Raw genomic sequence first — 71892 nt, forward strand, 5'->3', positions numbered from 1 at the left:
TTAATTTATTTTGTGCATCTGTGTGATCTCATGTATTTTTCATAAAATAACTAGGCAATTCATAGTGAAGACATCCCTCCCTCAGTAGTAGGCTACTTAACTGTACTTGGGTTGGGTAGGCTGCTACACAACCTGTTGTAACAAGACAACCTTGGTTCTTATTACACTGGCGCCCTCATCTGACCATTATCTGAAACATAATAATTCGTTATGGATTACTGACATCGGCTCACAGTATAGAAATTCATATCTGATATATGAGGGATGAATTGTGTTTCTGGAATGCGTTATCGTGAAACAATTGCTGCTGTTGAGAGAATAGGCTAGCTTTTCCTGTTTTGGGTTGTTGCCTATACTTAACTATACTTAACCAGCCTTTTTTCGGCTACTATTGTTTGGCTATTTTCAGTTAGAGGAACCACACAAGTGAATAATGCAATACATTGAATCAACAATAACCTATTTAACCAGGAAAAGGTTTAAGAAAAAAAAATGGCAAGTCTCTCGATATGATTTTTGTGTAACCGACATTTCTCAATAGGCTTTATGCATATTGCACTAAAACGTTTTTCTCACTTTCAAAGGCATACATATTTTCGTAGCCTGTTTTATGAATGAGAGAGTGCTTCCTGTGAATTTCAGCACCTCAACGAAGCAACACGTTTTCCACAGAAGCACGGCCGCTGTTCATCGTGCTGAATCTTGATCTAGGCTACCGCGAGTCATTAGCAAACAAACGTGAACTTCTCTGACAAAGACACATAGACTTCTTTACCATTCAAACAACATCAAATTACCCTGTTTTTCAATACCTTAGTTGCAATTATGTTTTTTATTTTGGCAGTTTACTTCATACTACTTACCTGAGATTTTCTTCACATAAGATGACTGGTATATCCAAATATATAGCCATGTGGACAGCCATCGGTATCAACATAGAACGCACCCAGATCCTTATAAGTGTGCACCTTCTTTTCCACTTCAGAGGTCTCAGCGGAATTATATAAAGCCATGGAAAGTCGTCCCTCAAGTCGCTACCACCCTGTCAAACCGACATAAGCCAAGTATCATGTAATATTTTCAACCTTGTATTCTCACTGATATATCCGGCATGACAAAATGATTCCCGAGAGCAGCTTTCTCTTGTCCAATTCCTGAAGTTCCACAGGGCAATAGAACTACAAAAATCCATCAGTATATCCCAAGTCAGTAGCACATCATCTATTTCACTATAGCGCTTGAATCTGATAGTCGGTTGCGCTCATTCTATCCGTTCCAAATGAAAGCATGTGATCGCACTGTAAGTGGACCACCTCAAATCATCCGCCCACTGCCCGTCACTCATTCACTCACCACGTGCACTCAGTCATAGCTTATTTGACCATTCTTTGGCCATCATTATGTGACTGTTTGTTGGGTAACCTTTACCTACCCTTGAGGGAAATTGCCTATTTTAAATGAATACACCGCTTGTAGGGGTTACCCTATAGCATTCTCATTGTGAGAGGTTTTTAGCAACATTTTTTTCTGGGCCATGTTGATTGATGCACTACAAAGCCACCTGCCCCACAGATAAAACGGATAATGACTTCAAATCTATCAGGGCAGTTTGTGTTTCCAGAAATGGAGGAACATCCACGAGTCACTTGATCACAATGCTGAGTAGATAACGTATATTATTCTTTGGGGCTTTAGAGGCGAATTGTTAGACATTACTGCCAGACTAGTAAAAATCTTATCCCCCAAACACAGAAAGCTTGTTTCAGATAACCAGGCGGCCATTACGAGGGAAAATGAAGTAAATTCTGCCAAACGTGCTCTATTGATTCGTCTCCCACAAGTTAGGGGTTGGTTTGTCTGATTGTTCCGTTAAGCTGTGGCCAGTGGCTCTCCTTATGAGACCTTGACAAAAGTTTTTTGATACTGTGAAACCATCAACTGGAAAAAGAGTGTGAAGGACTAAAGGAGTAAACGGTATTGCTGAATGATGCCTGTAACTCCGAAATGATGCCTGCAACTGGTAGACCTATTTGTAAGCGTTATGCTTGTTTCCATAATAACCTCCCATTTTCCACATTCGAATCACCATAGCAACCTAATTATCCTCATACGAACCACCAGGATGATTCGTACGAGGCTAACGGCCTACCCCTTATGAGATATAATTAAGATGCACCTAGAGGGCTCCCAATCACACTTTTATGCATCCGTTGATTTAAAAAGCAGATAAGAGGAGAGCGAGAGAGACGATTGAATTCCATAATGGTGGTGACGTCTCACGCATCCCTTGGGAAATGTTGGTCCCAGAGAGCAGTCCACGAGGGCTAATAAACTGACAGCCATGCATACGTATTAACATTAATTGATATTACCTGCTCGCCCTCTATACCAACCACATTCAATGAGATAATCCAGAGATATAGGCAAATCGTCCCTTTCCTCGCATTCTTTCATTTGGATTAGGCCTATGTCAGTATTTGGCATTGGCCGCAGCCTTGATACCGGCAAGTGCCGGTGGATGGCACCTCTCTCCCTCAGACCATTGGATAAACACCATTTCGGCCAAAAATACACCTGTCAAGAGGAGTTATAATTTAAATTTTAATGCATTATCGGGTTCAGAGGCAATCATTATAAGCCATTGTAAAAATGATTTAATTAACATGCCCCGAAAGCTAATGAAAATCCCAAAGAGCGCATCCAACGGGACCTCTCAGCTGTTAACTCTTTAATTAATGCAAATACTAGCTCTGGATAGAAATGTTTTTTTTCTTCTAACTTCTTAACCTTTAGCTTGTCCCCGTTAAATAACCCCCTCGCACACAAGGAAACAGTAGGCTATATAAAGCCATAGGCCAAGTTTGATTCTGTAGATTTTGGTTGTTTCCCTTATTTTAGACAACAATAACGCGCAATCGAAATATATTACAGTGCTGTAGGCCTAAGATTAAAGGTAGACTTTTTGTTGCACTAGTTATGGGAAAATTGAAAGCTTGTTGTGTGCCCAAACCTAATCTCTATGTATTTGCGTAGGCTATGTGGACACTAAGCTACCCTTGTTTGATAACCTGTTTCGAAAGTGTCCGCAGATTTTGCATTTCATATTTTATTCAGAATGTAATCATAGTTTTAAGGCATTGGTAGCCTATTTAAGCTACATGGTCACATTTTCTCTGAAGTGTAATAGGAAAGATGAAGGGAGGTGAAAATGAAAATAAATACCAAACCAGTTGAATAATCACACTTGGTGCGTTGAAATGACAACAAAATGATTTCTTCATTTTCTCTGGAAGCCATCTATGATATGGACCATTATTCACACCAGTCAGCCGATCACAGAAAAGCAATTTGGAACTCAGGAAAATAATTGTTGAGTACCACGAGACAGTTGATTGACGTGTACAAAAGAAAACACAATTGGGTGCAATAATTTGCATCGTGGCCCGTGTAAAGGGTGCAGAACTTGGAGTTTTAGGTTTTCCAATTCCCATATGCAAGGCACGAGGGAAATAAATGGGAAGGCTGGGCTACTTTGCGTTCTAATGTATTGGTTTTAACCCTTAGTGTTTCGGTTGTTGAAGGCCGTGCTTGACTAAATCTATTTAAACATAAAAAACATCGGTCTATCTACAATGAGTGCTTGACGTCAGACAGTAAAGACGAAAGTAATATGGTTGAGGAATGGGGTCTCTGTATCAACAGTAGGCTAATAGACTTAGGCAATAATAGGGTACAACAATCTTGAATGTTATATTCTTTCCCAGCAGTAAGCCTGTTAGGCTAGTAAGATTGCCCAATGTTGTTAAACGTAAAAAAGTGAATCTTTAGGTTACCTGTGTGTGTGCGTGCTTGCCTGCAGTATCACGAAAGGCTCGTGGTCAAAAAGCTTTTCATTGTTCAGCACCATGGACAGCGCCGTATACCGGCTTTAACCCACCTGATAATCGGCACTCAAATGTTCGATATTTACTGATCCACAAAGGCATTTTAACCAACTGACATGATGGGGGAAGCGGACCTTATTCTAATTGACCATCGGCGATTCACTTGTCTATAAGAAATTAGGCTTCTGTTGTGTCAGAAAGGCTCATATGTGGACATGTTAAAAGGCCCCAAGGCTTTGGACAACATTAGATGCATGTGCAGAGATAAAATCGGTAGCCTATGAGGGAAAAGGTGAAAGACAAAGATTTCATTGGGCTTCAACCATGCAATAGCTAACTAAATGAACGTAATTTAGGCTGACTGACAAATTTGAATATATTTATTAAGAAAATGCACAGATTCACTTCACAATGGTTACAATAACGTTGTAAATAAAAAATATATAAACATTCAAACATATATGTTCCTATACGACTAGGCCTATTTTAACGTGGGGGGAAAGACTGTGTAGCTTATATGCCTACTGGTATATCGATAGGCCCATACCCACCTAACGTATTCTGATCGTGCATTTTCAAATAGATGTAGCACGTCTTAAACAGTGACTATTGCAATCATAAACCAACAAACATGTAAATGTGGTCAGGGTCAAAGGATACAATTCACAGATAGGCCTACAGCAGTCTACCTCTGTTTTCCCACTTGTCTTTGGAAGCCTCCTTTGTGGAGTGATGGAAGTCCAACGGCTGGGGTAGAAAGTTCCCTTGCGCTGATCAAGTGGTCCTAAACATTTCACAATTTCGGTATAGACTGTTGAACTATTTAGAACCACTGGACCAAAGAGGTACAATCCTTCCTATTAATCATCCCCCCAAAAAAGGCACGAAAAAGAGAGGGAAAATATATTTAATGCAAATCCAGATTTTCCGAAGTTGGCATCCTGTAGCCTAGTAAAATATAAATGGCATCTTCATCTGGAGACAGTGAGTTCCAAGCATTCAAATCCCGACTGTGCCTCTTTCACCAACAAGGTGCTGTATATATACAGAACTTTGTAATTGGCAGCTCAAACAGGTCTTACGATCCCGTAAGGAAGGAAGCTCTTACCGGTCCGACCAGTCAAGCCAAGGTCGATTCACGTGAAGCGGGGGTGTTCGGAGATCGGCTTCTGTTACCTGTCCAACCGGTCTGAAGAGAGAGACGACACACCTGTAGGCTTCAGCTAATCTCACGTGGGTCTAGCTGTAGTCCTAGAAGGTTTGTAAGGGAGGACCTATACTCAAAAAAATAATTGATTGGATGAACGTAATTTAATCATGCCACCTATATTCCATCTAAACAAATCAAGTAAAATCAGTCTATCGTGATTGTGTTGTTCGAACACCACATAGATTTAAGGGTGAAATGTCATGTTAATATTTACATTCAATTAATTTGCCTTTTGTTGAATTAAAATGTTTTTACTTAGTTAGTCTAGTCAAATTAATTAAGTTTAGTTTACATTGGTCAAACACTTTAGTACAACAAAATTCAGACTTGTGTATGAACTAGTATAGGTTGTCTGTTATACTAATGTCAGTCTTGTTGAATTAACTATTATAGGTTTTGCCTGTTATATTAATGTCAATCTTTTTGTTTCAATTAGTGTTGTTTTCATTGCTAGTACCAGTAAGAAATCATTTTAATTACATTACCAAAGGTCCACTAACACACACTGCCATTCAAAAGTATGGGTCACTTAGACATTTCCTTGTTTTTTAAAGAAAAGCACATTTTTGTCCATTAAAATAACATCAAATTGATCAGAAATACAATGTAGACATTGGAAATGGCTGATTTTTGTGGAATATCTACATAGGCGTACAGAGGTCCATTATCAGCAACCATAACTCCTGTATTCCAATGGCACATTGTGTTAGATAATCCACGTTTATCATTTTAAAAGTCTGGTTGATCATTAGAAAACCCTTTTGCAATTATGTTAGCACAGCTGAAAACTGTGCTGATTAAAGAAGCAATATAACTGGCCTTCTTTAGACTAGTTGAGTATCTGGAGCATCAGCATTTGTTGGTTTGATTACAGGCTCAAAATGGCCAGAAACAAAGAACTTTCTACTGAAACTCGGCAGTCTATTCTTGTTCTGAGAAATGAAGGCTTTTCCAAGCGAGAAATTGCAAAGAAACTGAAGATCTTGTGCAATGCTGTGTGCAACTCCTCTCACAGAACAGCGCAAACTAGCTCTAACCAGAATAGAAAGAGGAGTGGGAGGCCCCGGTGCACAACTGAGCAAGCGAACAAGTACATTAGGGGGTCTAGTTTGAGAAACAGATGCTTCACAAGTCCTCATCTGGCAGCTTCATTAAATAGTACCCGCAAAACACCAGTCTCAACATCAACAGTGAAGAGGCGACTCCGGGATGCTGGCCTTCTAGCAAATGGGCTTCATGAAGTTCCTGCGTTCTACGCTCAAAAACACCAGCAGTCAATGACTGAATTTCTGATTTCTTTGCTGTGCAGAATCTACAGATGAATTCACCAGAAAAACCTTCGACAAAACCTGCCAGCCCATGGGCTCCTAGGTTGTCAGCTATTATGCAGTTCACAGTGCCTTTGATACACTCGTTCAACTGACTGATGAAGACACCATGTGGCTCCAAAATTACCAGATCTTTCACAAGTGGATCCAACACTTTTTCAAACCCAAATGTCCTCAAATCTTCACTTTTACAAAGAACAGCCAAATAAATGGATGAGAGAGCAGATTGAGAGCCAGGAGGCAAATTGTCCAAGACCCAATATACACCACAAAGCTTATGCTTTTTTGCGTGAGGTCCCAAGAGGATTTCAAACCTCAAAATCATCAATATAAAGTTTTATGGAAATGTTCAACTCCTCAACAGCTAGAAAGGTATTTGTTTTATAATGCTCACCATCCAGAAAATACCTGTAAACCCGCTGATCACAATGCAAATCCTCTCTATTTTCTTGAGCTATTTGTTCTTCATAACTTTATCCAGCAATTTATTGTGACTCAGTATTTCCTGCAATAACTATAATAAAGGGATGTGCTGAAATGACCTCCTTTGATCTACAGATAAAAAATACTCAATAGGCTATACAACTCTAAAATGTAGCTTGTAGTATTGTTTTCTTTTATAAGAAGTGGCAAGTGGGCCACACTTTCCCAACATTTTTGCCACAGGGTTAGAAACACACACAGAATTGGCAAGTTCTTCAATAACAGCCTGACCAATATGGAGGTTATGGCTTTTGAACATTTCTGTAACTGTATATTTTCTGACAGGCGCACAAGCTGAACTTAACAAAAAATGCAACTCTTCCAATAACTCATCTACTCCTTTTGCTGGAATATGAAATATATGTTCCAATTTCAAGAATATAACTGCTATTTTCCCCTCAATTAGTTCTGGCAGATTTTCAACAGCACCGTCATCACTTTCTGTCACTGACTCAGTTTCAACTTCACCATATGATACATCAGCATAACAGCCAGCCCTCACATTATCAGAGGTATCTGACACTTGCACCGGGTCCACAAATGCAACTACACTGTCTGTTAAATCTTTCTGTGTGTGTGGATGATGCTTCCTCTTTTTGTGTGTATAAAATGTACTGTAAATATTTGTCTTGAAAGGGCAACCAACTAACTGTCTCGTTAGTTCGCAGATGTGTTCCAATATGAACAAAAAATCTCTCTCTGTGGAGAGGTCACTACATTCACATAACTCACATTTAAAAGTTACTGAACTGGAAGCTGTCTGTGTAAACTGAGATAAATGAGCTTTATAGACATGGGTGTTGAGTCCACTCCACGTCCTGAATGTGCATGGACAATTTACATATATGCACAGATAATGTTGGTCTCTTTCATGAGGATGAAGTAATTTATAATGTGTAAGTAATTTGTACCTACTACCCTCTCTGGCGACACAATGTTTGCACTGCCACATACAACACTGAAGTGAAAAAAAGTGCATTAGCAAATGATAAAAATAAATATACAGTATTTCCTGAAATACAAAATACGGTAGTTAAAAACACACCAAATATTTAAAGCTGCATTTCAGCTAAATCATTAAACCTCAAAAGTGTAAATATGTGTACATATGATAACAGATTAACAATAATTTGGCAAAAATAATAACTTACCATGCACAGTTGAAGTCGGAAGTTTACATACACTTAGGTTGGAGTCATTAAAACTCGTTTTTTCAACCACTCCACAAATTTCTTGTTAACAAACTAGTTTTGGCAAGTCAGTTAGGACATCTGCTTTGTGCATGACACAAGTCCTTTGTCCAACAATTGTTTACAGACAGATTATTTTACTTATAATTCACTGTATCACAAATCCAGGTGACCTTTAACCAGCATGGAAAATTCCAGAAAATGATGTCATGGCTTTAGAAGCTTCTGATAAGCTAATTGACACCATTTGAGCCAATTGGAGGTGTACCTGTGGATGTATTTCAAGGCCTACCTTCAAACTCAGTGCCTCTTTGCTTGACATCATGGGAAAATCAAAAGAAATCAGCCAAGATCTCAGAAAAAAAATTGTAGACCTCCACAAGTCTGGTTCATCCTTGGGAGCAATTTCCAAATGCCTGAAGGTACCACGTTCATCTGTACAAACAACAGTATGCAAGGATAAACACCATGGGACCACGCATCCGTCATACGGCTCAGGAAGGAGACCAGTTCTGCCTCCTAGAGATGAACGTACTTTGGTGAGAAAAGTGCAAATCAATCTCAGAACAACAGCAAAGGACCTTGTGAAGATGCTGGAGGAAACAAAAGGTACAAAAGTATCTATATCCACAGTAAAACAAGTCCTATATCGACATAACCTGAAAGGCCGCTCAGCAAGGAAGAAGCCACTGCTCCAAAACCGCCATAAAAAAGCCAGACTATGGTTTGCAACTGCACATGAGGACAAAGATCGTACTTTTTGGAGAAATGTCCTCTGCTCTGATGAAACAAAAATAGAACTGGTTGGCCATAATGATCATCGTTATGTTTGGAGGACAAAGGGGGAGGCTTGCAAGCCAAAGAACACCAGCCCAACCATGAAGCACAGGGGTGGCAGCATCATTTTGTGGGGGTGCTTTGTTGCAGGAGGGACTGGTCCACTTAAAAAAATAGATGGCATCATCAGGCAGGAAAATTATGTGGATATATTGAAGCAACATCTCAAGACATCAGTCAGGAAGTTAAAGCTTGGTCGCAAATGGGTCTTCCAAATGGACAATGACCCCAAGCATACTTCCAAAGTTGTGGCAAAATGGCTTAACGACAACACATTTAAGGTATTGGAGTGGCCATCACAAAGCCCTGACCTCAATGCTATAGAAAATGTGTGGGCAGAACTGAAAAAGTGTGTGCGAGCGAGGAGGCCTACAAACCTCGCTCGGTTACACCAGCTCTGTCAGGAGGAATGGGCCAAAATTCACCCAACTTATTGTGGGAAGCTTGTGGAAGGCTCCCTGAAACATTTCATCCAATTTAAACAATTTAAAGGCAATGCTACCAAATACTAATTGAGTTTATGTAAACTTCTGACACACTGGGAATGTGATGAAGGAAATTAAAGCTGAAATAAATCCTTCTCTCAACTATTATTCTGACATTTCACATTCTTAAAATAAAGGTGTGATCCTAACTGACCTAAGACAGGGGATTTTTACTCTGATTAAATGTCAGGAATTGTGAAAAACTGGGTTTAAATGTATTTGGTTAAGGTGTATGTAAACTTCCGACTTCAACTGTATGTGTGAACTCCTTCAAGACTTTTGGAAAAGCCTTTCAGGTGAAGCTGGTTGAGAGAATACCAAGAGTGTGCAAAGCTGTCATCAAAGCAAAGGGTGGGTACTTTGAAGAATCTCAAATCTCAAATATATTTTGATCTGTTTCACACTTTTTTGGTTACTACATGATTCCATATGTGTTATTTCATAGTTTTGATATCTTCACTATTATTCTACAATGTAGGAAATAGTAAAAAATAAAGAAAAACCCTTGAATGAATAGGTGTGTCCAAACTTTTGACTGGTACTCTATTATCCCAAAAGTTATGTTTTATGGATTATTTAATGAGGTGAGCATGTCAGGGAGCAGATTAGTGTAGGCCATAGCCACAGAAAGTAAGGGTGCTGAGGGTGCTGCAGCACCCCCAGATAAATCAAATTTAACACAACACATCCTCCCCCTGTCATGGTGTAGGCCTTTCCCTTCTGCATGATTATGAAATATTAGGGGTTCACAGCAAAACCTATTGTTATTCATATATATTTTTTTCCCTTGATATGGTAAAATAAGTCAAGCATTGATTGGTTACTTTCACACAAAGTAAAAAGCCTTGCACTGATTGGCCTATAAGTTTTCACTCTTATGAGCAGTCTCACTTCAACCCTCATATCCGCCGCCCGGTTTGACACAGAGACTTGAAACTTTGTATGTAAGTATCTTTCCTTATGCTGAACAAATGTGTCTTATGGACCCATAATGTCCATCAGGATACATTTTCCTTCATCATGGACATTTTTGAAAATATTTGAAAAACGTATTCTCATGAACCATTAGTCCAAACAACACCAATTTCGGTATGTAAGCCCATGCTTCATCTCTTAACTTAGTTTCAAGTTTTATTAGTTGTCACGACTTTAACCAAAGTCGTTTCCTCTCCTTGTTCGGGGGGTGTTCGGTGGTCAGCGTCACCGGTCTTCTAGCCATCGTCGATCCACTTTTCATTTTCCATTTGTTTTGTCTTGTTTTCTTACACACCTGGTTTCCATTTCCCTCATTAATTGTTGTGTATTTAACCCTCTGCTCCCCCCATGTCCTTTTGTGGAATTGTTTGTTTGTAAGTGCTTGTACTCCATGTTACTGGTGCGCGTTGGGTTTTGTACCCATGTAGGTTATTTTGTAATGCCGTGGGTTTTGTATTAAACTGCTCCGGCTATTACCTATTTTTGCTCTCCTGCGTCTGACTTCACTGCCACCAGTTCCGCAACCCTTACATTAGTAGTATGTATGGGATGCATGTGATATACACCGTCCAACGAAATGATTACATGCAGGTTCCTTCGTGACAATGCAACAATAATAAGAAATAAGAAAAGATAAGAATACAAACATATAGAAAATGGTTCAGTAGAATAGAATAAACATTTTAGCGTAAGTATAATACACAAAAGCACAATTTATAGTCCAATATATACATGTGTTTTGGGGGAGGATTGGGGGTCATGCAGTATTTAGCTATCATAATACGAGTCTGGTAGCAGCAGTTGTGTGTTGTGATGTATGTGTTGCATGAAAGTATGTGTGTGTGTGTGTATGTGTGTGTGTGTGGATGAGTGTATATCAGTGTGGGTGTGTGCATGAGAGCATGTGTGCTAAGGTGCGTAGAGTTAGTGCAGGTGGTTAGTCTAGTTCAAATGTTCAGCAGTCTGATGGCTTGTAGATAGAAACTGTCTTTGAGCCTATTGGTATCAGAGACAGTTTGTATATAGACTTCGCTGTATATGCTGTATATAGAATTTTCTATTGTGTTATTGACTGTATGTTTGTTTATTCCATGTGTAGCTCTGTGTAGTTGTTTGTGTCGCACTGCTTTGCTTTATCTTGGCCAGGTCGCAGTTGTAAATGAGAACATGTTCTCAACTAGCCTACCTGGCTAAAAAAATAAGAAATTAAAATAAAAAAATGCTGCGTTGGAACTTCTCAAAGTCATGGGGCGTGGTCAACAGTGTGCACCTCATCTCTGCTGTTACATCCCACCTGGATCTATATTTGGTTTTAATAGAGAGAAGAGCACTTAATCCAGCTTCACACAGATATGAGCTGACGAAAGGTACCATGAGTTTTAAGGTTCTTTCAAGACAACTGGGGTCTCTGAAAATGTGAGGTCAAATCATGAAGTCAGTGATCTTCAGTTCGGAAGGTCTGAGCTCTAGAAAGGCCAGAGTTCCCAAGTGCAAAACAGAGTTCCCAGTTGTCTTTGAATGGACTGAAATCGGAAGTCAGAGATTTCCGAGTTCCCAGTTGTTTTGAATGCGGCAATATTTCTCAGAGGCAGACAGCAGAGTATTCCCTTTGCATCATGAATCAAAATTCCTCCATACATTCTGTCACATGATTTAATTTACCGGCATGTCAACTGAGCCAGGATTGGAGTCAAACGGTTTGGGGAGTAAGTCCTAAAGTGTTCTTCCAAGAGTTGGAGATGAGAAGTCATTACTCATGTGGGACACTTACTGATGCTGTTTTCTGTTACAAACATGCACAGCTTTTGAAAGACTCTTTTGAAAGACTCTCTCCAATAAGAATTATTTCCTCTGAATCCACTGATTCCGTCAGTCATCTGTGGACTGTTTTTGTATTTCCCCTGCATGCTTCAAATCAAATTACATTATATTTGTCACATATGCGCCGAATAAAACAGGTTTGGACCTTACCATGAAATGCTTACCTTACCTTACATGAAATGCTAACCAACAATGCAGAAGAATAAGAACAGTTAGGAAAATATTTACTAATTTAACTGAAGTAAAAAAAATTGAAAGTAACAATAACAAGGCTATATACAGGGGGTACCGGTACCAAGTCAATGTGCGGGGGTACAGGTTAGTTGAGGTAATTGAGGTAATATGCATGAGTAGGTGAGGGTAAAGTGACTATGCATAGATAATAAACAGTGAGTAGCAGCAGTGTTAAAAAGAGGCGATTAATGCAAACAGTCCGGGTTGCCATTGATTAGCTGTTCAGCAAACATATGGCTTGGGGGTAGAAGCTGTTAAGAAGCCTTGGACCTAGACCTGGTGCTCTGGTACCTCTTGCTGTGTGGTAGCAGAGAGAATAGTCTATGACTAGGGAGCCTGGAGTCGTTTAGGGCCTTCCTCTGACACCGCCTGGTATAAAGGTCCAGGATGGCAGGAAGCTTGGCCCCATTGATGTACTGGGCTGTACGCACTACCCTCTGTAGCGCCTTGAGGTCGGAGGCCGAGCAGTTGCAATACCAGGTGTTCATGCAACCAGTCAGGAGGCCCTCGATGGTGCAGCTATTGAACGTTTTTAGGATCTGAGGACCCATGCCGAGTCTTTTCAGTCTCCTGAGGGGGAATAGGCATTGTCGTGACCTCTTCACGACTGTCTTGGTGTGTTTGGACCATGATAGTGTGTTAGTGATGTGGACACCAAGGAACTTGAAGCTCTCAACCTGCTCCACTACAGCCCTGTCGATGAGAATAGGGGCGTGCTCGGCACTCCTTTGCCTGTAGTCCACGATCATCTCCTTTGTCTTGATCACGTTAAGGGAGAGGTTGTTGTCCTGGCACCACACTGCCAGGTCTCTGACCTCCTCCCTATAGGCTGTCTCATCGTTGTTGGTTGTCAGGCCTACGACCATTGTCTCATCAGCAAACTAAATGATGGCGTTGGAGTCGTGCTTGGCCACGCAGTGAACAGGGAGTGCAGGAGTTACCCCTGAGTGGCCCCCATGTTGAGGATCAGCGTGGCAGATGTGTTGTTGCCTACCCTTACCACCTGGGGCCCATCAGGAAGTGCAGAATACAGTTGCAGAGGGAGGTGTTTAGTCCCAGGTTCCTTAGCTTAGTGATGAGCTTTGAGAGCACTATGGTGTTGAGCGCTGAGCTGTAGTCAATGAACATCATTCTCAAATAGGTGTTCCTTTTGTCCAGGTAGGAAACGGCAGTGTGGAGTGCAATTGAGATTGTGTCATCTGTGGATCTGTAGAGCCGGTATGCAAATTTGAGTGGGTCTAGGGTTTCTAGGAGGATGGTGTTGATGTGAGCCATGATCAGCCTTTCAAATCACTTCATGGCTACAGACTGAGTGCTACGGGTTGGTAGTGATTTAGGCTGGTTACCTTGGTGTTCTTGGGCTCAGGGACTATGGTGGTCTATTAGAAACATGTAGGTATTACAGACAGGTTGAAAATGTCAGTGAAGACACTTGCCAGTTGGTCAGCGAGTGCACGTCCTGGTAATCTGAATGTTGACCTGTTTAAAGGTCTTACTCACATCGGCTACGGAGAGCATGATCACACAGTCATCCAGAACAGTTGGTGCTCTCATGCGTGCTTTAGAGTTGCTTGCCTCGAAGTGTGCATATAAGTAATTTAGCTCGTCTGGTAGGCTCGTGTCACTGGGCAGCTCGTGGCTGGGCTTCCCTTTGTAGTCTGTAATAGGTTGCAAGCCCTGCCACATCCGATGATCATCGGAGCCGGTGTAATATAATTCAGTACTAGTCCTGAAATTGACACTGTCTGTGATGGTTCATCGGAGGGAATAGCGGGATTTCTTATAAACATCCGGGTCCCGCTCCTTGAAAGCGACAGCTCTACCCTTTAGCTCAGTGCAGATGTTGCCGATAATCCATGGCTTCTGGTTGGGGTATGTACATACGGTTACTGTGGGAACGACGTCATAGATGCACTTATTGATGAAGCCGGTGACTGAAGTGGTATACTCCTTAATGCCATCGGATGAATACCAGTATATATTCCCAGTCTGTGCTAGCAAAACACTCCTGTAGCTTAGCATCTGCGTCATCTGACCACTTCCGTATTGAGCGAGTCACTGGTTCTTCCTGCTTTAGTTTTTTCTTGTAAGCAGGAATCAGGAGGATATAATTATGGTCAGATTTTTCAAATGGAGGTTGACGGAGAGCTTTGTACACGTCTGTGTGGAGTAAAGGGGGTCTAGAGTTTTTTTTCTTATGGCCTTATACAGCTCGTTGAGTGCGGTGTTAGTGCCAGCATCGATTTGTGGTGGTAAATAGACAGCTACGAAGAATATAGATGAAAACACTCTTGGTAAATAGTGTGGTCTACAGCTTATATTGAGATACTTTACCTCAGGTGAGCAAAACCTCAAGACTTCCTTAATGTCAGATTTTGCGCACCAGCTGTTATTGACAAACAGACACAGACCACCCACCTTGTCTTACCAGATGCAGCTGTTCTGTCTTGTCGATGCACGGAAAACCCAGCCAACTGTATATTATCCATGTTGTCGTTCAGCCACGACTCAGTGAAACAATAAATATTACAATTTTTAATGTCCCGTTCGTAGGATAGTCTCGAATGGAGCTCATCCAGTTTATTCTCCAATGATTGCATGTTTGCCAATAGAAAGGATGGTAGAGGCGGGTTACCCACTCTCCGACGAATTCTCACAAGGCACACGGACATGTGTCCCTTGTATCGGCATCTCTTCTTATGCGAATGACGGGGATTTGGACCTGGTCTGGTATCAGCAGTATATCCTTTGCATCCGACTCGTTAAAGAAAAATATTTGTCCAGTTTGAGGTGAGTAATCGCTGGCAAAATAAGTTCCAAACAACGCAAACAAAACACAAAAAAATAGCACAATTGGTTAGGAGCGCGTAATACTAATTTCCATTGTTTCCATAGCTTTAGTTCAGTTCATTCAGTTTCCCAAATATGTCTGTTACTTAAGCAAGGAGACACATTTTTTTTTCAATACAAAGAAAGTCAAATCAAATCAAATAAAGCTTTATTTATATAGCACATTCCAGACATGGAATGCAACGCAATGTGCTTCACAGGAAAAACGAATAAAAAACAATGAAAATAAAAGTGGAAATATTTATTACACATCAAACAGAATGACAAAAAGTTAACAACTAAAAAGCATCCTAAGGAAAATCAAAGCTAAAAATATGTGTTTTAAGATATTTTTTCAATATGTCCACAGATTTGTCCCCCCTCAAGTTCTGGCAGGCTTCTCCAGAGGCTGAGGGCATAATAATAAAGGCTGCCACACCATGCCTCTTGGACAGTTTTGTCCCCACTCAGGTCCTCTAGTAGGCATCTCCAGAGGCTGAGGGCATAATAATAAAGACTGCCACACCATGCCTTTTGGTCAGTTTTGGCCCCCCTCAGGTTCTCTGGCAGGCTTCTCCAGAAGCTGAGGGCATAATAATAAAGGCTGCCACACCATGCCTCTTGGTCAGTTTTGGCCCCCATCAGGTTCTCTGGCAGGCTTCTCCAGAGGCGGAGGGCATAATAATAAAGGCTGCCCCTCCATGCCTCATGTTCCTAGGCTTTGGGATAGTTCAAATGCCAGTGTCAGAGCATCTGAGGGGCTGACTGGGTACATAACTTAAAAGCATGTCTGACATGTATTGGGGTGCACAATAGTGGATTGATTTAATAATCAATAGAATCATCTTAAAATGTATTCTAAAACTCACAGGCAGCCAGTGCAGAGACCTTAAAACCGGTGTAATGTGTGCTCTCTGTCTGATCTTGGTCAGTAACCGTGCTGCAGAAATCGGTATGTTTTGCAGTTGACCAATGGCTTCCTTGGGTAGACTAGACATGACGTTACAGTAGTCAAGCCTGCTTGTAATAAAAACATGGATGAGTCTCTCTGTATCAGCCTGAGAGCGAATTGGCTACACAAAACAAACCTTGTGGAACGCCAGATGTGATATGAATTTTCTCTGAGTTATGTTCACCATGGGTGACAAACTCTTGACCGGTTAAATAGGTCCAAAACCAATTTAGAACTGGACTGGAGAGGCCAACCCACTCTCCATTATGTCCTGAAGGAAATCTTGGTCAACAATGTTGCAGCACTTAAATCCAAGTGTACAAGGACAGAGATCTGTATGGCATCTGTGTTGGCTGTAAGATCATTTACCACTTTAACTAAAGCTGGCTCTGTGCTGTGGTGGGCACGAAAACCAGATTGGAAAAAAACTAAAAATACAGTTGGCACATAAAAAAATTATGTAGCTGTTTGAAAACAATTTCTCCAGAATTTTTCTTAAGAATGGAGGGTTGGAGAGAGCTGAAGAATCTAGATTACGCCCACCCATCTATCACACCCTGACCTAACTAAACAGAGAAAACACAGCTCTCCTAGGTCAGAGCATGACACACCAAGCCTCTGTATGAAATAGAACATTGTCATGCTCTGATCCCATGCCAACCCCGTCGCGGACATCGACGTCTTACTCCCAGATAATTTAAACGACTTCTTTGCTCGCTTTGAGGACAATACAGCGCCACTGACACGGCCCGCTACCCAACCCTGTGGGCTCTCCTTCTCCGTGGCCAACGTGAGTAAAACATTTAAACGTGTTAACCCTCGCAAGGCTGCCGGCCCAGACGGCATCCCTAGCCGCGTCCTCAGAGCATGCACATGTGTGTTTACAGACATATTCAATCAATCCCTATCCCAGTCTGTTGTCCCCACATGCTTCAAGATGGCCACAATTGTTCCTGTTCCAAAGAAAGCTAAGGTAACTGAACAAAATGACTATTTCCCCATTGCACTCACTTCTGTCATCATGAAGTGCTTTGAAAGACTAGTCAAGGATCATATCACCTCCACCCTACCTGATACACTAGACCCACTCCAATTTGCTTACCGCCCAATAGGTCCACTGACGATGCAATCGCCATCACACTGCACACTGCCCTATCCCATCTGGACAATAGGAATACCTATGTAAGAAACTGTTCATTGACTATAGCTCAGCATTTAACACCATAGTACCCTCCAAACTCATCATTAAGCTCGAGACCCTGGGTCTCAACCTCGCCCTGTGCAACTGGATCCTGGACTTTCAGACGGGCCGTCCCCAGGTGGTGAAGGTAGGAAACAACATCTCCACCCCGCTGATCCTCAACACTGGGGCCCCACAAGGGTGCGTTCTCAGCCCTCTCCTGTACTCCCTGTTCACCCATAACTGCGTGGCCGTGCACGCTTCCAACTCAATCATCAAGATTGCAGACAACACTACAGTGGTAGGCTTGATTACCAACAACGATGAGACAGCCTACAGGGAGGAGGTGAGGCACACTGAACATCCCCTGTGCCCTTTCATGCTCTGGAATTGTGAATAGCATCACTCCATTTCGAGAGCATGAGCTGGGGAGTTTTGAGTCGTTCAGTCAGTTTCCTCTTGAATGCTAGCAATAGCATAAATCTTTGTTTAACAGTGTTATCTGACAAAGGTATTAATGTGAGTTTCTGTGCCGCTGCCTCCCCACACATCGTTTTCACCATATCAATTGCGGCTGGTAATATCAAAGTCTCTGCAATAGTGTGTGGTTTCATAGCGTAGCGCGCCTAGCCATTCAAGTGCAATGGTCAAGTGCGGCCTTTTCCCATGATCTAAGAATTGTATCTTTTAGATTTGAATCATTTTATTTTTAAGGTTAACCACATAACAATGATTTTCAGATAAAAAGATGATATTCTAATATATATTTTTGTTTAAACAGTATATATATATTTTGGGGGGATTTTAGAAATTCTCCCGTGACCCCATTTTCATATCAGGTGACCCCACATGGGGTTGCGACCCCTAGTTTTTGAACCGCTGGTCTAGGCCTACCTGCACTCACCTGCACTGTCTAGACTGCTTCATTAATTACTGTTGTTGTTATGTTCTGTTTTATAATTCAACAAGTGTGTCAATAGCAGAATACCCTCAGATAAAAAAAATCAACACACTTGGCTCTAGATTACACCTATCTATACATACTTTATTTTGTTTGCGACATCAGACATAATATCACTACGTTCTGAGTGTTAATTTCCAGACGTTGCTTTCGTTTTGGTGCATCTAATTTGTAAACATTTAAACTGTACCACATTATTTATTTTCCACCAAAAATGAACACACATTAAAATTAAGATATCTTTCTTCTCTTTCTTGTGATGTACACTACACTACCGTTGAAAAGCTTGGGGTCAATTAGAAATGTCAATGTTTTTTAAAGAAAAGCACATTTTTTCTCCAATAAAATAAAATTGATCAGAAATACAGTGTAGACATTGTTAACGTTGTAAATGACTATTGTAGCTGGAAACGGCAGATATTTTATGGAATATCTACATAGGCATACAGACGCCCATTATCAGCAACCATCACTCCTGTGTTCCAATGGCACGTTGTGTTAGCTAATGTTAAGGCTGTGTAAGGGAGGCGAAGTCAGGTGCAGGAGAGCAGAGTAGAGTAAACAGGCACAATTGTATTACGTTCAACAATAGGCACAAAAAATGACATAAGTGCCCAAAAACACGGAACATAAACTATAAAAGTATCGCCCATGAACATACACCATTAACAATGAACAATTACACACAAAGACATGATGGGGAACAGAGGACTAAATACATGTAGATTGATTGGGGAATGAAAACCAGGTGTGTATGGAACAAGACGTAACAAATGGACATATGAAAAATGGAGCGACGATGGCTAGAAAGCCAGTGACGTCGATCGCCGAACACTGCCCGAACAAGGAGAGGAGCCGACTTCGGCGGAAGTCGTGACAGCTAATCCAAGTTTATCATTTTAAAAGGCTAATTGATCATTAGAAAACCCTTTTGCAATTATGTTAGCACAGCTGAAAACTGTTGTTCTGATTAAAGAAACAATAAACCTGGCCTTCTTTAGACTAATTGAGTGTCTGGAGCATCAGCATTTGTGGGTTCGATTACAGGCTCAAAATGGCCAGAAACAATTTACGGCTATATTCCGTGCGAGAAATTGCAAAGAAATTGAAGATCTGGTACAACGCCTTGTACTACTCCCTTCACAGAACAGCGCAAACTGGCTCTAACCAGAATAGAGAGAGTAGTGGGAAGCCCCGGTGCACAACTGAGCAAGAGGACAAGTACATTAGAGTGTCTAGTTTGAGAAATAGACGCCTCACAAGTCCTCAACTGGAAGCTTCATTAAATAATACCCACAAAACACCAGTCTCAACATCAACAGTGAAGAGGCGACTCCGGGACGCTGGCCTTCTAGGCAGAGTTGCAAAGAAAAAGCCATATCTCAGACTAGCCAATAAAAAGAAAAGATTAAGATGGGCAAAAGATCACAGACACTGGACAGAGGAACTCTGCCAAGAAGGCCAGCATGGCATTTCTAAGTGACCCCAAACTTTTGAATGGTAGTGTATGTGTCAAGATGATGTGTTGAATCTCCAAAGAAGCTTTCGCGTTCTTATAGATGCAATGGAAAAACATTGTTTTCCATTTTTCCCATTTCAGCCATGACTGGGGTGTGTTTGACAGGTCATTTCAAACATTTTCGCAGTCGTAACAATAACGAGAAAAACACAACAGGCACAAGCAAGAGTTTGAAAGAATCGCAGGAAGAAAATGAAAGCAATCAATCCAGCAAGATTTAAGTGAATTTTGCACCCCTCAAACACAGGAAATAGATGGCTGAAAAAGACAGATCCTCAAGTGGGTGGGGCATGTGTGTTGCTACGACAATGAACTCCTTTGTTTTCCTGACATTGAGGGAGAGGTTGTTTTAATGGCACCATAGTGCCTGTGTTCGTCAATCAGTGTGGAGAAGGTGTTGTTGCCAATCCTCACAGCCTGTGGTCAGCCAGTCAGGAAGTCCAGGATCCAGTTGCAGAGGGTTGTGTCCAGACCCAGGGCTCTGAGCTTGGTGTTGAGCTTGAAGGGAACCGTAGCGTTGAATGCTGAACTGTAGTCAATGAACAGCATTCTTACATAGGTGTTCCTCTTGTCCATATGTGTTACAGCTGTGTGTATAGCTAGGGTAAGAGATTGATAAATCAGAAAATCAGATTTTACATGTACATTTAAATCCTTGCTAAATTCACTTTACAATGGCCTATCAACTTGAAACTTTTCGGGTCATCAAAGACATTATCATGATGAACCATGTTAAGTTTGGCATTGATATTTAAAAAAATAAGGAAACTATTAACAATTGACTTTTTTACAGTGTAATGCTAATGCTTAAAATAATCATTATCCAAATTTGGTCTTTGGACTCATCACAAAAGTCCCTAAACATTGATGCATTCTAAGATGGCCACACTATACAAGTAAATGCATATTAGCACATACGCTAATAATTATGCTAAACACGGGATGTTTTAGATGTGTCTTTGACACCTTGGATTTATTATTGCTGCAGGATAAGCAATAGCGTCATTATGAGCACACACCCATGTAATGTATTTTCCAGTAGTACCTGTTTGTACAGTAGTCCTACAGAGGGGTATACTACATGTCTAAATGTCTTGAAATGGTCACGGTGCAATTGACTCAACAACCATAAACACACAAGCTTAGCTTTCTTAATGAGCCAGAAAATCAACTGTTATTGTCACGTACACCGGTTTATTGTCACGTACACCGTAAAGGTGCAGTGAGATGTACTATTTTACAGGGGTCAGCCATAGTAGCACGGCACCCCTGGAGCAAATGGGAGTTAGGTACCTTGCTCAAGGGCACATCGAGAGATTTTTCACCTGGCTCTCATTTTCAAGAAGGCATTAAGATATAGAAACAGGTATGTGAGGTATGGGGTTTGCTATCATTTGCAAATACAAGGTAATGCTGTCCAATTGCCCCAAACCTCCTTACAAGATTGTGAGCACTTTTATGTACTATTTTGTATTGCAAGAAATACAAGATACATCACAAAAAAAGGTATCTATACATTATCAGCATTTAATAAGATAAAAAATGAATAGAAAAATGTACTATAGAGCTCTGCTTATGATTTAAGCTCTGAAGTGGTTTAAACGGCAGGAGAAGATTGCAAAGTACAAAGACATAGATAGAATGACTTGAGTTGGGATGTCAGTTCTATGGCAACGTATTTACCTCATTATCTTGGAGTCTGATAACATGCAGTGATTTGATGATTGTACTGTCGTCAAAGGTCAAAATGTAAGATGAGCTTTCACAAGGATCTAATCTAGCCACATTCAATGGAATGTTTAATCTCACCACAATTCTCATTGGACTGCAGCTTTTCATTTTAATTGGAAATGTTTTAGATAACCCCTGCCATGGCATCTCATACCAAACAATCCATCATTAATCTGATATAACGTGGTGCCTGATGCACTTACGATACTTGTGATTAAGCCAATCACAGGTACCTTCCTGTCTGCCTCCATCCAATCAGAATCTAAGTATTTGGCTCTTAGATGATCGTTTCACATGGAACTGTACCGACAGCATTCCCTTTGTGATAGTTGTCAGTTATCGAGAAAGAATGATCTCGGGAAATTACAGTCACGTAGTCAGGTGTTATTGTAAGAGTGGATTTATAATGCATTCGGAAAGTATTCAGACCACTTCCCTTTTCCATTTTTCCACATTTTGCTCCACATTTTGTTACGTTACAGTCTTATTCTAAAATGGGCTAAGTTATATTTTTTCCTCATCAATCTTCACACAATAGCCCATAATGACAAAGCGAAAAAGGGTAAGAAAAATGTAAGCAAATGTATTAAAAATTAATAAACAGAAAATATCTAATTTACATAAGTATTCAGACCCTTTGCTACGAATTTGAGCTCAGGTGCATCCTGTTTCCATTGATCATCCATTGAGATGTTTCTACAACCTGTGGTAAATTCAATTGATTGGAAATGATTTAGAAAGGCACACACCTGTCTATTTAAGGTCCCACAGTTGACAGTGCATGTCATGTGTGCCAACTCCTACACCCAACCCAAGACTCCCAGATAGACGTCAGACATTGTAACGATCGTCAAAATGAGTAGACCAAGGTGCAGCGTGGTACGTGTTCATATTTCTATTTTTATTCAACTCAGAACACGAAATCAAAACAACAAACAAAGAAAAACCGAACGTCACGTTCTGCAGGCTTACTGAGCTGTACAAAAACAAGATCCCACACACAAGGAGGGGAAAAAGGGCTGCCTAAGTATGATTCCTAATCAGAGACAACGATAGACAGCTGCCTCTGATTAGGAACCATACTCGGCTCAACACAAAGAAATAGGAAACATAGAATGGAACATAGAAATATAACAAATAGAATGCCCACCCCATGTCACAACCTGACCTAACCAAACAGAGAAAAACGTCTCTCTCAGGTCAGGGTGTGAGAAACATGCTTACATGTATTCATCCCCCTTGGCGTTTTTCCTATTTTGTTGCATTACAACCTGTAATTTAAATTGATTTTTATTTGGATTTCATGTAATGGACATACACAAAATAGTCCAAATTGGTGAAGTGAAATTAAAAAAAGAACTTGTTTCAAAAAATTCAAAAACAAAACAACTGAAAAGTGGTGCGTGCATATGGATTCACTCCCTTTGCTATGAAGCCCTTAAATACGATCTGGTGCAACCAATTACCTCCAGAAGTCACATAATTAGTTAAATAAAGTCCACCTGTGTGCAATCTAAGTGTCACATAATCTGAGTGTATATATACACCTGTTCTGAAGGCCCCAGAGTCTGCAACACCACTTAGCAAGGGGCACCACCAAGCAAGCGGCACCATGAAGACCAAGGAGCTCTCCAAACAGGTCAGGGACAAAGTTGCGGAGAAGTACAGATCAGGGTTGGGTTATAAAAAATATCCAAAACTTTGAACGATGGCCTGCACCCTATCTCATTGCGGAGCGAGAGGAGTTAGAGCCCTGTCTATTTGATAGATAAGATGAGAGTCCCCCTCCAGCTAGGGTGGAGTCCATCACTCCTCAGCAGACCAGGCTTGGTCCTGTTTGTGGATCTATTGGGAGGGGCATAAAACAGTTTTCAAATAGCGATTGAGGTGTGAGAGTGCTGTAGAGTTCGTCACTCCCCATAACTGGGAAGGAGTCAGAGACAATTACTTCATGCCGACACTTCTTTCTAGCTAATTTACACGCTGACGCTATGTTGTGCTTGGTGACCTCTGACTGTTTCAGCACCCTCTTCAGATTAGCCTTTATGTCGGTAGCCCTGCCCCCTGGTAAACAGTGTATGATCGCTGGATGATTATTTATAAGTCTAATACTGCTGGTAATAGAGTTGCCAATGACTAGGGCTTTCAATTTGTCAAAGCTAATGGTGGGAGGCTTCGGCGGCTCAGATCCCGTAAAGGGTGGAGGAGAGACCAGAGAAGGCTCGGCCTCTGACCCCGACTCGCTGCTTAATGGGGGCTGACTGAGCGACACCGGTTGAGCATTCCGACAGCATTTCCTTCCAGAAGCCATGAGAAAACTGTCTGGCTGTGGGTACTGTGCGAGGTGATTTATACTACAATCTGTACTTACTGGTGGCACAGATGCTGTTTCATTCTTTCCTACACTGAAATTACTCTTGCCTAACGATTGCGTCTGAAGCTGGGCTTGCAGCACGGCTATCCTCACCATAAGGCGATAGTTGTCCTGTATATTATGAGTACAGCGACTGCAATTAGAAGGCATAATGTTAATGTTTATACTTACCTTTGGCTGGTGGAGGTCCTGTAGAACCATGTCCAGATACAGCGTCCACGGTGAAAAATATGAATGAAAAAAGAAGAGCGAGGAAAAAATAAAAAACTTAAGACGTTGGCAAATGCGTAAAGTAAAGATTTTGATTAAACTTTTTTTTTTAAGTAAAAAAAAGTTGGCAGGTAGCAACAAAGCAGCATGGAGACAAGGTTTTAAAATTATGAAAGTATAGGTGGCCATGAGAAAGACTTTCATGGGTTTGTGTTGTCCCATGTTTTATTTAAGAAGGATTTCCCCCCTATGAAAGACACCAGTGGTCCAATAAGTGCTTAATAGCTAGGTTATGATCATTTCCTTTTGAGTCGTTGCCCACCCCATATCTAGGAGCAGCAGGCCTACATAAATCTATCCTCTCATTAGTGATAACCAGTTTTACAATCAAGATTTGTGAGACAGAGGTGTCTCACAGAACCTCTGTGGTAAGTGCAACATCTTGAACTTTTCAGTTTGCCCAAATCTTGATAACTGTTAAGATTTAGGGCCTAGTCCCTCTTGCTTCTTTACAATGAAGTCGCATATTATGTCCAAGTCAAGCACATAATTTGCAACTAACCACTAGTCTATTCGTATATTACCAGGTACTTGTATTATATCATGCCTTGTAATTACTGTGATAAAGTGTAAGCTTTTTCTCCACATTGTTTTCCTTTTCTCTTCTCTCGTTCTCTCTTCTAGATCAGCTTATAATCGATCTCTTAGAGCAAATATTTACTGTATGGCATCCTCAATGATTCCTTTGTTTTCACCCATACCCCTAATAGGTAGAATAGGTGTCTACTCAGATGTGTTGCTGAGCAATCTGTAGGAAGATTCATATCATATTTAACTCTTTGTAGCTTTGTAGCTCTTACATTATGAAGGAGTAGGTACTTGTTTTCACAATGTATACTCTACATTATATTGTTGAGTACATGAACCCAAACTTGCATTCTAAGAGTGGTGTTTTTGACTGATCCCGGAAACCTGGTAACCAGCTTTCAATGTCCCTGTGAGTTCACCCATTCTTTGCAATGTGAAGACAGTTGGGAGCTGTAAAGATTGCATCTTACGAACCACACCAATAGGGTTTGGTAACAAACCAGTTTGGAGATCTGATTGAAGTAATGCTGTGTGGGTGTGTGTGGGTGTGTGTCTGTGTGTCTGTGTGTGTGTGTGTGTGTGTGTGTGTGTGTGTGTGTGTGTGTGTGTGTGTGTGTGTGTGTGTGTGTGTGTGTGTGTGTGTGTGTGTGTGTGTGTGTGTGTGTGTGTGTGTGTGATGCAGAGCCAACAAGGCGCCCACACTCCAGTCACAGCTATGTGGTGTAGAAACCTCTGATCCCAATCAACACACAACCTACATGAAACATTACATCACAAACCAACCCATTAGATACAGATGTAGTCTTTTTTTGCACACATCACAGGACAGCATGTTGCACTTGCCTGGAAAAAAGAATTAAATGGATTTAATTGAAATAACAAATGCCACACGTCTCCATCATCACCAGGAAATTGAAATCATTTTGTGTCTGCCTTTCTCTCCGGAATTGTGACCCAGGTGAGTGAGGCATGCTGTGCTGCGAAAGGTGAAAAAACAGACTGCATCTGTATGCATGTGATTCTTCATCTTCTTCATCCTCAAGAAGATAAAATGCCAAACATCAATCAATAAATTATGGGGAAAAGCAGGCCAAGAGTGGTGTTTCCTATTTAATCCTTCCAGGCCCATTACCGCTCTGTGGTGAAGACCTGGGCAACCGTAACAAGAGTGATGCTGGCTAGCTGCCAGGTGGGGCGAGTGCTCAGGTTTTAGCTACAGCTCCCCTTTGTCTGTGATTAGGCGTGCTTTGTAACCTTGCTAATTTTGTCTCAGCTACGGACTGCCAACACTAACCAATGCCAGGCCTGCTTCACTGGCATTTGCAGGGAAGAGAGAGCATGTGTGAGGGGAGAGGTTTCCGAATAATATTTGCTAATTTTGTATGGGCAATATTCTGACTTGGGATAACTAACTCAAATGTTTAAGTCTCCAATTGACATCAATGAAGTCAGAGTATGTATTTATCTCAACTCTGAATCGGGCCAATATGCTTGACAAGTGATGCACAACACAGGTTATCGGTTTGTTTGAGGATTGAACATAATTCACGCAAAGAATATCCCTGCTTCAAACATGCACACTGGTTACTCACAAAGTTGTACTATTCTGTAGTGCTTTGGCACAGGTTGTCAAAACCCCAAAAGTTTGCATGTTCTTATTTTGAATTTCAAATGTGCAGAAAGTGAGTAAAATGTTTACTATAATAAGGAAACATGTCTATCTGACTATTTGACAGATCATTTTGGGGATAGCCTGGACACCACTTATAAACCCATTACAACATAAAAATAAATACTTAGAATTGTGTAAATATTTGTGTGAAAATAATCTTCTTTATGCTCAAAGCTTTGTTCCAAATGCTAAAGTATCATCCAGTACTATCTTCATTCCTTTTTGAAGGTACATAGAGGTGGTTAAACAGGATATGAAAACCGGCCCTTTGGCGTGACTACCTCCTCACAAAAAAAATGAACGCCTTACTTGTTGTCTTTGTCTTTCTCGCACGAACACTCATACTTCTTTTTATTCTTACTAGCACTGATTTGGCTGAGGAAAATGTATACTTGCGCTGACTGTGATTTGGGTTTGTCTTACCTACTATAGTTGAATGCACTTACAGTAAGTCGCCCTGGATAAGAAGCTACAGCGGAGTAGTGGGGATGAAATTCACAGATCAATTCAATTTACATTCAAATGTGGCACTGGGTGTGGACAAAGAACAATTGCAATGAAGAAAAAGTGATTGTGTGCTGAAGATTAATCTTTATCGCAATCTTTATAACAATGACAAGTCCATAATTGTTGTCGTCACTTGATGAAATTCACCAATGCATAAAATGCTTCTTTAACTGGAGAAATTTCTAAACACCTGTACTGTAAAAATATATCTAGACAAACCTTTTTCTATTTGATATTAACACAGTTGTCCTTATACTCCCTCTCCGGTGCTCAAGGTCATTATGCTACTCATTATTACACACATCTGTCACCATCGTTACGCGCACCAGCGCCTCATTAGACTCAACTGGACTCCATCACCTCCCTGATTACCTTCCCTATATATGTCACTCCCTTTGATTCTTTCCCTAGGTGTTATTGTTTCAGTGTTTCAAGTCTGTACGCTACTCGTGTTTCTTGTTTGTTCCTTGTGTTATTTATTATTAAAGTCACTCTCTGTACTTGCTTCCCGACTCCCAGCGTACACATTACAGAATAACGCCTCAACAAAGGGAAGCATCAGGGAGTGTTTTTTGTTTTTGTGTAGGTGACGTCGGGTCCGGGTGTCGCTACCAGAGCAACCGGGGATGCGTCAGCTGGCATGTCAGGCTTCCATGCCTCAGCTGGCACGTCAGGTTTACAAGACCCGGTTGGCCTGTCAAGCATCCGTTGACGAGTCTACAGAGGATGCCTCATTTAGCTTGACAGGCATCCATGCCTCAGCTAGCTCGACAGGTTCACAAGGCTCGGCAGGCTCCCATGCCTCAACCGGTTTGGGATGGGACCGGCCTGCTTCTGGTCCCCAGGACCGTCCCTCTGGTTGGCGTCCTGCGGCCGAAGCCGCGAGTTGGGAGGTGGTACTGTCACGTATACTCCCTCTCCGGCGCTCGAGGTCATCAGGCTGCTCATTATTACGCACACCTGTTACCATCGTTATGTGCACCAGCGCCTCATCAGACTCACCTGGACTCCATTACCTGCCTGATTACCTCCCCGAAATATGTCACTCCCTTTGATTCTTTCCCTAGGCGTTATTGTTTCTGTTTCAGTATTTCATGTCTGTACACTATTCATGTTTCTTGTCTTGTTCCTTGTGTTATTTAATATTAAAGTCACTCCCTGTACTTGCTTCCCAACTCCCAGCATACATGTTACAACAGTACTGGCATTTATTAACAAACTACATACGAGTATATACACTACCGTTCAAAAGTTTCAGGTCACTTAGAAATGTCCTTGTTTTTGAAAGAAATGCAAAAAATGTTGTACATTAAAATAACATGAAATTGATGGGAAATACAGTGTAGACATTGTTAACGTTGTAAATGACTATTGTAGCTGGAAACGGCTGATTTGTAATGGAATATCCACATAGGCGTACAGAGGCCCATTATCAGCAACCATCACTCCTGTGTTCCAATGGCACGTTGTGTTAACTAATCCAAGTTTTTCATTTTAAAAGGCTAATTGATCAATAGAAAACCCTTTTGCAATTATGTTAGCACAGCTGAAAATTGTTGTTCTGATTAAAGAAGCGATAAAACTGGCCTTCTTTAGACTAGTTGAGTATCTGGAGCTTCAGCATTTGTGGGTTCGATTACAGGCTCAAAATGGCTGAAACTCATCACTCTATTCTTGTTTTGAGAAATGAAGGCTATTCCATGTGAGAAATTGCCAAGAAACTGAAGATCTCGTACAATGCTGTGTACTACTCCCTTCACAGAACAGCGCAAACTGGCTCTAACCAGAATAGAAAGAGGAGTGGGACAACTAAGCAAGAGGACAAGTACATTAGAGTGTCTAGTTTGAGAAATAGACGCCTTACAAGTCCTCAACTGGCAGCTTCATTAACTAGAACCCGCAAAACACCAGTCTCAACATCAACAGTGAAGAGGATACTCCGAGATCCTAACATTCTAGGCAGAGTTGCAAAGAACATGCCATATCTCAGACTGGCCAATAAAAATAAAAGATTAAGATGGGCAAAAGATCACAGACACTGGACAGAGGAACTCTGCCTAGAATACCAGCAACCCGGAGTCACCTGGACAGAGGAAGATTGGAAAAAAGTGTTATGGACAGACGAATCTAAGTTTGAGGTGTTCAGATCACAAAGAAGAACATTCGTGAGACTCAGAAAAAAAAAAAAAGATGCTGGAGGAGTGCTTGACGCCATCTGTCAAGCATGGTGGAGGCAATGTGATTGTCTGGGGGTGCTTTGGTGGTGGTAAAGTGGGAGATTTGTACAGGGTAAAGGGGATCTTGAAGAAGGAAGGCTATCACTCCATTTTGCAACGCCATGCCATACCCTGTGGACAGCGCTTAATTGGAGCCAATTTCCTCCTACAACAGGACAATGACCCAAAGCACAGCTTCAAAACTATGCAAGAACTATTTAGTTAAGAAGCAGTCAGCTAGTATTCTGTCTATAATGGAGTGGCCAGCATAGTCACCGGATCCCAACCCTATTGATTTGTTGTGGGAGCAGCTTGACTGTATTGTACATAAGAAGTGCCCATCAAGCCAATCCAACTTGTGGGAGGTGCTTCAGGAAGCATGGTGTGAAATCTCTTCAGATGACTTTAACAAATTGACAACTAGAATGCCAAAGGTCTGCAAGGCTGTAATTGCTGCAAATGGAGGATTCTTTGACGAAAGCAAAGTTTGAAGGACACAATTATTATTTCAATTGAAAATCATTATTTAAAACCTTGTCAACCTTTTGACTATATTTCCTATTCATTATGCAAGTCATTTCATGTATGTTTTCATGGAAAACAAGGAGATTTCTAAGTGACCCCAAACTTTTGAACGGTAGTGTACATGTCTCTATCTTTCTGACAGCAGAAGTGCCAGATGTCAGACAGGTTGAACAGATTCTGAGTGACACCGATGGTATCTACCATAATCGCTGACATTTGAAAAAAATTGCATTCTCCGAGCCACCTGTGCTTGTTTGAGGAGATCACGGGTGTATTCACTAGGAACCAAATGGAAGCAAATCGACTGAAATGGGCTGAAACGGGGAGGGACTAACCTGAACTTTCCCCCCAAAAAACGCTTGTTTTCATTGTGAAACGTTTTGCTACAGTTTGCTACGTTGTGCACTAATGAATATACCCCATTTGTACCTGCGTGGCCAAATTAACAATTTGGAACCAAATTGGCACCGGTAGAAAGAGGAAATGTTTTGGGTTTTAACTGCGTTTTTATATTGACAGTTTAAAGATGGATTATGACCCATCTGTCTCCCTCTACCACTTGTGCTCTATGGCCGCCATTTTACTGCCTCTTTAATTAGTGATTAAAGTTGTACGACAGAATGGATGTAGGGTTTATATCTTCTAGGGGAATTGGAAAGGTGGGTGATGGTGGTAACAGTGGCAGCCCAAATTGGCAGGGGATGTGATCAATTTAGGTGGAAATATGTTGTGTATTGTAGGTTTGATTGTGAATGTGAATTTACACACACCAGTTTCCCATTTCCTTGTTCTGGCACTCTTGAAACTGTTGGGAATATGAAATGATTAGTACATAGAGCAAGTGTTCCACATTGAAAGGATGTTGTCCATTGACAATAAACAACCCCATCAGTTTTGACTTTTATTCATTCAGTCAAGCCCAATTGAGACCAGGGTCTCATTCACAATAGTGCCCTGACTACAAACACTTCAAATAAAACAAGAATGAAAAAAAAGGTACAAAAAGGTAAAAAAAATTACAATACTACAATTTCAACAAATAAACCATTACAATCAATTGAAACGGCACCAGGGAATCAAGATGCAAGTTATTGAAACAATGGAAGGATTTACCTAAATTGGTCGAGACCAGAGGGACCTCAAGAGTTAACCAGTTAGATAAGTTGGAAGATTGTGTAGTAGAGCTTTGTAAACAAAAAAGGAATAATTAATCCCTGTGTGGTGTTCATGTTTTTGTTATTCACCCAATGTTCGTGGGTCTGATGGACACACAACATTATTGTTTAAAAAAAAATAATACAGCCATAACAATTTACGTAAAAAAACGTAATACTTAGATGTTGACTTATTTCAGTTACAAGCAATATAGACAGCATACATGGTTAATATTTGGGACAAATCATTCACTAAACCCTAAACCTCAACTACATCTCATAATGAATAATGTGGAAATTAAGCAAGTTGAGGTGACTAAACTGCTTGGAGTAACCCTGGATTGTAAACTGTCATGGTCAAACATATTGATACAACAGTAGCTAAGATGGGGAGAAGCCTGTCCATAATAAAGCACTGCTCTGCATGCTTAACAACACTATCAACAAGACAGGTGCTACAGGTCCTGGTTTTGTCATGCCTGAACTACTTTTCAGTCGTGTGGTCAGGTGCCACAAAGAGGGACTTGTTTTTGAAAGAAGTGTTGACAAGCTGAAGGTATCGAGCTGTCTGTTTAAAAAACTAGCACACAGCTCGGACAACCATGCATACCCCACAAGACATGCCACCAGAGGTCTCTTCACAATCCCCCAAGTCCAGAACAGTCTATGGGAGGCGCACAGTACTACATAGAGCCATGACTACATGGAACTCTATTCCACATCAGGTAACTGATGCAAGCAGTAGAATCAGACTTTAAAAGCAGGTAAAAATACACCATATGGAAGAGCGGGGACTGTGAAGTAACACAAACATGGGCACAGACACATGCATACACACACTTTTTAATTTTTTTAATTTAAATGTAACTTTTATTTAACTAGGCAAGTCAGTTAAGAACAAATTATTATTTACAATGATGGCCTACTGATAACATACGCACTATACACACCTGTACACATGGATTTTGCGTTGTAGATATGTGGTAGCAGAGTATGGGCCTGAGGGCACACACTTAGTGGTTGGAAATTCTGTAATGAGTGTATTGTAATGTTTTTAAAATTGTTTAACTGCCTTAATTTTGCCGGACCCCAGGAAGAGTAGCTGTTCATTTTTTGGGGGGATAAAATGTGATTTTTCTAAACAGAAATCTATTATAATAAATCATGTTTATCTTGAACAAATATAAATGAAACAAGGTTTTCATCACTTTTGATGTTTATTGCTTTGAACTGAATAAATTGGAAGGATACATTTTACATACAGTATTTTATGGAAATTATAAATGAGCCCCATTGAACACAAATTAAGGCCGGTCTATACACAACGAGGGACAGAGTTTTACTGTGTGTGTGTTGCAAATGTATTTCTTGCACTTGTACTGATGCATGTGTACTGTGTCTTCCTGTCCTTCTTGGATCCACAAACATCACAGTGCTTCTTCTTGTTGCTACCGGCTGCAATCTAGAATGATGAAAACACTTAGTTCATGAATTGTACTAACATCTCACTCACTCACATATATATAATATAGTTACAGCAGTAGGAGAGTCAGACACACACACATGCAACAATATCACTCACACTTACTTCCGTTATTGGAGTTGTTTGTTCTGTGGGTCGGGCGGATGGGGCACCAGCATCCTCCTCCTGAATCCTCCTCATGCTGGATGTAGAAACTGGGCTCCTTGGGATATGTTGCCTCCTCTGGATTTGAGGTCTCACCATTGCCTTGACCAGCTCCTCGAGAAAGAGCCAACTCCTCTGGAGCTTCCCTCTGTTCCAATTTAGGTTCAACACCATCACCATCCAGATGACAAACGCGTTGTATGCCGAGATGTCCAAGATGTTGAAGAATATCACAAGTGGCCAGCGTAGGGTTCTTCTTTTGCAGCTGTAGCCAGTCACCAGCTTGTCTAAATTGTCCATCCCCCCTGTTCCTGGTCACAGATTCTCCCATCCCTATGCAGGGTAGTCATGAATAATGCATTTTTGCCTTTCTTTGGCACGTAGGACACTGTTCCGTGTATTCAACAGCTGAGGTGAGAGCTCTGTCTTGTTTTTCCATACTGTTCCTACCATTGTCAGCTTCCTCTTGAGGAGCTCCTGTCCCAGCTTGTGCAAAGTAAAAAAAGTTATTGCATATGATGTTGTGACCATGGAGTCGCTGTGTCACATCCAGGACAACCTGCATCCCTTGGTTCTTCTCAGGGGCTCATCCATCTGGCTTTCGCGTATACACTTGCAAGTTCCACGCATATGATGAAGCAGCATCGGCCCCTAAATGGCATAAGCTGCTCATCAACAGTAACGTTGGACCCAGGATTGTAAAACAGGGGAAGGCGGTCCACCCACTTGTCCCACACTGACCTGATTAGATTGTTTCTCTGATGTCGAGCTGGACTGGCATCTTGGTTATCGAAGCGGATAATCCTGGAAATAATGTGGAAGTTTTCGAGACATTGTCGCACGGAAAAGTTCTCTGCCAGTTTCTGCATCCCACAGGGATTCTGTGGATTCCCCACTGGATCTGAAAACACCAGCAAGGATAAGAACCCTAAAGTATGCATGTAAATGAGTTTGGTTCATCTCCTTCCATCTCTCTCCAAAAACATGCCTTCCCTCCAAACTAGTGCAGTCCAGAATGATTTTCTGGATGGTGTCTGGGATGAACAGTTCAAAAGAAGACTTTGCACATGAGTAACCGCCATCCGCATCGGCCCTGTTTGCATCCTTTTCACATTGGCAGCCATGCGGGGTTGTTCATTCCTTGGGCAATAAGACCATTCAATTTCACAATTTTTTTACATCCATATTTCTCCTCCTGCAGGCTGCTGATGAGCTGGTTGCTGATGGGCTGGTCCTGGGGCTGGCTGAGGTTCAATCTCATCTTCTTCTTTCAACTCACTGTCAGACTCCGAATTGACAGACAAGGGATCCTCATATTCTGAAAATTCTTAATCTTCCAAACTGGAAGGCGCTCCTTCCACACTAGCTTCTCTCTCTGCAAAAAAAATGTCTAAGGCCCTCTGTGCAGAGATTATTCTTGCCATACTGATTGAGCCACACATGCAAAGCTATTTATTTGTTGTGTCCCTCCCCCAATTTGCACCTGGCTGGAGTAGTGTGTGGAAAATACAGCATTTGTTTTGACAATGTATCGAAATAATGTATCGAAATAATGTATTGTAATAACATTGTGCAGGTTCCCGCAAGACATTGTGTTGTGTAGTTTCACACACTACAAAGGGTAAAGAGTGCGATAAAAGCGGGAGACAGGCAGCCAGGCAGGGAGACAGACAGGCTCTTGGTGCTATGTTGAAACAGCAGGTCCAGGGAGGAGGTAGACAGAGTGGAGGCACACAGCAAACCTTTTTGTTTCTTTTTTACTTGTTTTCACCTACACCCACACTTTTCCACACTTTTCTTACCTTCGGGTCCAGTGGACCTGAACACCACATATGTAATATAAATGTGTAGGAAAGTGCACAGTGTGCACTCAATGAAAATGTCTTATTTTACATGTTCTTACATGTTCTTATTTTACAATGTTTACTAAAAGAAAAATGATACAATTAATATTTTTTCAACCTGAGCCAAGGCCAATGAGTCTCAGGTTGAAAAAATATTAATTGTATCATTTTTCTTTTAGTAAACATTGAAAATGGGTCCCACTGACCTGAACACCACACAAGGGTTAAGTGACGGGACTTCAATGGGGACAAGCCAACCTTTTGATAGTTAGAGGGAAAAGTGGGCACATAAAGCAGATATTTGGTGAAGGAAAAACTTCCAGGGTGGGCTTTGGCTAGTGAAAGCCAAAGCCCATTGTCCAGCCCAATGACAATTATTTGACAGGTATGACACATTTCACCTTGCCTGCCCATGGGACTTAATAGATGCTATATATACCCGTGACCTTGTCAATGGTGTGCGTACTGGGAGCGGAGCCAGGTGCAGGAGAGCAGAGAGTTGTGAACAGGCGCACACTTTATTGAGGCAGGAGAAACCAACAGACGGACGCCACTGCGTCGAAACCTCCAGCCAATTGGCAAAAGTGCAAAAGGCGCAAACAGTCACAATAATTATGTTCAAACAAATAAACATACTTCGTGATAAAACACGGAACAAACGAACACCAGTCTAGCGTGTCAAAACAATTTCACACAAAGACATGAGGGAGAACAGAGGAATAAATACATGTAGTGTGATTGGGGAATGAAAACCAGGTGTGCAGGGAACAAGACAAAACAAATGGATAAATGAAAAATGGAGCGGCAATGGCTAGAAAGCCGGTGACGTCAACCGCCGCCCAAACAAGGAGAGGAGCCGACTTCGGTGGAAGTCGTGACAGACCTGCAGTGTTTTGCAGGCAACATGGATGATGACAGTGTCATTAAATGTTTAATTAAAGCGGCAATTAGCAGTTGAAACATTAACAATGCGTACTCCACTGTTTCAGTAAAAAGTTGAGAGATGGGGCTGGAGAAATGTAATCGCACTCAAATTCACAGACAGAGCTATGGATGCAAGGACTGACCCTCCATTATATCAACATTATAGTTTTAACCATGTTTTGAAGCTACATAGAGTTTGTTTACATTTACTTTTTACAAACATTGGAGTAAAACATGCTTATATTTTGTGTTTTGACCGGTAAGACAGTTGAACAAAGCTCATGAGGCATTTAGAAGTTACAGTTGAAGTCGAAAGTTTACATACACCTTAGCCAAATACATTTAAACTTAGCATTTCACAATTCCTGATGTTGATCCTAGTAAAAAAAACCTGTCTTAGGTCAGTTAGGATCACCACTTTGTTTTAAGAATGTGAAATGTCAGAATAATAGTAGAGAGAATGATTTATTCAGCTTTTATTTCTTTCATCACATTCCCAGTGGGTCAGAAGTTTACATACACTCAATTAGTACTTCGTGCATTGCCTTTAAAATGTTTAACTTGGGTCAAATGTTCCGGGTAGCCTTCCACAAGCTTCCCACAATAAGTTGGGTGAATTTTGGCCCATTCCTCCTGACTGAGCTGTTGTAACTGAGTCAGGATTGTAGGCCTCCTTGCTCGCACATGCTTTTTCAATTCTGCACAAATTTTCAATAGGATTGAGGTCAGGGCTTTGTGATGGCCACTCCAATACCTTGACTTTGTTGTCCTTAAGCCATTTTCCCACAACTTTGCAAGTATGCTTGGGGTCATTGTCCATTCGGAAGACCCATTTGCGACCAAGCTTTAACTTCCTGACTGATGACTTGAGATGTTGCTTCAATATATCCACATAACTTTCCTCCCTCATGATGCCATCTATTTTGTGAAGTGCACCAGTCCCTCCTGCAGCAAAGCACCCCCACAACATGATGCTGCCACCCCTGTGCTTCACGGTTGGGATGGTGTTCTTCGGCTTGCAATCCTCCCCCTTTTTCCTCCAAACAGAACGATGTTCATTATGGCCAAACAGTTCTATTTTTGTTTCATCAGACCAGAGGACATTTCTCCAAAGAGTACGATCTTTGTCCAGTTGCAAATCCGTAGTCTGGCTTTTTTATGGCAGTTTTGGAGCAGTGGCTTTTTCCTTGCTGAGTGGCCTTTCAGGTTGTGTCGATATAGCACTCGTTTTACTGTGGATATAGATATTTTGAAGGTCCTTTGCTGTTGTTCTGGGATTGATTAGCACTTTTTGCACCAAAGTACGTTCATCTCTAGAAGACAGAACGCGTCTCCTTCCTGAGCGGTATGATGGCTGCGTGGGTCCATGGTGTTTATACTTGCGTACTATTGTTTGTACAGATGAATGTGGTACCTTCAGGCATTTGGAAATTGCTCCCAAGGATGAACCAGACTTGTTGAGTTCTACAATTTGTTTTCTGAGGTCTTGGCTGTTTTCTTTAGATTTTTCCATGAAGTGATGCAAAGAGGCACTGAGTTTGAAGGAAGGCCTTGAAATACATCCACAGGTACACCTTCAATTGACTCAAATGAGGTCAATCAGCCTATCAGAAGCTTCTAAAACCATGACGTAATTTTCTGGAATTTTCCAAGCTGTTTAAAGGCACAGTCAACTTACTGTATGTTTACTTATGACCCACTGGAATTGTAATACAGTGAATTAAATAATCTATTGTAAACAATTGATGGAAAAATTACTTGTGTCATGCACAAAGTAGATATCCTAACCGACTTGCCAAAACTATAGTTTGTTAACAAGAAATTTGTGAAGTGGTTGAAAAATGAGTTTTAATGACTCCAACATAAGTGTATGTAAACTTCCGACTTCAACTGTATATTCTTCAAGAATAAATGGGTATATATCATAAAAAATGGTTGTAGCAACTGCAGATTGCCCCTTAATAGGTTTAATTAATAAATGTATAGCGATTGCATGTGTGGCTACCTTTGTTTTCTTTCTAGATGTCATATCTGTGGCACTGTAGTCCTCACCAGTGCCTAGTTAACACAATAGGTCTGATCTGAACCATACTGGCTCTAACATTTTATTTTCACATTGTCCTTTCCATCACAAATCCAGCAACTACATGTAGGATAGCCCAGTGCAGGTCTGCTTGACTTGGCTTGGCTTGTGAATCAGGTACAGCATTCAAGTGCTACTCGGCGGCAACAGTGCGAGGAAGCCACAGACCGCACCTCAAATTCCTTTTCAACAAACCGCCCTGACAGGACAGCAAAGGACAAATAAGGTGTTCCCATGAACTAAGACTTCCTGATGTTTCTAAGAAGAGATTTTTCAAAATACATGGTTGTGTTCAGTATGCACTAAACGGAATAAAACACTCAAAAAATTTGTGAAACAGGAGGTACTATCTGAATTTGTCCAATAAGAAACACCCGTTTTTATTTTTCATTGCAATGTTTTGCTACGGTGTGTCCTGATGAACACAAACCAGGTTATACTAATGATGTTGATTCACTTACAGACATTCTTGGGAGTAGTGGGAATCAGAATCATCCATGTTTGTGTTTCAGAGATATGGTACTACGTGGAATCATCAACATACTGATTACAGAAAATAGGCCAGCATTCCAACTCAGTGGCCTTGTGGTTAGAGTGTATTCTCTGAGATTGGGAATTTGGGAGTTTGATCCCCAGTTAGGAATATTGCAAAAATATGATCAATGGCTCATTCGAGAGAATACATCGTCCTGAGTTATGACATCAGACAGTATTGAAATTTGACATGTATGATAGATGTTTTCGATCTAAAAGTGTTAGTTCAATTAACTTCTAGTGTAGTGAGAGGGACTTCAGGCCTTCTGCCTGCTTGAATGCCAATAACTCAGATACACATGAACACGTGAAATGACCCAGGGAATCGATAGAACATAGAGATGCACAAAAACAATATAACATTCAAAATGGGTGAACCGTTGCTTTGAGCTGCCTCACGCTACCAGAGCTTCTGCCGAGCCCCCAACAACCAGATGTTACGGTTTTTAGGGGAAATGGAAAGAGAATGTGACGTGACTTCTGCTTTTTCTCTCTGATTCAGAGTTGAATGTATTCAGTTGTACAACTGAATAGGTATCCCCCTTACCCTCTTAACTCCTCCTCCACATTTACTGTATTGGTTGAACAGTGCAGAAGAGAACCTGGGGGTTCTTTGTGGCTCCCGAGTGGCGCAGCGTCTAAGGCACTGCATCTTGATTGCTTGACGTGTCACTACAGACACCCTAGTTCGATTCCAGGCTGTATCACAACCGACTGTGATTGGGAGTCCCATAGGGTAGCGCACAATTGGCCCAGCATCGTCTGGGTTTGGCTAGTGTAGGCTGTCATTGTAAATACAAATTTGTTCTTAACTGACTTGCCCAGTTAAATAAAGGTTAAATAAAATATAACAGAAATCCCCTGAGAATTTTTTTCCATAGGAGATCTAGTTTCAAGCGTTTATTTTATGCCTGCAACGTTAGGTTACGCTACAGAAACAGGAGATACAGTAGGCTCCTGCTCCTATGTGCTGGTCACAAGCCATAGCTCTTGCAAGGCTACTTACAGTACTTACCATGGTATTGGAGGACATAGCTTTCCAGTATTGCACAAACTCCATTTACAAGTATAAAACTCGATAGTACTGTAAATTGCAACTCTTGCTTTACAGTTCACACACAGCACACATTGTTATTGTTTTACCATGTTACAATACATTTTACAACACAATTTCCAACCAGTTGATGAGTTCATGTTGCAATTTCCCTAGATTTTAGAATGCTTTACATTGCTTGGAGTAACTTAACAACTTAGCCTACAGTATATGGCTAATGTTGATATGCTTGGTTTAGACCCTTGCCTGAAGAAGATCGTCAAACCCTGGTATTGGATGGCCTATCAGCACTCAAGTAAAGCCACAGGGGCGAGGAATCTACTTTTGGAAGTATTAATACATTTACATTACATTTAAGTCATTTAGCAGACGCTCTTATCCAGAGCGACTTACAAATTGGTGCATTCACCTTATGATATCCAGTGGAACAACCACTTTACAATAGTGCATCTAAATCTTTTAAGGGCGGGGGGGGGGGGGGGGGGTTAGAAGGATTACTTTATCCTATCCCAGGTATTCCTTAAAGAGGTGGGGTTTCAGGTGTCTCCGGAAGGTGGTGATTGACTCCGCTGTCCTGGCGTCGTGAGGGAGCTTGTTCCACCATTGGGGTGCCAGAGCAGCGAACAGTTTGGACTGGGCTGAGCGGGAACCGTGCTTCCTCAGAGGTAGGGGGGCCAGCAGGCCAGAGGTGGATGAACGCAGTGCCCTTGTTTGGGTGTAGGGCTTGATCAGAGCCTGAAGGTATGGAGGTGCCGTTCCCCTCACAGCTCCGTAGGCAAGCACCATGGTCTTGTAGCGGATGCGAGCTTCAACTGGAAGCCAGTGGAGAGAGCGGAGGAGCGGGGTGACGTGAGAGAACTTGGGAAGGTTGAACACCAGACGGGCTGCGGCGTTCTGGATGAGTTGTAGGGGTTTAATGGCACAGGCAGGGAGCCCAGCCAACAGCGAGTTGCAGTAATCCAGATGGGAGATGACAAGTGCCTGGATTAGGACCTGCGTCGCTTCCTGTGTGAGGCAGGGTCGTACTCTGCGAATGTTGTAGAGCATGAACCTACAGGATCGGGTCACCGCCTTGATGTTAGCGGAGAACGACAGGGTGTTGTCCAGGGTCACGCCAAGGCTCTTAGCACTCTGGGAGGAGGACACAAGGGAGTTGTCTTAACTGTGATGGCGAGATCATGGAACGGGCAGTCCTTCCCCGGGAGGAAGAGCAGCTCCGTCTTGCTGAGGTTCAGCTTGAGGCGGTGATCCGTCATCCACACTGATATGTCTGCCAGACATGCAGAGATGCGATTCGCCGCCTGGTTATCAGAAGGGGGAAAGGAGAAGATGTCGTCTGCATAGCAATGATAGGAGAGACCATGTGAGGATATGACAGAGCCAAGTGACTTGGTGTATAGCGAGAATAGGAGAGGGCCTAGAACAGAGCCCTGGGGGACACCAGTGGTGAGAGCGCGTGGTGCGGAGACAGATTCTCGCCACGCCACCTGGTAGGAGCGACCTGTCAGGTAGGACGCAATCCAAGCGTGGGCCGCGCCGGAGATGCCCAACTCGGAGAGGGTGGAGAGGAGGATCTGATGGTTCACAGTATCAAAGGCAGCAGATAGGTCTAGAAGGATGAGAGCAGAGGAGAGAGAGTTAGCTTTAGCAGTGCGGAGAGCCTCCGTGACACAGAGAAGAGCAGTCTCAGTTGAATGCCCAGTCTTGAAACCTGACTGATTAGGATCAAGAAGGTCATTCTGAGAGAGATAGCAGGAGAGCTGGCCAAGGACGGCACGTTCAAGAGTTTTGGAGAGAAAAGAAAGAAGGGATACTGGTCTGTAGTTGTTGACATGGGAGGGATCGAGTGTAGGTTTTTTCAGAAGGGGTGCAACTCTCGCTCTCTTGAAGACGGAAGGGACGTAGCCAGCGGTCAAGGATGAGTTGATGAGCGAGGTGAGGTAGGGGAGAAGGTCTCCGGAAATGGTCTGGAGAAGAGAGGAGGGGATAGGGTCAAGTGGGCAGGTTGTTGGGCGGCCGGCCGTCACAAGACGCGAGATTTCATCTGGAGAGAGAGGGGAGAAAGAGGTCCAAGCACAGGGTAGGGCAGTGTGAGCAGGACCAGCGGTGTCGTTTGACTTAGCAAACGAGGATCGGATATCGTCAACCTTCTTTTCAAAATGGTTGACGAAGTCATCCGCAGAGAGGGAGGAGGGGGGGGGGGGGAGGAGGATTCAGGAGGGAGGAGAAGGTAGCAATGAGCTTCCTAGGGTTAGAGGCAGATGCTTGGAATTTAGAGTGGTAGAAAGTGGCTTTAGCAGCAGAGACAGAAGAGGAGAATGTAGAGAGGAGGGAGTGAAAGGATGCCAGGTCCGCAGGGAGGCGAGTTTTCCTCCATTTCCTCCATTTCCGCTCGGCTGCCCGGAGCCCTGTTCTTAATGGCAGCCACGGGTGTTAGTTCTAGATTTGTACCTTGACAGCTAGCCAGTAAGCAAATCAAAACAAACCTAAAGTAATTTGAGAACATTTCCTGAACTCCCAACCTTTTCTTGGAGTGGTGTAGAGAGTGGTGAGAGCAAAAAGGTTATTAAGCCAGTAATTTGGATGACTACAGGGATGGGGAATGTATTTTGTCCAAACAAAGGGTATATTGGACTATTTAGATCTCAAATTAAATCAAAAGATCTGTAAAACTTTTACTGTGATTTATGTTATGCTTATTATTTAATCACAGTCAAGTCTTTTTTGTGTGTGTTGGTTGACCTGTTAAAAACCTCTTTGTGGTTACATCTGAGGAGTATTTCTGATATTTGGATTCCACCTAGTGGGCTCCTTTTGAATAACAAACTTGACAACAATCGTCCGCTGCTAGAGAAATAATACTAGAGTGAATGTATCTATTTGAAATGTAACGAATTATGTGAGTTTTCTTATCTCTCTCAGATTACTAATGATACATTTTTTGAACAAATGTGTTATTCAATGCTTTTATGTGGGCTACAGCAGTAAAGGCCAAATTCAATGTTTCATCAAATAATTTGTTTATATATTTTTTGCATACCAACATGGGTCGTAAAATTCCAAATTAGATGGCTAAAGGATCCATTTTATGGCCATCTTAAAACAACTCCATTTGATAGCGTAGCATGGATCGCGATCTAAGGGCGTAGACCTACAGGGGTTAACAAAGAACAAGCTAGGAGAGAGTACAATAGTATGAATGACGCTACTTGGTCATCTATTTTATTTATTTGGCTGTTTTCTCCATATTGATGAGATTATGTATTTTGTTTGAAGTTATAATCTTGTGCTTATATTTTATACACAAGATTATAGGACAACAATGGAAATACATTTTTATTTGTAACTTTTTTAAATGCATTGGGCCTATTATAACGAACATTGGACAGTGCACTAACACAATGGAATGGGAGCGTTCCTCTGCTCAGGCGAGGTGATGCAACAACCAATGGGCGAACTCTGCTGGTTCACTCTGGGTTCATAGCCCAAAAAAGTATCCCAGCGGTAAAAAAAATGCCGCCGCCGACAGAAGTAGAGTCACCGCCTGCGTTGGAGAAATGGCCGCGAATTGCGGTCTCCATTGCCTAGCTCGCGTAGCAACGCCAGAGAAGGAAGAGCCGAAGGGAGAGGGTTTACTCTTGTCAAAATCTGTCCATAATAAGCAGACCAATAAGCCTTTGGGACAATGACTCCATTGTTAGGGCAGAGACCATCGCGTCATACAGTATCTCTGGAACGCTGCTCAATGAACAAAGGAATGTTTGACAGGAAACGGGCCAAGCGCTGCAAGTTCTGCTACTAAGCATCATCTACATGGGAGGTGTGAAATGCAGGCTATTACAACGTGCCATTTGTATTTGTATTTATTATGGATCCCCATTAGCTGCTGTCAAGGCAGCAGCTACTCTTCCTGGGGTATTGTGCGCATGTTATCGTGTGTGTGTGTATGCATGTGTCTGTGCTTATGTTTGTGTTGATTCATAGTCCATAAGGTGAATTTTGATCTGTTTTTTTAAATCAATTTTTACTGCTTGCATCAGTGACTTGATGTGGGATAGAGTTCCATGTAGTCATGGCTCTATGTAGTACTGTGTGCCTCCCATAGTCTGTTCTGGACTTGGTGACTGTGAAGAGACCTGTTGTGACATGTCTTGTGGGGTATGCATGTGTGCCAGCAGTTCAAACAGACAGCTCGGTGCGTTCAACATGTCAATACCTCTCACAAAAACAATCAATTAAATTAATTTATAAAGCCCTTCTTACATCAGCTGATGTCACAAAGTGCTGTACAGAAACCCAGCCTAAAACCACAAACAGCAAGCAATGCAGGTGTAGAAACACGGTGGCTAGGAAAACTCCCTACAAAGGCCAGAACCTAGGAAGAAACCTAGAGAGGAATCAGGCTATGAGGGGTGGCCAGTCCTCTTCTGGCTGTGCCAGGTGGAGATTATAACAGAACATGGTCAAGATGTTCAAATGTTCATAAATGACCAGCAGGGTCAAGTAGTAATGAAAAACAAGTTGTGATGAAGTCGATCTCTCCTCCACTTTGAACAAGGAGAGACTGACATGCATATTATTAATATTAACTCTCTGTGTACATCAAAGGGCCAGCTGTGCTGCCCTGTTTTCAGCCAATTGCAACTTTCCTAAGTCCTTTTTTGTGGCACCTGACCACACGACTGAACAGTAGTCCAGATGCGACAAAACCAGGGCCTGTTGGACATGCCTTGTTGATAGTTCTGTTAAATAATAAAAGCATGTCAGACATACATTTGGGGAGAATTTGTGTTCGGGCCATGTACATTTAATATAGTAATATGTTGACCCAGAATATTACCTGTAATCAAAATAAATCTTCCTTCATGGTCTATGTTTTTGTGCACAAATATAAATTGGAGATTTTTATTTACAAGGATGAGAGTGCCTCTTTTGTTGGAACTAAAATAAAAAAATACACCTGGCTTACCAAGTCCATCTTTAGCTTAGCATGTTCTGTTGTAGATAAATAGGTCTCCTGTAGCGTAGCAATTGAAACCCTTTCCTTTTTTAAGAATGTTAGAATTTTCTTCCTCTTGACTATATGCCCACTGCCCCGAACATTCCAGGAGACTGCTTTAAAGTAACTGTTTATGTTACAGTAGTATTAAAGAATAACTTAACCCAGACGGAGTAGTGCATAACAAAAACTAAATAATTAATAAGACCTTTGTGTAACCATAAAATAAAATAAAACATAAAAATACAATTTTGAAAACCCCCACTGCTGAGTCCCCAAATGAAACAACAGACCCCAAATCAGTATCTACCCTGTTTTCTGTCATGTTAATAACAGGAAGTCCACAAAGGGTTTTTAAGAAACAAAAAAAGTGTCACTATGTCTATATTGAATAAAGAGGAATTAACATAGATCTATGGACATGTGGATGAAAAATGTATAATATGTGGTTCCGCCCCCGTTGGCATTTCTATAACCATGTATTGCTACCACTATATCAACATTGGTATTATCTAAGTGAATTCCCCTGTGGTATTCTTGCTCCATTCCGCATGGAGCAGAATACCATTCTGAAATATCATTCTGCTTCTACTAAACATTGCTTTCTGCTACAGATAATAATATGATTAGGCTATATCTTTACATAAAAAAACAGTCTGTCAGATTTCCAGGCATTCCAATCCATGTAATACCACTTGATCTCCAATAACAGGACTTGGAAATATATATTAACCAAATTGTTTTACATCATCATAGCCCAAAATCAAATGACTAATTAGTCTACTCTGATTATAATGTCATTGTCATGGAGGACTTATTGGGCTCATTGTTTCTGATTGAAAAATAAATGCTGCTCACGGAATGGCATGCTTTGAACACAGGAGGTTGGTTGCACATTATTAATTGGGGATACCTCTTACAGCTCTTTAAGGATAGGGGGCAGTATTGACAATTTCGGAAAAAAATATGTGCCCATATTAAACTGCCTCCTACTCAAACTCAGAAGCTAGGATATGCATATTATTAGTAGATATGGATAGAAAACACTCTGAACTTTCTAAAACCATTTGAATGTTGTCTGTGAGTATAACAGAACTCATATGGCAAGCAAAAACCTGAGAGAAATCCTACCAGGAAGTGGAAATCTGGATGCATGGGCTCTCTTCAAGTAATTTCCTATTGAATACAGTGGCGTAGTAATAATTGTGCAGTTCCTAAGGCTTCCACTAGATGTCAACAGTCTTTACAAAGTTGTTTGAGGCGTCTACGATGAACAGAGACCGAATGAGAAGGTGGGGAAGTTGATGAGCCAGGGAATGACATCACTTCATTGGTGCGCGTTCACGAGGGTGGATCCTCCGTTCCAAAACGTTTTTCAAGACACAGGAACCGTCCGGTTGAGATTTTACTGAATCTTTACGTTCTAAAGGCCCTAAAGATTGATGTTTTACAACGTTTGACATGTTTGAACGAACGTAAATACAACTTTTTTAACTTTTCGTCGTGACATTGCCCGCGCGCTTCCTACATTTGGAGTAGCTGAACTGAATGCGCGAACAACAAGGAGTTATTTGGACATAAATTATGAACTTTGTCGAACAAAAGAACATTTGTTGTGGACCTGGGATTCCTGGAAGTGCCTTCTGATGAAGATCATCAAAGGTAAGGGAATATTTCTAATGCAATTTATGATTTTAGATGACTCCAAGATGGCGGCTATCTGTATAGCCTAGTGTATTTTTCTGAGCTCAGTACTCAGATTATTGCAAAGAGTGCTTTCCTCGTGAAGCTTTTTAGAAATCTTTCATAGCGTTTGCATAAAGGAGATGTTCATCTATAATTCTTTGAATGACAGTTTAATATTTTATCAACGTTTATGACAAGTATTTTTGTAAATTGTGGCGCTGATTCACCGGCAGTATTTGAGGGAAAATATTTTCTGAACGTCATGCGCCGATGTAAAATGCTGTTTTTATATATAAATATGAACTTTATCGAACAAAAAATGCATGAATTGTGTAACATGATGTCCTAGGAGTGTCATCTGATGAAGATCGTCAAAGGTTAGTGCTGCATTTAGCTGTGTTTTGGGTATTTGTGATGCATGCTAGTTGCTTGGAAAATGGCTGTGTGGTTATTTGTGTCGATGTACTCTCGTAACATAATCTAATGTTTTGCTTTCGTTGTAAAGCCTTTTTTAAATCGGACAACGTGGTTCGATTCAGGAGAAGTGTATCTATAAAATGGTGTAAAATAGTCCTATGTTTGAGAAATAGAAATTATTAGATTTGTGGTTTTGAATATGGCGCTCTGATTTTTCACTGGCTGTTGTCAAACTCCGTCGTAAGAGGTTTTAACAGAATCAGTGGAATGGTATCAAATATATCAAACACATGATTTGATGCCATTCCATTTGCTCCATTCTGGCCATTATTATGAGCCGTTCTCCCTCAGCAGCCTCCAATGACTTTGAAACACTACCAATAAGTGCTTTTTGCTTGTGAAAAATGTATGCCATATGCTGCATTTTCTATACACCTATTGTGTAACCCTTGTGTTGTCTTAAGGGTCAAATACTACCAGTCACTATGTTTAACAGCAGAGAAAACCCCCTAAATGATAGTTTTTCAACTTGAAATTTGATGACTTTTCCTACAGTGACCACAACATTAGAAAAAGTGAAACATCGCATTTGTTCGTATTTCCATGAGGGTACAAAGATTGTCTTAGGATAATTTTTGACCTGGCAGTTATAAAATAATTTACGCGCCACAAAAACCACAAAGACAAACACAATGAGAAATTGAGATTGTGTGCTACTGATTGAACTGAGACAAAACTAAAACGTTCTTGTGCATGTGCAGCATCTCCCCTCCACGACCACACACATAACTCAAGTTCACAGACAAAATAAAAACAATTTCAGACAAGATAAAAACAATTTCAGACAAAATAAACATTTCTTGAAAGCATTGTTTACTAACGGGGAATGCAGTCAGAGGCTATAAAGGTGCTGCAGATGACAGTCCCCCCAGTTCTCCCTTTGCTGAAGCCATGAGTGCACGTTTCAGTGCCCAACAGGTCATAGATCAGATTTTCTCATATGTCCAGGAGCAAGAGAACAATGATTTAGAAGAGGAGGTATCTGAAGAAGAAAATGGGGAAGAATACAACCCAGAGCACAATGCATCATTCTCAGATGAAGAAGAAATCCCTCAAGCTGAAGGAGAGAGATTTTTGTCAAAAAACAGCAAAACAACATGGTCCTTGTCACTATATGACAACCAGGGCAGGATGGCAGCACAAAATGTCATAAGTATGACCCCAGGGCCCACAAGACATGCAGTTGCAAATGCCCAGGACATCGCCTCAACATTCTACATGTTCATCACACGAGCCGTCGAAAAAATCCTCCTGGAGATGACAAATTTGGAGGGTTTCCGTAAATATGGAGACAACTGGAAAAGGATGGATGAGATTGACCTGCGTGCCTACATAGGGCTGCTAATCTTAGCGGGTGTGTATAGGTCCCGAGGCGAGGCTACATGTAGTCTCTGGGATGCAGAGAGTGGAAGGGCAATTGTCCATGCCACGATGCCATTGAAAGTCTTTCACACTTTCTCAAGAATGCTACGATTTGATAACTGTGAGTCAAGACCTGCAAGAAGTGTGAGAGACAAACTGGCGGCCATAAGAGAGGTCTGGGAGAAGTGGGTGGAGCGTCTGCCATACCTCTACAACCCTGGGCCTTAAATAACAGTGGATGAGTAACTGATTCCATTCAGAGGTACATTTTTATTTTCATATCTGTAATGTAAGGGATTTTCACTGTTAATTTTATTATGTATTGCTGTAATATCATTGATTTATGTGATTGTTTTCTGTGGCACTGATAATAATTACTGATAGTAATCTCTTTTGTCAAAAGGTCGCTGTCCTTTCCGGCAGTATATGCCCAGCAAGCCAGCAAAGTATGGCATCAAGATATGGGTGGCCTGTGACTCACAATCCAGCTACGCTTGGAAGATGCAAGTCTACACAGGGAAGCCGACCAGTGGAGGCCCGAAGAAGAACCAGGGGATGCGGGTTGTGCTTGATGTGAAAGATGGACTGAGGGGGCATAATGTCACATGTGACAATATCTTCACCTCTTATGAACTCAGCCAGCAGCTCCTGAAGAGGAAGATCACCATGATTGACACAGTTGGAAAGAACAAGCCTGAGCTCCCCTCTGCACTCCTTGCATCAAGGGGGAGAGAGGCCTTCTTATCAAAGTTTGGCTTCACACCCACCACCACTCTAGTTTCTTACCTCCCAAAGAGGAACAAGAATGTGGTCCTCCTGAGCACACTGCACAAAACGACTGAGATCAGCGATCGTAAGTAAGCCAGTCATCGTCCTGGACTACAACCACAACAAAGGAAGCATGGACAACCTGGACAAGGTGATTGGAACTTACAGCTGCAGGAGGATGACTGTCCACTGGCCCCTGGTCATCTTCCATAACATCATTGTTGTGTCCTCATACAATGCCTTCGTTATCAACCCTCATACTATTCCTTTCGAGATCAACCCTACCTGGATGCCTGATAAGTGGAACAAGAGTAGGGTGTTCCTAGAGCAGCTGGGAAAAGCACTTGTAACCCCACACATTCAAAGAAGGGAGCGCCTCCCCCGCACAGAAGTCTCTGCAGCGCTTGTGTAAGCTGTTCAGGGGGCTGAATCTTGTCCTGATCCACCTGAGACTGCAGCTGGGGCAGGCAAGAGGAGGAGATTCCAATTCTGCCACCCAAAGAAGGACTGTAAAACAAATTCTATGTGCTGCACATGTGAGAAATAGATTTGCAAAGTCCATGCACACACACTTGCATACTATCCTACATGTGCTAATCAGAGTTGATTGATTTATGTTTTTGTTTTTTTGTATCTATTGTCATATTTTATTCTTATTTATTGCTGTTGTTTATACACCTTGTGGTTCAAAAATGGGAGAAGACTAGTATTTTGTAGTAGAATTCCTCGATGGTACAGTATATAAGAATATATCATTATGTTGCCAAAAAAGTTCAAGACTATTATTGTTTCCCTTCAATAAAATGCATTCAAAACTACTTTCCGCATATTTCAGATACTTTCTTAGGCTACACAAGTGCTATCTCTTGCTAATAAATGTATGTTTACACCTATGCAATACCTTTAGCAATAACAATAATAAACCTCTAATTTAGTAAAGAAAACAATTATGACAGGTGTGTTGTAATAAAAACGAGTGGTGTCCACTGATTAAATGCAGTCTTTCTGCATTGTGAAGAGGGAAAACCCAAATATTCACAAAGTTTGTGATGAACGACAGGTTGTTTCTTTATGCAAAATAGATTTGGGATTTAAAATTCAACTAAGCTGGTTTATTTTAGGAGTTTAGTGAAGGTGGGTCATTTTTTACCCTTAGGACAAGGGGAGTATACAGAATGTTAAGACTACACAAGGGTTACGTTTTTGATGGTGACACTTTGATATCTCGATACTTTGCAGCTATTTAAGTCTATCAAAGTGCGCGAGTTTGAGTATGTCTGTTAGGCCTATGGATTTTCTTTTATCAGCACGATTTTGATGAATAGCAATAAAAGCCCGACTCGTGGTCTTTTTCAATTAAACTGTTTTTTGACCGGCTGGAGCAGAATACTACGGGGGAATTTAGGAGGGAGGAGCTCCCTCAAACTTTTATTCCATAGGCTGGGATCCACACTGTGCAGTTGTTACAAGACCGCATTTTATACTGGCTGTCCATTTGGGCATATTCATTAAGATTCTGTTGCAAAAAAATTCTTAACCAGAAGCAAACGGAACGAAACAGGAAAGGACCTACCTGAAAATGTCCATTAGAAACTCTTGTTTTGCTCTGTTTACTCCTGTTTGGTTCTTAACTTAAAACAATTCCATATGTTAGCTTGGTAGAAAAGTGGATGTCGGGTTATCTTTTAATCCTGATTGCTGCCAACATGTTTCAAGAATATTTCGCCCTCTGGTGGGTCTTATCATCTGAACATATTGATGTTGCTTTTTTAGTAGAATAAGGGGGATTTATCTATTTGACAATCATTGGTACAACTGAAATAAAGTATTTCCTTGTTTTCCACGGCAAATCTACTGTGGAAATTTACCCGACACCTTGTATGAATGGAAAACTATGGAAAAATACTGTTGGTGTAGCCTATTTCATTTTTTAAAAATGTAATCCATTAATTGCAAATACCCCTGGAGGTCTGTGTACATGTGGTTAATTCCTTTTCTGCGTTAAAACATAGCAATCGGCAACGTGAAAACTGCCTGTTTATCTTGTTTTTGCATACAGTGATTCTTCCTTAAAAAGTTGCGTCATATTGCAGCACAGCTTGTGGGCTGCCACAGAATTCTATGGCACGTTATTTAAGTGTCATCCATTGTTGCTATTAATGCCTGTTAGTGCTAGTTTGACCACCAGAAGGCATCTTTGAGAAGCATTTGACTGTTTTTAATATTGGCTGTATTAGAGAATTTTTTGGAAGAACATAGTATATGGGATTGATTTTAAGAAATGTAGCTTCATTTGATTAATATTATGGTGGTCCTATTCCACGAAAAACAAAAAACGAAACCCTCAGGAAAATATGGTGCTGTACATGTACAATGTGACCTGTCGGGGGTAGGCTACTTAGTGACTGCGAATGAAGAGCAAAATAATCCTAACATTTTCCCACCCTAATTGTTAGCTAACCAATACCCAAACAGAGATTCAGTGTTAATAAAAATCTAATTGATTTATAAAGACCAGTCTCCATGCTTGTCTCAGAGCAGTGCGAAACGGTGCTGAAATAGTTGACCACACGCGGGTAGGCTATTGCTTCAAATCCTATTATAACAATTGGATGACTTTGGGTGTTCCAGTAAGCAACAATTTGTTGCCTACTTTATTCCAATATTTCTGTCATTCAGTGATATTTCTTCCCATAGTAATTCGTTATGGATCCATCCAGCTGTGGTTAGAAAACAATTCATTTGCTGGACCCAGTAAGTGTCAATTGTCCTGCTGAGAGCCTAACAAGGGTACATGGCTTCTTTTGTATTCTTAAAAGAATTTCAGCACCGAGAAGAGAAAGGAGCCTTGAATAATTAACCATGTGGGTAAAATACTGTTAGACTTGGGCATTATGGTCACGGACAGTGCTATTCGCCTGTGTTACGCCGAACGCGGAAGCCCAGGAAAATGAACAGGTACAGTAGACCACAATGCTGTAAAGTAGGCTTAATAATGCTAAAAATAATCGACAGCTGGTCTTTATTGTATGCTGCATATTTTTATATTGTATTCCATTTCCAGCGAGACTATTCAAGCCATCGAATCACTAACGAATGAAGATGATGAGCGATCGACAAAGGCAATCTGGAATCTGCTGGCATCACCGAATAACATCAACATCGTTCTAATCACAGTCAGAAGACTGTTGAAGAAACTTGAGTGGACTTATGGAAAGGCTCTGTAAGACATTTTATATTATTATTATCATCATTATTATTTTTTTCAGAACATTAACCACTCTGAGTTAGGCAAAACAGCATTTGAATATCATGCTCCACACATGGAATGAATTGCAGAGAGAACTCCAGTTAGATGTTTTGGTGCCTGTAAAACAGTTTTAATGCACATTACATTAACCTTTTATTATAAACTGTGATTGCTTTTTGTAATGTGTGTTTTTCTTATAGAAGTTTATCTTTTTAACCTCCAACTTGTACTTTTTATATTTAATTTTGTTTGGTTTTAAATTCTTATTAATTGCTTTGTTGTTTTCATTGTTGTATCACAGGGCACAACTGTAAAAGAGACTCTGTCTCAGCTTGTTTCCCCTGTTTAAATAAAGGTTAAAAAAATATATATAGAAAAAATGTGTGTTCTCTTGTTTTGTACTGTTCTGTAGTTCCGGATCAATGATTCGTCTGACAAACAAAGACTTCGCGTCCTTCAGGCCGAGGCATGGATCAAAGCTGGCGAGACATTCAATGACATCATCGTGATGTGCTGTACCCTATGTCAGAAAGTTGTTTTTGGGACCACATCGTGTCGATTGTCCTGCTAATAGCCCTTGTGAAAAACAAGCGTTTGAAAATATGTTTTCAAAATGCCTCCAGAGCCGACAGACAAGTTCCTTACTTTTTCCCCCTTCCACTTGCCTTTTCTATTTATGTGTTATTGTTTCAACTACGATTTCTAGCTTTAATGCCAAGATAAGCTAATGTTTCTCAATTTCTACTTTAGATTTAACATTATGTGACGGATATTTGTATGTTTGTGCTTTTCTAATAACCAATTTCTGTGTTCATGCAAATGACTGTTTGAAGGCATGGGAGAAATCCTCACTTTGTTATCTGCAATTCGGCAGTACGCCTAGACCCTTGTTTTGTGAACATCATCTCAGTTTCAAGGTCTCAGCTTGGAGAGAAGAAGCCTCGTGAGGTATTGGTCTGCCACATGTGTGAACCAGTATTGGTAGGTCACATGAATGATAGCAAATGTTAATGATAAAAGAATTATGAATAACGAATAAGCTGAATCATGAAAATATTACTTTCTGTGTAAGTATATAAGAGAACTAACGGGACTGCGCCGGGAGAGCTCCTGACAGACGTTCACCATGGTGCATCAAGTTTGTTGGAACCTCTTCAGCGCACTGACAATAAACAATGATTCAATTAAGATTGACTTCGAGTGTCCCTGTGTAAGAATTTCCATGACAGTTAGGTATGTAAGCTAGCCACAAAAATGTAGTGTTTAATGACTTATTAATGAACTGCTGTTAGAGTAAATGGTTAGCTGCTAACTGATACAGTATATCCTAGCTACCTAACTAACCATTAGTAATCTTATTCAATGATGGCATGTTGTCACGGTTGTCTTCGTCCTCTGACGATATAACGAAATCGTCATCGGAAAATGTAGACCAAAATGCTCATTTTGACTTTTATTTACTATCAACAATGAACGTACAAAAAATAACAAAACGAAACGAGAACGAGCTAACAACCACAAACAGTCTGGCAAAGCCTAGGGCTGAACACAGAACAATCACCCACAAATCACAAACACAAACACACCCTTAATTATGGGACTCTCAATCAAAGGCAGATAGACAACACCTGCCTTCAACTGAGAGTCCCAACCCCAATTAATAAACATAGAAACACACTCACCAGACTAGACATAGAAATATATACACATAGACTATAAACCAAAACCCCGGAAATACTAAATCAAACACCCTTAAACCAAACACACCACCCTGAACCACATAAAACAAATACCCTCTGTCACGCCCTGACCAAACTACAAAACAATTAACCTTATATACTGGCCAGGACGTGACACATATGGCCAAAACCTTATGTGATGCAAAGTGTATAAAAGCTGTCTTCAAGGCAAAGGGTGGCTACTTTGAAGAATCTCAAATATAAAATATATTTGTTTAACACTTATTTGGTTACTACATGATTCCATGTGTTATTTCATAGTTTTTATGTATTCACTATTTTTCTACAATGTAGAAAATAGTAAAAAATAAAGAAAAACCCTTGAATGAATAGGTGTGTCCAAACTTTTGAATGGTACTGTATGTTTTAAGTGATTGATAAGACTGAACTAGAGGAAAGGTAATTCAATAATACATTTAGTATTGCACCTTTAACCAATAGCCTAACAAATGAACAACTCTTTAAACATTTCAGTACAAAGACTCATTGCCTTTATTAAGTCATCCACTATATCAAATTTCAGCCAGACTGCCCAGCCTGCCGAGCCGTCTGCATGCCCTACCCCCACCAGTCTAGTCAAAAACTCAACTCTCTCCCAACACATTTTTTTAATACCCAAGGGAAAGGGTTGAAAACAAAAGTGTAAAAAAAACTACTAAAAAATACATACACCTACACATACAAAACTAATGATACATAGCTTGACATTTTGCTATTCATTGTGACATTGTGGGAGGATAACCAACCATCCAGTTATTGGCAATGCATTTCTTAGCTTCTGTAAATGCTTGGTTGCACAATTTCTTCATATACTGTATTATCAACATTTCCTAGCAAACAGGAATAAGGGAGAATCTGTAGACATGCTGAGATAAAAGAACATACTCTTTGCCAGAATTCAGCCAGCCTTCACAAGACCATAACATATGCAAATATATCCCCTTTTGTGTTTTACTCCTCCAGCAGGAATTACATTTCTGAGTGCATGTTATTCAGTTTCACTGGAATATAGTACGTTCTATGGATGGCCTTAAACTGCAGTAACTTATGTCTGTATCCATTCAACATCAATAGCTTCTATCGGGTCTTCCTCACATTTTTGTTTTAAATGATTTGTGTCATCTGGAAAAGCCTCTATCAACCCTTGATGCAGGTAGGAAATCAACTTTGGAGGTTTGTCAGACTGACTTAAAATACTTTCAATCTTTGAAGCATCTGGCTCGTCCAGTGTTTGCTGCACAGAGAGCAACGTTTTACCTGAGCTCCATCACAGACTGGTCTTCCCTGGCTGCCTGACCCTGTTAAGACCCGTCACCATCTGATCATCCTAAAATGAGGCATGACAAAGTACTACCATTCTTTTCAGATCCCAGACTGTAGCTTTAAGCTTAAGCTGCTGTCCCGTAGTTACTGTAGGTCTACCCATCAACTCAAGATGTAACTTTGTAACCATTCATTGATTAATATAATATACTGCAAAATTCACCTGAGCTCCGTAGACTGGTCTTCCCTGGCTGTCTGACCCTGCTGAGACACCTGTCACCATCTGATCCTGCTAATACATGTGATTGAGGTAAAAGAGTAGTCCTACTTAACATTAGGCAACTTTTGACCAGCTCTCGCTCTAATGGTACATCAACTGGGGAAAGCCAGCCAAGTTAATTGACTTCTGTTGAAGTGGGACTAATAGGATACAAAACATTTCCATACAAACAACAGCTGTTAGATAGTAATAATAGCCACCTCATCTCAATATCCGACAGATAGCTAGAGGCTAGAGCTGAACTGGCTGTGGTAGCAACTAGCTAGCTAATTCATTCTCCTCAGCCGAGAGGGGATGAAACATTATCTAATTTTACATGTCAGTTACACTAACAGACCAGCATTGGGAATAAACACTAGTTTTGTTTTTTTACCTTGCCAGCTACATCAGTCCACTAAAGAGTAGCCAGTTTTTGCTCTGCTTTCTTTTACTACTCGGAGAAAGAGGAATTATCCAGGGAAACTGACAGATCAGTAACGTTGCATTGCTATACTAACACACACACACACTGACAGCAGCTGTCTCTGTTCAACTCTCCGGTGCCGGTCCAGCCTGCCTTTCAGAAGCTTTGCCTTCACACAGCCTGTCCACCTGCTCTGTGGTGTCCTAAATTCAGCTGTTTGAAACCTCCAAACTGCCTACCCAACTGCTTTGAGGAGTCTGCATGGTTCTAAGGCACACCAATGCCTATTTTAGTATCACAGTGCAATGAAATTAAACATTTTAGAATGTGTCCCCAGTGAAAGTTGCACCCCTGTGTGTGAGATAGGTCTCAAAACCATGTTTGTTTTTTGTACTTTACAGACCTACCGATTAAGTAAATGCTTTCCTTATTAACATTAACTTACAGTATAAATGCCTCATAAGTATTGTACCCCTTCATAACCCAAATTATAAGCTTGTTTTTAGAACTGACAGTGCCTTAGTTATGGAGGTGAAATAACTCCCAGTCTTTAGCTTCGATGATTCTGTGCTTGATCATCATCATCTCTTTGAAGATACAGGATTTGCATGGGATGATGATGAATTGTCACATATTCCCTACAAGTATCAGGTCCTGTGCAAAGAGGACATTGTTGGACAACAGGCATATGACCTGAATTTGAGGAAATTGTTGACATTTCTCACTCTCAATTGCTAATTGTCAGAAGAGGCACCCTTCAAAGTAAAAGTTATATCAAGGGGGCACAGCTACTGGAGCTCCTGCAGAATGGAGAAAGAGGGCTTTATAAGGGTGATTAACAAGCTGGTGACCCAAGTCCCACCGACTGAATAGTGTGTTCTGATGCCCACACCCAAATTTCTGCCCTAATGAGTAAATTCTGTTTATTTTGAATTTAACAATACACAAACACAATTAGACAACAAGCAATACATGGCTCCAGTAGTGTCAAATCATAGTACAGTAATTCAACATTAATCATTTAATATCTCAATGGAATTCAAATTGTGTAACTGCACTGACTTGAATTCTCAAACATCACACACAGTAATGTGGATGTTTTTCTCCTCAGAACCAGAGACAGGCCACTACAAAGAGGTGAAGCACTCACTTGATATGTGGCATGGGGCAAAATATTTATGCTGTAAGTGTCACGACTTCCACCAAAGTCGGTTTCTCTCCTTGTTCAGGCGGCGTTCGGCGGTCGGTGTCACCGGTCTTCTAGCCATCGTCGATCCACTTTTCATTTTTCATTTGTTTTGTCTTGTTTTCCTACACACCTGGTTCTCATTTCCCTCATTAAGTGTTGAGTATTTAACCCTCTGTTCCCCCATGTCTTTGTGTGGAATTGTTTGTTGTAAGTGCTTGTGCACATGTTTACTGGTGCGCGTCGGGTTTTGTACCGATGTTGGTTATATCTTTCTGCCGTTTGGTTACCTAGTTCTGCTCTACCGCATCTGACTTCACTGCCACCAGTTACGCACCCCTTTACAGAATTCCACACCCTGCCATGGAGTCAGCAGGAGCAGGTACCCCGGTTATAGGAGTCGAGGAGCGCGTCAGAGAACATGCGGCGATGCTACAACATCTCGCGTCGTCCAGACCATGGACCGCTGGGAGAGACAGGGAGTCCCTCCAGCGCTTCCACCAGCACAACAGGAGTTCCCACTACTCGTCCCTCCTGTACCAGGTCCCAGTGGGATGCGTCTTGCCCTTCCCGGGGAGTATGATGGGACAGCGGCACAGTGCCAGGGGTTCCTGCTACAGCTGAACCTACACCTGGGCACCGTTTACCCGGCTCCCTCAGTAAAGGGAGAGGGTGTCCTCCATTGTCTCGTGCCTCTCAGGGAGAGCTCTGGAGTGGGCTAACGCCGTGTGGGGAGAAGGAGATGCGGCGTTGGACGACTTCGCGGAGTTTACCCGTCGCTTCCGGGAAGTCTTTGAACACCCGCCCGAGGGTAGAGGGGCGGGTGAACGTCTTTTCCACCTGAGGCAGGGGGCGAGGAGCGCCCAGGAGTTCGCCCTGGAATTTCGGACCCTGGCCGCAGGACTGGAATGGAACGACAGGGCCCTTATCGACCACTATCGTTGCAGCCTGCACGAGGATGTCCATCGGGAGTTGGCCTGCAGGGATACCATCCTCACCTTCGACCAGCTGGTGGACCTGTCCATTCGGTTGGATAACCTGCTGGTCACCCGCAAACGTCCAGAGAGGGCTCTGTTGATTCCCTCTCCCAGCACCACCGCTCCAGTGCCTATGGAGCTGGGAGGTGCTGCGCTCAGGGAGGCCAGAGGAGGGGCTTTCACGTGTACCATCTGTGGCCGCAGAGGTCACACTGCTGGTCGGTGTCGTGTTGGTTCCTCTAGGGGTTGAGGCAGCAGGCAGGGCACTCTGGCGTTGCCCCAGGTGAGCATGCACCACTCTCATCCAGAGCCCTCTGTTGTACACCTGTTTGTGCATGTTTACTTTCCTGAGTTTTCCCCTCATCCCCAGCATAAGGCGCTCGTCGATTCAGGCGCGGCTGGGAATTTTATCGACAGAGCATTCGCCCATAGGTTAGGGATGTTGTTCCAGTGGTTAGGCCTCTCCCAGTTCACGCTCTGGACAGTCGACCACTAGGGTCCGGGGTTGATTAGGGAAGCTACCATCCCCCTGGGCATGGTGACGCAGGGGGTCACGAGGAGAGAATCAGTCTCTTCCTCATTGACCCTCGTGCGTTTCCCGTGGTACTAGGCCTTCCCTGGTCAGCTCATCATGACCCCACCATTTCATGGCAACAGAGGGCTCTCACGGGTTGTGTTTAGGGGTTTCCGTTGGTTCTACTATGGTGGAAAGTCCAAACCAGGTCTCCACCATGCGCATTCCCCCCGAAAATGCCGATTTGGCTCTCCCCTTCTCCAAAAAGAAGGCGACTCAATTACCACCCCATCGCCGAGGGGATTGTGCGATACATCTCCTGGTAGACGCTGCACTTCCCAGGAGTCACGTGTATCCCCTGGCACAGGCGGAGACAGTGGCTATTGAAACATATGTCTCCGAATCCCTGCATCAGGGGTACATTCGGTCCTCCATTTCACCCGCCTCCTCGAGTTTCTTTTTTGTGAAGAAGAAGGAGGGAGGTCTGCGCCTGTGTATTGACTACCGAGGCCCAAATCAGATCACGGTGAGGTACAGTTACCCGCTACCTCTTAGTCAATGCATGGGGCGCGCTTCTTCACCAAACTAGATCTCAGGAGCGCTTACAACCTGGTGCGTATCAGGGAGGGAGACGAGTGGAAGACGGCGTTCAGTATGACCTCAGGGCATTATGAGTACCTCGTCATGCCGTACGGGTTGATGAATGCTCCATCAGTCTTCCAAGCCTTTGTAGATGAGATTTTCAGGGACCTGCATGGACAGGGTGTAGTGGTGTATATTGATGACATTCTGATATACTCCACTGCACGCGCCGAGCATGTGTCCCTGGTGCATAGGGTGCTTGGTCGACTGTTGGAGCATGACCTGTACGTCAAGGCTGAGAAATGCCTGTTCTTCCAAACAGTCCTTCTCCTTCCTAGGGTACCGCATTTCCACCTCAGGGGTGGAGATGGAGAGTGACCGCATTTCAGCCGTGCGTAATTGGCCGACTCCCACCACGGTAAAGGAGGTGCAGCGGTTTCTAGGGTTTGCCAATTACTACCGGAGGTTTATCCGGGGTTTGGTCAGGTAGCGGCTCCCATTACCTCACTGCTGAAGGGGGGACCGGTACGTTTGCAGTGGTCGGCTGAGGAGGACAGGGCTTTTGGTCACCTGAGGGCTCTGTTCACCTCGTGTCACATGCTGGCCCATCCGGATTCCTCTTTGGCGTTCATAGTGGAGGTGGACGCGTCCGAGGCTGGGATAGGAGTCGTGCTCTCTCAGCGCTCGGGTATGCCACTGAAGCCCCGCTCGTGTGCCTTCTTTGAGGAAGCTCAGCCCGGCGGAGCGAAACTATGACGTGGGGGACTGGGAGCTGTTGGCTGTCGTCAAGGCTCCGAAGGCGTGGAGACATTGGCTTGAGGGGGCTAAACACCCTTTTCTCATCTGGACTGACCACTGCAATCGGGAGTACATCCAGCCAGCGAGGAGACTGAACCCTCGCCAGGCAAGGTGGGCCATGTTTTTCACCCGTTTTGTTTTCACACTTTCTTACAGACCAGGTTCCCAGAACGCGAAAGCAGATGCACTGTCCCGGCTGTATGACACAGAGGAGCAGTCCATGGATCCCACCCCCATACTCCCGGCCTCCTGCCTGGTGGCACCAGTAGTGTGGTAGTTGGACGCGGACATTGAGCAGGCGTTACGTGCTGAGCCCTCTCCCCTCCAGTGTCACGCTGGGCGTCTGTACATTCCGTCTGCTGTCCATGATCGGCTGATCTATTGGGCCCACACGTCACCTTCCTCTCGTCATCCAGGCATCGGTCGGACGGTGCGCTGACTGAGTGGGAAGTACTGGTGGCCCACTTTGGCCAAGAATGTGAGGGTGTATATTTCCTCGGTGTGCGCCCAGTGTAAGGCTCCTAGGCACCTGCCCAGAGGTAAGCACCGATCCACAACGGCCATGGTCGCACCTGTCGATCGATTTCCTGACCGATCTCCCCCATCACAGGGAAACACCACGATCCTGGTTGTTGTGGATCATTTCTCTAAGTCCTGCTATCTCCTTCCTCTACCCAGTCTCCCTACGGCCCTACAGACTGCAGAGGCCTTGTTTATGCACGTCTTCCGGCACTACGGGGTGCCTGAGGATATAGTGTCTGATCGTGGTCCCCAGTTCACTTCGAGGGTCTGGAGGGTGTTCATGGAACGTCTGGGGGTCTCGATCAGCCTTTCCTCAGGTTTTCACCCCGAGAGTAATGGGCAGGTGGAGAGAGTTAACCAGGATGTGGGTAGGTTTCTGAGGTCTTATTGCCAGGACCGGCCGGGGTAGTGGGCAGCGTTTGTGCCCTGGGCAGAGATGGACAAGAACTCGCTCCGCCACTCCTCCACTAACCTCTCCCCCTTCCAGTGCATACTGGGGTTCTGGTTCCTTGGCATCAGAGTCAGACTGAAGCTCCTGCGGTGGACGACTGGTTCCGGCGCGCGGAGGAGACATGGGACAATCCCCACTTTGTTTGTTATATTTTACTTCTTTATGTTTCAACTGAAATACCTAATTGAGATAATTATCTTAACCCCCTTTCAAAACATTCTCTAAAAAAAGGATGGGCAGCAGGCAGGGTACTTCATCCTTCTCCATCCTCCATCCTTCTCCAGTGGACGTCGGGTGCACCGGAACATTTTGCCTGCCGTGAATAGTCAACTTGACCAGCAATAATATAGCAAGCAGGAATGAGTTGACGGAGAATCCACGCATCAGGCACAACTCTCACTCTCTTGCTGCAGTGTCCCCGCACAAAAATTACATCAGGTCTCTCCACGACGCACATAGCAACCGTCTACCTGCCTCTCTACAGATAACATTTTAGACAAGTCGCATGGCGAAATGGACAGTCAGAAGAGGAAAGGTGGAGCAGAGAGGGAGAGAATAAAAAAGAGAAAGGCCCTTGCCACAGACGCTGCAAAATAAGCGACATGTTCCCCAGTAAGGGACCAGGTCAGTCAAAAACACTAGCTAAACCACACACACTGACACACACACACGACACCCAGCATGGATAGCTAAGTAGCCTGGCTGATAATAGCGACACACCGGCCGGTAGGCTAAACAGTCTGCACATGTTACGTCTTCATGGAGGAATTATATCATAGCAATGAGTGCAACATAGCGATCATAATATGACATTGAAGGCAATATGTTTCAACTAGTAAAAAATAGTAAACCTAGACTATGGATTTGGAAAGTACACATACACTGTACAGCGAAACAGGCTACAGTAACGTAACCATAATACATCCATGAAAAGTAGCCTGAGTGACACAGCACAGGCAATGACAAAGATCATTAGTGCCGTTAGTACCAGCATTACAAGTTACTACAATAATATACAGCTCTGGGAAAAATTAAGAGACCACTCCAAATTAAGAGACCACTCTTAATTTTTTCCAGAGCTGTATTAATGTAGCCTACTGATACACTAATGATAGTGAATATGATAATAGTATTTTCTTTGTAAAGGTGGAGAAGGAAGCAGCAGCAGCACTAGAGCTTCAGGTGCTCCTGCACAACTGGAGATGGTGGTCAGTTCAGAGTCAGACTCAGAGTAGGAACCTTCAGGTACAACTTAAGAGCACAAACCTAAACATGTAGGCTATGATTTTAGATTCATATGTACTTTTTTCATGAGATTATCAGTAGGACTATAATCGGGGGGGCATACAATCGATGACTGCACAAGTAATACAAGTTTAGGTTATTTACAATGTTAATCTCATTCTGCAGAGCAACCAGATGTGCAGAGAGAGATTCAGAGCCCAGTACAGGGAAAATAGAAAGGGACAGCGAAAGCACTGAAAATCCATTTGATTATTTTGCCCATCCTCAGTCCAAGGATTTTGACTTATTTTTTTCAGTACCACCCAAAACAAATCCCTCAAAGAGTAATTCCCAATGTATTCCACTCCAAAGATGGCACAAACAGAAAATGGCTGACATACAATGAAGTAACTCACTCCTTATTCTGCTCAGTATGTCTTGCATTTGCAAAACCTTCAAAGGAGGCATGCAGGCCTGGAAACATGCCCATCAGAAAGTACAGGAACATGAGAGAAGCAAGACCCATAGAGAAAGTGCAGAAGCCTTTTTCCTCAGAGCCAGCAAAGCAGACATCTGTACCCTTCTGAGTGATAAGCAAATGTCAGGTCAACGAGACCAGGTCAGAAAGAGGAGGCCGGTCATGGAACATGTGGTTGATGTAGTTAAAGTTATTGGTAAATGTGGGCTTAGCTACAGAGGACACAGACACAAAGCTGCATATAACTTGGAAAACATGGCCGACAATCATGGCTAGTTTTTTGAGCTTATATTGTTACTAGTGGTAATTACTTACTGGTTACTCTGAAGGAGCAATGCTATGACTCTTCCTTAACAGGCTGACAAGGGTGAAAGAACATTTGCTGTGAGTTAAAGCTTTTGTACAGAGGCATGTTTTTTGGACTTTCATATTATACTTGCATTTATGCAGCCAACGTTCAATTTCATTGACTCAGTGTATAGATGTGTTTATTGTGTGCTGTTGGCTTTATGGACACCAGTGAGGAAACATTGACATCTACATTTTTTTTGTAGAGGAGTGCTTTTTCGACTTTTGTATTATACTTACTTACATTGTTGTAGCTTATGTTCAAGTTCCGTGAATGTGTGTGTGTTTTTTGATACTTTGATATGCTTGATGCTTGAATATAAAGATAATAATTTGAACATTTGAGCTAACTCTGTATATCTCATTCTCTTTTTAAAAAGTGTAGGCTAATTGTTTTGTGTGTCTAGACTTGTACATTTGTATGTGCTATGATTGGTGTATTCCTAATGAGTTTTTGAGGGTGCACCCATAGCCATAGAATACCTTGAAAACGCAGTGTTCAGATAGGCTACTTATTGGTCAGTCCCAAATGTTTGTATTTTGTAATGTGGATAACATTCTTCCCAGATGAACATAGAGTCCAAATGTATAACTAGTTTGGTACCCGTTACATCAGAAAATAGGGTTAGCCTACAAAATTAGCGGTCTGGTGGTTTGCGTGAACAGGGTGGCCTGGGATGGAGTCAAATTCCTGGCCTGAATTATTGTTTCAGTCCGCCCCTGAGAAAGGACATAGTCAACTACTTCTGGTGGTACAGTAAGAAGGCTGGGACATATGAAGAGTTCATTGAAAGTGAAACACTGGCACTAAGAACATCCAACTATTGGATGATTTATATTTGTAATGGCTGGTATCATACTTGACCGTAATTTCAGCACAGTCATTACAGAGATTAATCATATGGTAGGCTATTTTATAGTAAATACATGGTTACTGATAAAGGGTTTTCTCTGTTGTACAACCTCTGGAGAGGCATCCTGCACCATGTTGTAGGGAAACACTGACAAGCCACCGGGTCTGACAATCTGGACGGAAAATTACTGAGGATAAAAGCGGACAATATTGACACTCCTATTTGCCACATCTTCAATTTAAGCCTACTAGAAAGTGTGTGTGCCCTCAGGCCTGGAGAGAAGCTAAAGTCATTCTGCTACCCAAGAACACTAAATCCTCCTTTACTCGCTCAAATAACCGACCAATCAGTCTGTAACCAACGCTTAGTAAACTTCTGGAAAAAATTGTGTTTGATCAGATACAATACTATTTCACAGTAAACAAACTGACAACAGACTTTCAGCACGCATATAGGGAAGGACACTCAACTTGCAAGGCACTTATACAAATAACTGATGATTGGCTGAGAGAAATTGATGATAAAATGATCATGGGGGTTGTTTTGTCAGACTTCAGTGCAGTTAATGACATTATCTATCATAGTCTGCTGCTGAAAACATTTATGTGTTATGGCTTTACACCCCCTGCTATGATATGGATAAAGAGTTACTTGTCTAACAGAACACAGAGGCTGTTCTTTAATGGAAGCTTCTCAAAAATAATCCAGGTAGAGGCAGGAATTCCCAAGGGTAGCTGTTTAGGCCCCTTTAATAACAAAAGGCGAAACTTTACAAACGACATGCCACTGGCTTTGAGTAAGCAGATGACTCAACACAATACACGTCAGCTACTACAGCAACTGAAATGACTGGAACACTTAACAAAGAGCTGCAGTTAGTTTCGGAATGGGTAGCAAGGAATAAGTTAGTCCTAAATATTTCCAAAACTAAAAGCATTGTATTTTGGGACAAATCATTCACTAAACCCTAAACCTCAACTACATCTCATAATGTAACGATCGTCGTGCATGAAGGAAGAAGTGGACCAAGGCGCAGCTGGGAGCGAACACATGTTATTTATTTCAGACTGAAATAACACGGTCAAAACAGAGAATAAAAGTATCGCTACTGCTCAAACAAAAAGAGACAACAACCCACAAACATCGTGGGGGGAAAAGGAACTTAAATATGATTCCCCAATCAGAGGCAACTAGCGACAGCTGTCTCTGATTGGGAATCGACAGAACCCAACATAGAAATACGCCCCAAAGCAAGGCTATACCAAAACATAGAAAATAAACTATAGAAATGCCACACCCTGACCAAAATAGAAGAGTTCACCTGGTCAGGGCGTGACACATAATGAATAGTGTGGAAATTGAGCAAGTTGAGGAGACAAAACTGCTTTTTTTACCTTTATTTAACTAGGCAAGTCAGTTAAGAACAAATACTTATTTTCAATGACGGCCTAGGAAAAGTGGGTTAACAGCCTTGTCAGCTCAGGGATTCAATCTTGCAACCTTTCGGTTACTAGTCCAAAGCTCTAACCACTAGGCTACCTAACCCTGGATTGTAAAATGTCATGGTCAAAACGTATTGACACATCAGTAGCTAAGATGGGGAGAAATCTGTCCATAATAAAGCGTTGCTCTGCCTTCTTAACAGCACTATCAACAAGGCAGGTGCTACAGGTCCTGGTTTTGTCGCACCTGGACTACTGTTCAGTTGTGTGGTTAGATGCCACAAAGAGGGATTTGGGAAAATTGCAGTTGGCTCAGAACAGGGCAGCACGGCTGGCCCTAAAAAGTACAAGAAGAGCTAACATTAATGACATGCATGTCAATCTCTCATGGCTCAAAGTGGAAGAGAGATTGACTTCTTCATTACTTGTTTTTGTAAGAGGTGTTGACAAGCTGAAGGTACCAAGCTGTCAAATTAGGGTTAATGTGAAAAGCTGTTAAAAAAAGAACATTGTATTATTTCTTTGTACTCCCTGACGAAGGCCATGCAGCCGAAACGCGTCAGATTTCTATAAACATTGTTTCTATTGAACATGCCATACTAATAAAGGCATTTTAATCAATTATATGAAGAGTGCCTTGGTCCTCCTTTCTTTTTGATGACCAACTCACCCCTTTTACCAAAGAGCACCTTCTGTCTACCAACATTTACTATTGTGTACCTTAGTAGCGCTTCCCTTCCTCCTCTTTCTACAAGGTACCAAGCTGTCTGTTTAAAATACTAGCCCACAGCTCGGACACCCATGCATACCCCACAAGACATGCCACCAGAGGTCTCTTCACAGTCACCAAGTCCAGAACAGACTATAGGATGCGCACAGTACTACATAGAGCCATTACTACATGGAACTCTATTCTACATCAGGTAACTGATGCAAGCAGTAGAATCCAATTTAAAAATCAGGTAAAAATACACCATATGGAACAGCGGGGACTGTGAAGAAACACAAACATAGGCACAAACGCATGATAACATACGCATGATAACATACGCACACACGTACACATGGATTTTGCATTGTAGATATGTGGTAGTGGAGTATGGGCCTGAGGGCACACACAATTAATGTATTGTAATGTTTTTAATAAATAAATACAAACACAACTGGGTTTGGCTGAGTCTGTCACAAAATCATGGTTGGAGAGAGGTTCAACAGCCCACAAGACTGACTGAAATTGTGCTCAACAAGAGGTGGCTTAAAGATAAATACCTGGCTTTTAGCTACTGTAAAATCGCATATATATATTATATGCTTGATGAGACAACACACATAAGACTAATTGTGATACTTTTCACAGGTCAACTGCAGAGCTGGAGGCATTCCAGAATCACATTCTGATGTACGCCAGTAAGAAGTTTGCCTACACACCACACATACAGCTGATGTCGGAAGACTACATACACCTTAGCCAAAAACATTTAAACTCAGTTTTTCACAATTCCTGACTTTTAATCCTAGTAATAATTCACTTTCTTAGGTCAGTTAGGATCACCACTTTATTTTAAGAATGTGAAATGTCAGAATAATAGTAGAGATAATTATTTATTTCAGCTTTTACTTCTTTCATCACATTCCCAGTGGGTCAGAAGTTCACAAACTCAATTATTATTTGGTCGCATTGTCTTTAAATTGTTTAACTTGGGCAAAACATTTCTGGTAGCCTCCCACAAGCTTTGGCTCATTCCTCCTGACAGAACTGGTGTAACCGAGTTAGGTTTGTAGGCCTCCTTGCTCGCAAACGCCTTTTCAGTTCTGCCCATATTTTTTATGGGATTGAGGTCAGGACTTTGTGATGGCCACTCCAATACCTTGACTTTGTTGTCCTTAAGCCATTTTGCCACAACTTTGGCTTTGTGATGGCCACGCCAAAACCTTGACTTTGTTGTCCTTAAGCCATTTTGCCACAACTTTGGAAGTATGATTGGGGTCATTGTCCATTTGGAAGACCCATTTGCGACCAAGCTTTAACTCCCTGACTGATGTCTTGAGATGTTGCTTCAATATATCCACATAATTTTCCTCCCTCATGATGCCATCTATTTTGTGAAGTGCACCAGCCCCTCCTGCAGCAAAGCACCCCCACAACATGATGCTGCCACCCCCATGCTTCACGGTTGGGATGGTGTTCTTCGGCTTGCAATCCTCCCCCTTTATCCTCCAAACATAATGATGGTCATTATGGCCAAACAGTTCTATTTTTGTTTCACCAGACCAGAGGACATTTGTCCAAAAAGTACAATCTTTGTCCCCATGTGCAGTTGCAATCCGTAGTCTGGGTTTTTATGGCAGTTTTGGAGCAGTGGCTTCTTCCTCGCTCAGCGGCCTTTCAGGTTATGTTGATATAGGACTCATTTTACTGTGGATATAGATACTTTTGTACCTGTTTCCTCCAGCATCTTCACAAGGTCCTTTGCTGCTGTTCTGGGATTGATTTGCACTTTTCGCACCGAAGTACATTCATCTCTAAGAGACAGAATGCGTCTCCTTCCTGAGCGGTATGGTGGCTGTGTGGTCCTATGGTGTTTATACTTGCGTACTATTGTTTGTACAGATGAACATGGTACCTTCAGGTGTTTGGAAATTGCTTCCAAGGATGAACCAGACTTGTGGAGTTCTACAATTCTCTTCTGAGGTCTTGGGTGATTTCTTTAGATTTTCCCATGATGTCAAGCAAAGAGACACCTCCAATTGACTCAAATGATGTCAATTAGCCTATCAGAAGCTTCTAAAGCCATGACATCATTTTCAGAAATTTTCCAAGCTGTTTAAAGGCACAGTCAACTTAGTGTATGTAAACGTCTAACCCACTGGAATTTTGATACAGGGAATTATAAGTGAAATAATCTGTCTGTAAACAATTGTTGGAACAATTACTTGCGTCATGCACAAAGTAGATGTCCTAACCGACTTGCCAAAACTATAGTTTGTTAATAAGAAATTTGTGGAGTGGTTGAATAACTAGTTTTAATGACTCCAACCTCAGTGTCTGTAAACTCCCGACTTCAACTGTATATGAGGCCAGGACACTCCTGGCTGCATTGAACTATAATCAACATCGAGAGAGGTCTGTTCTGAGGAACAAAGCTGGCAACAAGATGTGAGTGTTTGTCACACCCTGATCTGTTTCACCAGTCTTTGTGCTTGTCTCCACCCCCTCCAGGTGACGCCCATCTGCCTCATTATCCCCAGTGTATTTATACCTGTGGTCTCTGTTTGTCTGTTGCCAGTTCTTCTTGTCAGGTCTTACCAGCGTGTTTTCCCGTCACCCTGCTTTCTCAAGTTCTGTTCCCTGGTTCTGACCATGACCGCGAGCCTGCCTGCCGTTCTGTACCTGCCTAACTCTGACCCGTTTACGAACCTGTGCTCCTGATATTGTTTACTGTTTCCCTGCCGTTCTGGGTACTCACCTGTTCTGCGCATGCAGACTATTTTGTACGTCTCCTGTCTGAACCTGCCCGAACTTGGTCAGTGCAGCAGCACATTTTACTGCCTATATCTGCTTATATCTTGATATTGTAATACTAATTACTCGTTCTTTGCTGTTCTGTGTTCTATACCTGTAAATAGACCTTATGAATACTTTGTCACTCATGAAAATGATTTATTCTATAATTTTGTTTCATATACATTTTTTGAACTATTTGTGGAACATCACAAATATAAATTATTTTGCACTTACACTATAGTCGTCCTTTGACTGTAACATCAATTGTTTTAATTAAACAGTGGGTTAGGATTAGCAAACACATACAAAAAAAACCAGTTCAAAACATGTGGACAGAATTCTCTAGGTCAGTCTGCCAGGAGTGAATCCTTTATACTGGCCATTCGGATCAGGGAAAGTGTCTCTGTTGCACTACACGCAGCAGTTTGGAATAACAATTCTGTGGCCCAGCCGAAGCGTGCCATGCTGCCAACAGATGAACTGCCGGTAGGCAACATGCCTGTACTCTACATTGTCTTCTCTCTGTTCCTCGCTCTCATCCAGGACTAACAGATCATTCCTATAGACCCTTATGTACCTCAGGTTTCCAGGCTCCAGGCAGTAAGTGTACAGTGGTTACTCCACTAAATGTTTTGCGATTATGCTGCGGTACATAGAGGTAATTTGTGGTTTAGTACGGTACACTGCGTCACCACTTCATTTCTCCAGACCAGCACAAGGGGGAGTTAGAGCACTGATTATGCTTTGGGTCCTACTGTGTCTCTAATTGACAATGAAGGGTGACATCAACCTAAATAGAAACTGATAATTGTGCACAACTTCAGTATTACTTACTAAAACTGTTGTTACACTAAGGTTTTTATTATTTTATTTTGCTCTTACTGTAGTACTGTAGCCCACTCCCGACTGGACACGTTGTACAGCACCTGAGTGGTGCAACGGTCTAAGACACTGCATTGCAGTGCAAGCTGTGTTGCAACAGATGCTGGTTCAATACTTGTGCTGTCCTTAACTGGGAGACACATGAGATGACTGCAGGGTTTTGGTTTCTCTCCTGCTAAAAACATAAAGAAATCATTTAGAATTATATAAAAGCCACGTGGAAATTCTCACAGCAGGTCATGGCTCCCGAGTGGCGCACAATGGAATTGCCTTGAAGTTCTCCAGCTGTATCCACTGAAAGCAGACAAGGTTCAAGGTATGGGCCGCAGAGCCGCGCACAGAAGACAGAGTTAGCCCATGTGGAACGGAGGAGGAGGGAGTGGACAATAGACTTGCCTAGAAGGAGGGTTGGGGGAAAATTCTTTCATCAAATGTATTTCTAAGTTAAGTATTATTATTATTATGCATCACATCCGACCGTGTTTGGAAGTCGCACAATTGGCCCAGCGTTTCTCTCCCTTTAAAAACAGAAATACATGTTTTGGCCTTTGCAAATATTATTTTGGGCTTTATTCAGATTAAAATTGCTCACTTTAGTTTTTTTGAAAATGAAATAACCTTCAAAATATTGTTGTATATTATCAAGTTGATGGCACAGTCATATAACCGGCACCTACATAAAGCTGAGTGACTTACTCATTCATGGCTTTGGATCTGTCACGACTTCCGCCGAAGTCGGCTCCTCTCCTTGTTCGGGTGGCGTTTGGCGATCGATGTCACCGGCTTTCTAGCCATTGCCGCTCCATTTTTCATATATCCATTTGTCTTATCTTGTTTCCATACACACCTGGTTTTCATTTCCCCAATTAAGCTACTTGTATTTAACCCTCTGTTTCCCATCATGTTTTGTGTGTAATTGTTTCATGTTGCTGTGGTGTCTTTTCACGCGCTTTACTTTGTTATGTTCCGTGTTTTTGAGCACATTTGATATATGTTGTGCTCTCATTTAGGAACTTTAATAAAGTGCTCCTGTTTACATCACGCTACTCTTCTGCACCTGACTTCGCCTCTTTTACACATGCTGACAGGATCAAAATAAGAAGGTACCAACATTCTTTCTGATAGTTTTTAATAAATAAATGTTTTGGTTATCCTGACCTGGACACCATGTACACTATTATAATAGTCCATTATGGGCTATTAGCAGGACAATATACCTTTACCAACACCTCTCTGCATTTTGTGGATGGGGCCTACCCAGTGGTGCATCTGTCTAAGTCACTCCATCGCAATGCAAAATGCGTTGCTACAGATACCCGTGCCAGGAGACCCATGAGGCGGCTTTTGGTTTTAATTTAGAATCCTTCAATCCTCCAATCCGCTATATGTATTTATTGGCAGAGAGTCACGTCATATTTTTTGATATCCTGTAGGCCTACCGTAGGCGACATGAGTCTCACTAGTGTTGAGTAATGTGCTGTTAAAAGTGGTGTAGGTCTTATTTATTTAAAGAGCATATTGAAGTTAGAAGCAATATGATTTGAAGCATTAGACTACAACTATTTTACCACCGTTTCGCACTGTTCTGAGACAAGCATGGGGACTGGTCTTGATAAATCAAGAGATGTTTATTTTGACTGAATCTCCGTTTGGGTATTGGTTAGACTAAAGTTATGGTGTAGAAATGTTATGCTTTTAGTATAACCTTTATTAACTAGGCAAGTCAGTTAAGAATAAATTCTTGTTTACAAGGACAGCCTACTCCTTCCTCCACATCAGGGAATTGAACCCCGGTCTCCCACGTGGCCTGCCCGCACTACATGGTGATTCTTTAGCTAAATAGCCCATACCTGTAGCCTACTCCCAACCTTCACGTTGTACAGCGCCGTATTTTCCGTTCCATCCTAACAGAAACCCATTTCCATTTTTCTTGGAATAGAAACACCATCATTTTAATCAAATGAATTAAGCAACATTTCTTAGAATCGGTCCCATATAATATGTTCTTACAAAAAAAGGTTTTAAATTCTCTAGTGCAGCCACTATTGAAGGCTATCAAATGCTTGTTAAAGATGCCCTCTGCTGGTCAAATTAGCACTAACTAGCATTAATGGAACCAGTGGTTGGCACTTAAATAACGTGCCATAGAATTCTGCGGCACCACGCAAGCTGTGCTGCAGTACGCTGCAACTTTTAAAGGATGAACCACTGTATATGTGCGGCAATGCACTGGCCCCCCACTACAGCACTTCATCTCAATGTCAGTTTGCATTTTATGACACCTTCCACAGGTGCACCAAAAAGGGCCTCCCCGCACACATCCTCCACTTCACTGGTTGGCCTGAATGAGATGGATCACATCAAAAAGTGATCCTGGTGTCCTCTCCAGCATCATTATCAAGACACCATGCCGGTATCTCTTCAACAGCTGTTCAAGATACACCTAAAGTTAATGAGTAAAAAAAAAAAAAAAAAAGGGAATAGATATATTTCCTGGCTGACTTAAGTACCAGAGTTGACAATCTGGTCTAGATTTGGTTTAGACTAGGCTCCACCTGTGCACGTCTATCTTGATCAACTGTCTGTCAGGTATATTTCCCTGATTCTGCCTCTGCCCCTTCTACCTCTCCCCTTGTTCCCTCCCCAGGTTCTGTTTGATCCTCTTGCCCTGCTCTCTACATGCACTCTGCTCTCTACATGGGCCCCTGTCTCTACACTGGCCCTCAGCAATCCTCTACGGTACCTTGGACCTCTGCCCCTGGCTCTCCCTCTCTGTGTAGACCTATGTGTGCCATGTTCAGGTAGCAGATTCTCCTGAAAGCAATCATTCAAGCAGATTCTCCTTAAAACAATCATTCAAGAATCACGATCACTTTGGATTTTTCTGTTGTGGAAAGAAAACATATTTATTAGCTAAAACAAATATACTCAAAATGTTTTGCTAATAGATTAAATGAAAACAAGCATTTTT

At 42.0% G+C, this 71892-nt stretch overlaps 1 pseudogene; it reads left to right on the forward strand.

Moving 5' to 3' along the window:
• The first annotated feature begins 27596 nt into the window (after positions 1-27596).
• LOC115192192 (piggyBac transposable element-derived protein 4-like) lies at positions 27597-48635 on the forward strand (annotated as a pseudogene).
• Positions 48636-71892: the final 23257 nt, after the last annotated feature.

Source organism: Salmo trutta, chromosome 1, assembly GCF_901001165.1.
Source record: "Salmo trutta chromosome 1, fSalTru1.1, whole genome shotgun sequence".
NCBI classification, from domain to species: domain Eukaryota; kingdom Metazoa; phylum Chordata; class Actinopteri; order Salmoniformes; family Salmonidae; genus Salmo; species Salmo trutta.